The sequence below is a fragment of the Myotis daubentonii genome, chromosome 6 (genome assembly GCF_963259705.1).
Source record: "Myotis daubentonii chromosome 6, mMyoDau2.1, whole genome shotgun sequence".
NCBI classification, from domain to species: domain Eukaryota; kingdom Metazoa; phylum Chordata; class Mammalia; order Chiroptera; family Vespertilionidae; genus Myotis; species Myotis daubentonii.
In genome coordinates, this window is record NC_081845.1 from 87,618,256 (window position 1) to 87,679,203 (window position 60,948).

The 60,948-nt window shown below is 50.5% G+C and overlaps 4 protein-coding genes across 7 annotated transcripts; 3 read left to right on the top strand and 1 right to left on the bottom strand.

The window, feature by feature from the left end:
- Positions 1 to 24,363: 24,363 nt before the first annotated feature.
- TREM1 (triggering receptor expressed on myeloid cells 1) lies at positions 24,364 to 30,787 on the top strand. 2 transcript variants are annotated; one of them, XM_059701744.1, is made up of 4 exons: positions 24,364 to 24,478; positions 26,012 to 26,368; positions 27,591 to 27,759; positions 30,384 to 30,787. In XM_059701744.1, exons 1-4 carry the CDS (start codon positions 24,430 to 24,432, stop codon positions 30,565 to 30,567), a joined length of 759 nt encoding a protein of 252 aa, XP_059557727.1. In that variant the 5' UTR covers positions 24,364 to 24,429; the 3' UTR covers positions 30,568 to 30,787. The 2 variants fall into 2 exon arrangements, with proteins under 2 accessions (XP_059557727.1, XP_059557728.1); XM_059701745.1 differs by having other exon boundaries at positions 29,937 to 30,437.
- A 1,847-nt stretch (positions 30,788 to 32,634) lies between these two features.
- Positions 32,635 to 42,151, top strand: LOC132237345 (triggering receptor expressed on myeloid cells 3-like). The gene is made up of 4 exons (XM_059701749.1): positions 32,635 to 32,799; positions 33,961 to 34,305; positions 41,503 to 41,631; positions 41,956 to 42,151. Exons 1-4 carry the CDS (start codon positions 32,724 to 32,726, stop codon positions 42,000 to 42,002), a joined length of 597 nt encoding a protein of 198 aa, XP_059557732.1. The 5' UTR covers positions 32,635 to 32,723; the 3' UTR covers positions 42,003 to 42,151.
- Positions 42,152 to 48,309: 6,158 nt separating this feature from the next.
- On the top strand, positions 48,310 to 60,467 carry LOC132237344 (natural cytotoxicity triggering receptor 2-like). 3 transcript variants are annotated; one of them, XM_059701746.1, is made up of 4 exons: positions 48,310 to 48,548; positions 48,766 to 49,095; positions 50,128 to 50,322; positions 50,664 to 50,942. In XM_059701746.1, the coding sequence occupies exons 1-4, from the start codon at positions 48,491 to 48,493 to the stop codon at positions 50,708 to 50,710; spliced, it is 630 nt and encodes a 209-aa protein (XP_059557729.1). In that variant the 5' UTR covers positions 48,310 to 48,490; the 3' UTR covers positions 50,711 to 50,942. The 3 variants fall into 3 exon arrangements, with proteins under 3 accessions (XP_059557729.1, XP_059557731.1, XP_059557730.1); XM_059701748.1 differs by having other exon boundaries at positions 48,312 to 48,548; positions 48,907 to 49,095; positions 50,664 to 50,941; XM_059701747.1 differs by lacking the exons at positions 48,310 to 48,548; positions 48,766 to 49,095; positions 50,128 to 50,322; positions 50,664 to 50,942 and adding exons at positions 56,919 to 57,186; positions 57,405 to 57,734; positions 59,893 to 60,021; positions 60,347 to 60,467.
- LOC132236549 (elongin-C-like) lies at positions 54,210 to 54,644 on the bottom strand. Its single transcript, XM_059699669.1, has one exon. It carries the CDS (start codon positions 54,587 to 54,589, stop codon positions 54,251 to 54,253), a length of 339 nt encoding a protein of 112 aa, XP_059555652.1. The 5' UTR covers positions 54,590 to 54,644; the 3' UTR covers positions 54,210 to 54,250.
- Positions 60,468 to 60,948: the final 481 nt, after the last annotated feature.

Here is a 60,948-nt window from a genome sequence, read left to right on the forward strand (position 1 = left end):
TTGTATAAAACCACGAAGAGCTGTTATCCACAGGTGGTCCGGGTGCAAGTTTTACATGGGAGCATGTTCTGAAGGCTGCGGCTGCTCTAGTGGACATTCTGGTCTAGTCCTTCAGATCAGGGAGCGCTGGGTACTGCCTCCTTCACCGAGAACGTTTTGCTATAAAAAAAACATCAGCTGAACCACACAGTGTGCCTATCGGTGTAGAAAATGATGAATTACACAGAGATGAATGTGCTGGATTTGAAATCATTCTCTTTATTATGTGATCATACAGCAACACCATCAACAGTTGCTGTTACATGCCAATTTGCAATGATTACTCAAGGGAAAGTTCCGTGGAGAATGCTTGATCTACGGAAAGAACTCCTAATGTTTTGGCAAGAGGGGGACCAGTGTAGCAGAGATGTGAGTTGCACAGTGAGACTTGTTTATATTATAGCCTTGATGTTAGTATTTCTATGCAAGGAAAGAATGCAGCATGTTTTCCAATGGTCAATAAAATGGAAGGGCAAAAGCAATGTTAGAAGCTTAGAAGAATAGTTTATAAAAGTTGTTATGACATGTTCTTAATTTATCAACAATTATTACCGAAATAGGCGGGTCTTGGTATTGTATATCTCCAAAAGGACTCATAAAAATTAATAATTTGAAAAAAAGTTTTGAATTTTCTTTTCTATCAAAAGAGGATCATGCACAAGAAATCTGTAGATCCAGAATCCACTTTTTCACCCAAAGACAATTTAAATATAACTATGATCTCATAGGATAACTAGCTATTGGTGGAGATGCATTTAGAAAATACAGCATCGTTTGCTTCCTTTTGTAAAAGTTAAAAATAAAAATATGGAGCATGTTGAAATTGCGTTAAAATTCCTTCTTGTATTTCTGTCAGCATCACTCTGTGAGATCGGTTTTCTACTATGAGTGTTATTAAAACAACACATCAGAACAGTTTCTGTATACATTCCCCCTGAGAGTTATGGTGTCATTAATGTCACTCAGAGTAGGTAAGTTAATGAGCAAGAAGAATGTTCATTGGCTACATTAAAATCTTCAACTGTGGAGATACAGGGTATTTGTTCCAAGTGTAAATACTGGCATTTAATAAGCACACTTTCACTCTTGCTTCTAAATTTTGTTTAGTTATGACTGAGGAACAACTAAGCCACTATATTAATCACTTACAGCAAGCATGTCAAACTCAAAGGCTACCACGGGCCAAATAAACAAGGTTAAGTTTATGTGGGCCGAAAAAAAACCAAAAGCATCAATTTTCATAGAAATGTAGGTTTATTTCGATAGAGACAGGCTGAATTCAAAGGGCTGAAATAAATGAGTCATCGTTACCATAAAATAATAGAACATTTTAATAAAAATTAATATTTTTCTTTAACATTAACCTACCAGACACTGAATAACTGCACAAATTAATAAGCATAACGCAAATAAACCTATTTTTCTTGTTCTCCAAAAGCAAAATAGTTCCTATTGCGCACACTAAACAAGTCAGACCAAGACTAATGATGTGGCAATCACCTGCTAAAATATTCGCTGCTGGTATTAGTGGAGAGAAATGGTGCGCCTGCGCGTAGGCGCGTAAGGGAAATGAATGCAACACGATTATAGTAATCAGTCATTAGGGAACGTTGTAGTTCGTCATTAATAATTATGTATAACAGGACATTGTAAAAATTAAGGTATGAAATTTTTATTAAAACGTTTCTTATATACCGTTACATTGGCTGGGCCGCAAAAATATTCATTGTGGGCCACATGTGGCCTTCAGGCTGCGAGTTTGACATGCTTGACTTACAGGCGCACTTTCTACAAGCAATTTAATAAATATGCACTGAGTGGCCAGATTATTATGACCACCTCATCAGTACTTCATTGACACTTCCAAAAATACTGAATATTGAAAACTTCCTAAGCAAATACTCTCAAGGTTTTATTATTATTATTTGCATAACTAATTCACTTCATTGTACTGATGGGGTGATCATAATAATCTGGCCACTCAGTGTATATTTTCATGTATTTAGAGAGAAAATTGGGGGCTGTGTGTAATTCCAGCAGCGGCCACCAGGGGCCAGCCAGTCTACCGCCGCAGCGGGAGCTCAGTGTGGGTTTGGCTGAGAAGGAAATTTGGAGCCATCAAGGGGACTTGGTTCCAAGTCCACCGCTCTGCACCTAACTCCCCGCAACCTTAGAGTCCTCCTCCTCCAGATCTCCTCCTGCTTCCAGTTCATAAGCCCAGGTGTCCGCGCCATCAGCTCTGGTTTCCTCTGGCTTCCATCCATTTCGTCCTCTCCATTCAGGCTGCTCCACCTCACACCACGTCGGTGTGTCTGTCCCCACCTGGTCCCCTCCCCACTCTCAGCCTCTTCCCCTCGGGGGCTCTGCAGAGGGCTCCCAGTTTATTCCTCCTGGGCAATCCTGACATTCCACACCCCCTCTCAGAAGCCTGCCGGGACTGCCACCCACAGGGAATTCATTCCCGCCTCCTCGAGGCCAGGCCTGGTGTGCTGTCCCATCTCTGCCACCTCCGGCTCATATTCACCTCTGCAAACCCAGTGAAAACCTCACTGTTTTGAAAAGGCAGGTGTGGTGTGTCTTCGCCTGTGCGTGGATTTTATTTATTTATTTTTTTAAAATATATTTTATTGAGTTTTTACAGAGAGGAAGGGAGAGGGATAGAGAGTTAGAAACATCGATGAGCGAGAAACATCGATCAGCTGACTCCTGCACGAGCCCTACTGGGGATGTGCCCGCAGCCAAGGTACATGCCCTTGACCAGAATCGAACCTGAGACCCTTGAGTCCGCAGGCCCACGCTCTATCCACTGAGCCAAACCGGTTAGGGCTGTGCGTGGATTTTAGTGGCTGCGCATCCTCGCGTCCGGGGTGCGAAAGGGTCAAGGCTGCTGGCATTTCTCCCTTCCTGCCCCCAATCTTTGTAAAAGGCAGAAAACAAATTTCAAAAGAAGCTAAATCCAAGTTAAATGAGAGAAGTGACCATCAACAGAGGTAGGGTTTGAGTTCTTAAAAATTAATATGAGGGTGGGGGAATAGGACAGATGTTTAAGGGTAGAAATGTGCAACAAGCAGTGGTAAGCCGTAGAGATCTAATGCCAGCACAGTGAAGGTGGACAGTATTGTACCACACTTGCTAAGAGATCAGAACTCCATTAGTCGAACCGCTAAACAGAAATGATAATTACGTAACATGCCAGAGATGCTAATTACCACAATCGTATTACAATATAGAAATGTATCCAAGTCACATGTCACACACCTTAAATACACAACGTTACATGTCAGATATATTTCAATAAAAAAGGAAGGTCAGAGAAATTAGTATGTCAGAAGCAGAAAGCTCAGCAGCCCAAACGACAAGCAGGAGAATATGCCGGTGGTCCCGTCGTTCATTAAAGCTCTTTGACAATCAAATAGCCCACGCGTTTGAGGAAAATTAATAGTGTGATGGTAACGATTTAACACGAGCACATAGAAAGCCCGAATTTAGAATTGATGGCAATAATTCATCGAATGGGAGAGAAACTTTAAATAATGGCAATAAATGCCCTCAGAGGTATTTACAGACATTGCCCCGTCTTACCAGCCAGGCCTCTACAAACTAAAGCACGTTGCGCTAATATTTTAATTCATTAATTTGACAGATATTTCAGAGGACTGCTCACACCCAGCTGGTGAGGATGTGGGGAAGCAGGTGCTATCGCAGGTTCACGGTGGGAATAGAACTGTTCGGCAAAATGAAGGCGAATCGGAAGAAACCTGTAAGGTTTCGTGCGTGCATCGTCTGAAGTGCTGATTCCACTTCTAGGAACAGTGCTGGTACCTGGGAAATACCCACACAGGCACAAGCGGGCAGAGACGCTCAGCGCCAGTGTTTGTCATTGCAGCCCCTGCGGAGAGCTTAGCCAAGCTGCTCCGCGGTATCGCTGCCTTGGCACGCATGGCGTTTGGCGGGGTGGCATCGCTGCCTTGGCACGCATGGCGTTTGGCGGGGTGGCTTTGCGGGACCTTCATCAGACATCGCCCCCTCATGCAGGCGCACGGCACAGGTAACCGGCAAACGCAAGTTCCCCATCTGACTTCCCCACCGCCCTTGTGATCAACAAGTCCCCCGCCTTCCAGGGCCCTCCTCCTACCACAGCCCGGCTCTTTGGGGTTTGAATGGACCCTCTGGCCTTAGCCTGGGAACCCCGAAGCGCTGCACCCACATGTGCCCCGAGTCTGACCCGCTCTGTGCCTTGCCTGACCTCCTGGGTGACTACATTTTAAACATGATATTATGTTAGAAAGCATTTTCAATGGCAAGGGAGGTAGGATGGGGACATGGGCAACACGCAGACGACCCCGCAGCCTGTGGCCCCTGAGCCAGCACTGGAGGGGCGTGGTGACAGCCCTGGGGCGGATGGCAGTGTGGTTTCCCCGTGCCCTGCAGAGCGGAGGGGCTTGTCTGAAAGTCTGTGAAGAAGGTACATTTGAACAAAAGCACCGGGGGATCAGGGAGGACTCGCTGCTCAGGGTAAGCCCGTGGGGAGGGGCTTTGGACAAACTGGCGGCCAGGAAAGTGGTCAGGACTAGAGCCCCGATGGCTGGTGCGGGGGCTGGGGAAGGGCGTGGCCAGTGTCTGCCGGGGCTGCACCTGCAGAGAGGACCCCACAGTGGGCAGAGGACATCGCCAGCCCTGCCCAGGCCCCGAGAAATCTCCCACGATCCTCACACACCCTCCGACCTGAGCCGGGCTGGTCCAGACCCCTGCAGGACCACCCTGTGCTGTCCAGTCCCTGAGTGGGAGGAGGAGGATGGTCTGCCACAGACGCCCGTCATTGCTGTTTCCGGGGTCCGAGGTGGGGCTGCCTCCAGGCGCTCATCCTGGGAACTCCAGGGCAGGCCAGGGCCAGGGCGGCTAAAGTGCATTCATTTACGTCAGCTCACCAAGGCCCAGGCACCAGGCACCGAGCCATTGAATACACATATGGAGTCAGCAGACTTGCGGCTTAACTCCATCACCTGCAAAACAAGGAAGACAGGCCCTAGCCGGCTTGGCTCAGTGGATAGAGCGTCAGCCTGCAGACTGAAGGGTCCCAGGTTTGATTCCGGTCAAGAGCCCATGCCTGGGTGGCGGGCTTGACCCCTAGTAGGGGACGTGCAGGAGGCAGCCGATCAATGATTCTCTCTCATCAGTGATGATTCTATCTCTCTCTCCGTCTTCCTTCCTCTCTGAAATCAATAAAAATATACTTAAAAAATATGGGGAAGACAGTATATCTCTCACCAAATCCTTGTGAGGATTGAATGCAATAATGTATGGAACAGCTTGGTGCTTAATAAATATTAGCTATTATTAAAAGTCAAGGAATTTTGGCTTTTCATTTCTGAAAAACACTTATTTCTGATCTATTATGGGAGGTACCGCACCTCGAAGGTTTATGGCCCTAAAAGGGTCCCATCATGTTAAAAATAGCAGTTAGGCAGCCAGACAGGCATGTCAGAGGCTTCTCTCCTCGGGTCCTGGGCTTGTCCCCACAGTGGGATGGAGGGGTATTCCCTGGGGGTACCTCACACTCACATCTACGCGCCCCGATTTTGGACTTCACGGCATCTAAGTCGTAAAACCTTGCTGTGAGGGCCCTGGGCCCTGGAGGCACACACCCTATTTTGGGTCCGACCCTGCCTCTTTGGGACTCTGAAACGTCCGACAGATTACTACACTTCTAAGAGTCTCAGCTGCCTCCTTTCTTGAATATATAGAAGTGGATCCCTGCTAGCATTATCCTGGGAGTAAGTGAGCAAGGCCTAAACATTTACAGAAGTGTCTGCTTCATGGCATCTCCCCATTAATGTCTGTCATCATTAACAACCAACATCCACAACCTCAAATCTGCTTGGCTTTGAATTATATATACATGTGTGGACGTGAAGTAGCTGTACAGAAAAGTTCCAAAAGAAAATAAAAGACATGTAATTTTTGGGTGAAGGAGAGCTTTCAAATCATGATCCCAAAGCCAGAAATTGTACAGGGAAAACTGGTAGGTTATACTACATGCAAATGAAACCGGGACATTGTAAAAAGACACGATAATATTTAAAAGCAAATCACCATTATGAACGAACGTTTCCTCCCTACTTAGCAGATAAAGGGTTATTAGACCTCATATAAAAATAAATATTAATAAGGTAAAATGAATATTTCATTAGAAAAAGGGGCGAAGGCTAGGCGCAGGTAATTTTCTAAAGGAGAAATACAAATGAACAGTGTTAATAAAATATATTCAAAGGGATAGAATTGAAATAAATGCAACACCACTCTTCTCACCAGATTGACAAGAGTTAAAACAAATGACGGTAACCAGGGTTGGGGGAATTTTAAGGAAAAGGCAGTTACATGTTCTGCGAGGCAAAAATAATTGATACCGCCTTTCTGAAAGTCAGAGGGTTGGGATTCATCAAAACCCACTGTATAAAGAATCATCTTTGACTCAACAATGCTCAACCTAGGAATTGACAGAAGGTACATGGCTGTTGCAGTATTATTTTGTTTTAAAATTTCATCAAAACAATGCACATGTCTATCTTCAAAACGTCTAGGTTACAAAACTCATATTAATAAAAATGTAGCATGTCTGTGCTCCAACACTCTACACTCTCCCCCCCCCCCAACCCCAACCCAGGTGAGGCATTTCCGGGTTTATTCTTATAGCGACACTTTCCTGTTTTACAGCGTTTGTATTATCCGTTACATGTGTGCTGTGGGGGCCAGAGTGCTTTTCTTGCCCATCACTCTCATGCCTGCCCCTTCCCCCTGCCTTTATTCTCCCCAAGCTATTGACTCGATGGGAGAGAAGGTGTAATATGCCTACTTTACAGACGCCCACGCGCGCTGGCTCCCAGGGAGAGTGAGGAGGCCTGCCCCAGGCACTGGGCTCCTGCGGGGCCCGGGGAGGATGGGACCCAGGCCCCGTCCTCCAGGATCAGAGATTGTCCGGGCTCCTCTGTCTGTCTCTGCATCGTTTGGTCGCTACAAACCACCGTGTCCTTTGACCTTCAAATGCAGGCCGTGGGCCAAGTCTACCAGCGCAGCTGGTTGCCCAGACTTGAGGCTGGTCCCAGGCGGCTCCCATAGCTAGCCCTCAGGTGTGCACACGGACATACGGACACACACACGCACTTACAGATCTTCATCGCCTCCAGTGGAGACCCAACCTGCACACCCAGGATCCCTGCTGAGGGGGCCCCGACCCGGGAGGGCAGCGCCTCACCCTCCAGAGCTCCATCCCAGGACCTGGTTTCCCTGTAGCCCCGAGGGAAGGGGGTGGGGCGAGGAGGAGGATGGCGGCACCTGGTGAGGAGGAGAGAGTGTAAGCAGCCAGGAAGGACTGGGGTGGGGAAGAGAAGGCGCGGCACAGTCAGTGAATGCACATCACCTCTGCCCGGCCGTGTGGCTCAGTGGTTGAGTGTCGACCCATGAACTGAAGCATAGTAACCTCCATCTTGTATAAAAACTGCTGTTTGAAATTCTCTGCTGTTGTTAGATAGTCCCTTGTTCTGTAAACTCTGTCATTTTTAGACAGTCTCTTATTCTATAAAATAAGTGTTTTAGTTTGAATAATAGAAAAAGGTGAAAACTTAACTGTCTGACCTTGCAAGCTAGCCATCTAACGTAATGGAGTAATACTGATAATAATTCCCATATTCTTATGCCAAATGTTTATTCTTTATGTACCCAAGATTATAAACTGTCTGTAACAATAACTCACACAGAGCTCTTTGAAAAATCTGCAGACAAAGAAGCTCAAAAGGTATAAATATGGGAAACATCCTGTGTGACTTTGCTCAGAGATTTGGAAGAGACACCTCCCTCTGGGCCACGCAATAAATGACTACTAATTAATTGGCTCATTAAGGCGTCTTGTATCACACTCGCTGATTTACGATACAACAGAATGAGGAGGTCACGGTTTGACTCCTAGTCAGGGCAAGACCCCAGGGCCCAGGGGCACCCGCTTCCTGCTCCACTGAGATGCAGGGCCTCTGAGGGAAAGGCCATCCCTCTGCCACTGGAAGACACCTCCCAGCACCTGAAGCCACTGCTGTGGCGTCACCTCCACCCCAAAGCTGAGGACCCCCAGACTGCCTTCTCCAAGTCCATGTCCTCAGAGCTCAGGCCACCACCTGCGGGACTCTCCCTGGGCATCTGGGCCTCCCTTCTCCCACCCAGCTCCCCGCCAGGACCAAAGCCATCTGGCAGGCCCCCTCCCCTCCCCTCCGCTCCCCTCCCCTCCCCTCCCCTGCCCTCCCCTCCCCTCCCCTCCAGGGTTTCCTGTTTCCTGTCAGCCCACAAATCCACAGGTGGTCAGCTTGGGTTCCTCTTTCTCTCATTAAAGGAACTACCATTAGTTCATACCATGTAAACATGTAACATTTTGTATTTCTAAAAACAGCATAAATTTAGGATATGGCAATGCGGGAAAAATATTTCCACCCTAAATGGCAGATGAAAGCTCTAGTACATAAACATCTCCCTCTCTCTTTTTTTTTTTTTGATGAATAAGAATCAGGCAAACATTTCAAAAAGGGCAGAGGATATGAACAAGTAATTCATTACAGAATAAAGAACAAATAATATGTATGAACACGTGTTCAAAATGGCTGATAATCAAAGAGATGTGAAATGAAGTGAGACCCCGAGCTTGGCCCATCAGTTCAAAGAAGATTAAAATAAATGATCATCATATTCCGAGGTGCGGAGGTGTGGGGAAAGGGGGTTCTGGGGACTCGTGGGAAGGACATAATTGATGGCCTCTTCCCGGGGGCAATGTGGTGATGAATTAAAAGGCAGAAGTAATTTATTCATCATCTCACCACCGTGGACATTGGGGTTGCTTCTAATTTTTTGGCTGTTGTGAATAAGGCTGCTGTGCACATTTTTTTTAAAAGAGAGAAAATTAGAGAAGAAAGACTGCAGCATAAAAGTAATAGAAAATCTGTGTGTGTGTGTGTGTGTGTGTGTGTGTGTGTGTGTGTGTGTGGTTTACTGAGTGTTGGATTTTGCTATGGAGTTTCTCAGCTTTGGTACTAGTGATGCCTTGAGCCAGATGATTCTCTGCGGCGGGTTGTCCTGGGCATTGTAGAACCTGCAGCAGCACCCTGGCTTCCACCTGCTATGCCATCAGCCCCTCCCCCTCAGTAATGACAACCCCAAATTTCTCTAGACCTTGTCAAAGTTCTTCTAGAGGGAAAACCACCCCCAGCTGAGAACCACTGATCTAGAGCAATCAGGCGAAAGCCTCTGTACTTTTTGAAGGACCCCCAGCTCTCAGCATCTGTAGCACTTTTCTCATGACCTGGTCATCTCCCCCCCCCCAACCGCGCCCCAGAAATGAGTCCTCTAACATTCTATCTGGGTGGGGAGACGGCCTGAGCCTCGCTGCGAATATGCTCGAATCCCAGTTGCTGCTGTGGTAAGTCAGCCCTGGCATGAATAACAACTTTAGAAAATCTCCCAGAATACAGAGAGAAAGAGTAACTTACTTTAAAAATGGTCTACAAAACAGTGAAGAGTGGGGAGGAGGCAAACGCATCCGCCTCATTCCTGAAGGGCAGGCCAGAGGGATGAGAGTAGAATGACTGCGGGTGGCTGAGGAGGAAACTCCCTTGGAAGGAAAGAACTGACTGCACCCCAGACAGAGTCAGGGGAGGAGATCTGTATCCATCGGGACAGGCTCCTTTCTGCGGGAGGAACTCAGTGACCTCGGCGACAAGAGCTTACTTCTCTCCCGCGCTGTCTGCCCACGCCCGCCCGGCAGGCTTGCAGGGCGCTGTCCTTCCAGGGCGGCCCTCCGTCTCATGGCCTCTCCAAGTCACCAAGGGCTGCCACAGCAGCGGAAGGGGCACTTCCAGAGGCCTTAATACAAACTAAATCTTAATGTCAGTGGTTTCAGCGTTTCCTGCTGCTGCACTAAATGTTAGAAGATAACAAATTAGCCTCTCTTGAGAAGGGGGGGGGGGGGGAGGAAGAGACGAAGACATTTTGATTCAGTAATTAGATGCCTAATTAAATTGTCTTAATTTTGCAAAGACAATCCAAAGAGTTTTCACATGAAAGAACCTATGGTAGCTTTCTTTAAAAAATATAGATAGAAAATTTACTTCAATTCACTGAGGTAAAGTAAAAAAGTGAGCCCTAACCGGTTTAGCTCAGTGGATAGAGAGTCAGCCTGCGGACTGGAAGGTCCGGGGTTCCTTTCCAGTCACGGGCTTGATCCCAGTCAAGGACACAGATCTTGGTTGAAGGCTCCATCCTCAGCCCTGGTCGGGGGGCCGTGTGGGAGGCAACCGATCGATGTGCCTCTAGCACAGCAATGCTTTTCTCTCTCTGTCTCTCCCTCTCCCTTTCAGTCTCTCCAAAAGTCAATGGAAAAATATCTTCGAGTGAGGATTAATAAAAACACAGAAGCAACATGCAACTTTCAACAATAAAGAATTAAAAAATAAATTTTGTTCCCTCAAGAGAAACACACACACACACACACACACACACACACACACACACACACGTAATCAGAAACCAGCTGTCTCTTCATTTACTCATTTGCTTATTTATTTTTGTCTTTCATTTCTCTGCTGCTCCCATTCCTCCTCCCTCGCCCCCTCCTTCTCTCTCACTCTTATTTCTGGGAGAGGTCCTCGACTGCATCCTCCATCCTTTCAAGGAAATTTTAGCTTCTGCTCTCACAGGCACAGATGTTTAAATCTGCCCGGGCTGCTTTGCTTCTCTGAATGTCTCCTGGAAAAGCTTTTCCTGTTTTTATTCGTGGCTCCCGAGGTGGCTCCTGTTTCTTCCAAGTTGCTTCCTCACTTCTGTTCGGTTTCTTTCTTGCCTCTTTTACTTGCGAGCTTTCCCTCGGATACACAGGAGGTTAGCTGGTCAGATTCTGAAGATCGCTGGATGCTGGGAGCCACGGTGGTCTGTGCGCTGGGAGCCCTGGGAGGCCCGCGTCCCCTGCTGTTCGCTGAGGAAACACCCTGTGATGCCATCCAGTCTCCCCGCTCTGGCTGCTCGGCTTCCAGGAAGGCTGTCCAGTCTCTGGTCTGGAGGAAGGTCTGGCTGCCAGCCTCAGTGCTCACTTCTCAGGCCACCCCACCCCACCCTCAGCTACTCCTCTTGCCCACCCCTCCCATCTCGCCCAGAACCCCCTTTGTAACCGCTCTAGGGGTCACTCCCAGTCCCTTACCCAAGGCGAGGAGAGGCCAGCCATCGCCTGCAGCCAGTGGGCCTGGGATCCCTGCTTCTTAGCGGCTTCCTACCACCTCTGTGTACCGGACGCCCCCATGGCCCCTCCGCGGCCTCCACCATGTTGGACATCCTGTGGAGTAAATACGCTTCCATTCCTATGTTCCTCAGTTTCCAACAAGGATTCAGTTTTCTCAGTTCTGCTAAGTAATTCCCCACGTGTTCGTATCCTTTTCAGCTCCCTCCATTTTCTCTCTCTTTTATCTTCTAGTTCCCTTCATCCCTGAGTTGTTCTCATTCTGAGGGTTGCAGGGGAGAGCAACAATAAGGGCATGTCCCATCGGCTGTCCTTACCGGCGAGTCTGCATGTTGGTCGTGGGCCACTGGGTCTGTGGTCATAAATCAATGGGCTCCTAGCCTCTTGTCATCGGTTCCTCGTGGGGGTGGATGCCGGGGTCCTGCCCCAGCAGGTCCAGGGGTCCCCAATAGGTGTGGACGGAGTCGGTGAAGAAGGAAGGACACGGAGACAGCGTTCAGTTGATCAGCAGCCTAGCCAGGATCTTTAGCCCGGATCTCCAGCCAAGTTCTGGTCTGGATCTCCAGAGAGGTTCTGCTTCGGATCTCCAGCCAGGTTCTGTGGCCATGTTCCCTCGCTAGGTTCTCCAGCCAGGTTCTGTCTGAGATCTCCAGCCAGGTTCAGTCACCAGGTTCTAGTCAGGTTCTCTTGCCAATTTCTGTAGTCAGGTTCAGTCCAGGATCTTTTGCCATGTTCTCTCCAGCGAAGTTCTTCTGTCTCCAGGCTCCATGTAGGTTCTGTCTCCTGAATTCTGTTCTAAGTTCTGTCTGTTTCTGTCTTGTTTTTTTGTTTTTGTTTTTGTTTTTAATTTTTTTTTATTATTATTATTAGTTAAGGTATTACAAATGTGTCCTCATCCCCCCCATGTTTCTGTCTTGTTACAACTGTATTTATACCAGTTGATTCAATCCTATCAATCTCTATTACAAAAGTTAGGGCGTTTCTTATCTCCATTCCAGGGAGAAAAGATTATGTATTTTAAGCATGATTGTTCGTGGTTAAAGTGATTAATTACCCGCCTGGCACTTAGTTGAGGGGTTTTATTCCCTCCCTAACTTCAGGGGAAAATCCCTACCTGGGGAAACAACCTTTTTTGGAGAGGTGACCTTGGTTAAAACACAGCGCCAAGAAGGTGAGCAAACATATTAAGAACCGTATGCCATATATGCCAGGTCCCTTGAAACAGCAAGGATGGAACAGCTCCCGGCAAATTCCCCCTTTTTTATTTTTTAAAAGCAAGCATTAAAAAGAAAAACCTCAAATGCTCTCTTATATCTATTTTAAGAGTAGGATTGGCGCTTTCCCCTATTACCTGAGTCCTGATCTATCACCCCAGGGAGAACTTGCCAATCCTGCGCTTTCCCGGGGTGGAAAGGCTGCAGTGGGGTTAAGGATAAGGCTCCTTGGGCCTACCTTCTCCCATGCCTCTACATTTACCTTTCCAGCACCTTTCCTTCCTCAGAAAAGCATGGACGTATTTCTTGTATAAAATGTTCTGTCTGACTGGGAGTAACCTTAATTCCTCTGCTAGCAAGCATATGTGTTAAAAGATCAATACAGAGTCTTATTTCTTTAGACTCAGTATGGCACATCTTCTTAATCTAAAGATCAATACAGAGTCTTCTTTCTTTGGACTCAGTATGGCACATCTTCTCAATCTAAGAATCAATACAGAGTCTTCTTTCTTTGGACTCAGTATGGCACATCTTCTCAATCTAAGTTCTGTACTATCCACCTTCTTACCCTACTTATCCTCTATAGGGGGGTCTGTAGCACCCTGGTGGAGTCCTATCTGTCCCGAGTGTGGGGGTTCTCAATGGGGGGGAGCTTACCTAGGGGAATCCTTTTCCAGGGGTTCCCAAAGGTGTGGATGGAGTCGGCGAAGACTGTCCACCCTTTTCCTATGGTGGAGTCCTATCCGTCCCGAGTGCGGGGTGCTTACCTAGGGGTCCCTGTTCGGGCGCCAGATGCCGGGGTCCTGCCCCAGCAGGTCCAGGGGTCCCCAATAGGTGTGGACGGAGTCGGCGAAGAAGGAAGGACACGGAGACAGCGTTCAGTTGATCAGCAGCCTAGCCAGGATCTCTAGCCCGGATCTTCAGCCAAGTTCTGGTCTGGATCTCCAGAGAGGTTCTGCTTCGGATCTCCAGCCAGGTTCTGTGGCCATGTTCCCTCGCTAGGTTCTCCAGCCAGGTTCTGTCTGAGATCTCCAGCCAGGTTCAGTCACCAGGTTCTAGTCAGGTTCTCTTGCCAATTTCTGTAGTCAGGTTCAGTCCAGGATCTTTTGCCATGTTCTCTCCAGCGAAGTTCTTCTGTCTCCAGGCTCCATGTAGGTTCTGTATTCTGAATTCTGTTCTAAGTTCTGTCTGTTTCTGTCTTGTTACAACTGTATTTATACCAGTTGATTCAATCCTATCAATCTCTATTACAAAAGTTAGGGCGTTTCTTATCTCCATTCCAGGGAGAAAAGATTATGTAGTTTAAGCATGATTGTTCGTGGTTAAAGTGATTAATTACCTGCCTGGCACTTAGTTGAGGGGTTTTATTCCCTCCCTAACTTCAGGGGAAAATCCCTACCTGGGGAAACAACCTTTTTTGGAGAGGTGACCTTGGTTAAAACACAGCGCCAAGAAGGTGAGCAAACATATTAAGAAAAGTATGCCATATATGCCAGGTCCCTTGAAACAGCAAGGATGGAATGGCTCCCGGCAGGTGGAGTCAGTGCTGGTTGGGTCACAGAGATGGCAAGGGCAGGCTGTCTCTATTTTTCATTTCCTGGTCTAAGTTGTATAAATCAGGGACTATCTGTACTTTGAAAATTCTTTTGGGCCTGGGGTTGCCTCTCCCTCCCCAGATCCCATGATAACGATATGTTTGGATTTTGATTTTTTTAAAAAAAATATATTTATTGCCGAAACCGGTTTGGCTCAATGGGTAGAGCGTCGGCCTGCGGACTGAGGGGTCCCAGGTTCGATTCCGGTCAAGGGCATGTACCTGGGTTGCGGGCACATCCCCAGTGGGAGATGTGCAGGAGGCGGCTGATCGATGTTTCTCTCCCATCGATGTTTCTAACTCTCTATCTCTCTCCCTTCCTCTCTGTAAAAAGTCAATAAAATATATTTTAAAAAAATATATATTTATTGATTTCAGAGAAGAAGGAAGAGGGAGAGAGAGGTAGAAACATCCATGATGAGAGAGAATCATTGATCGGTTGCCTCCTGCATGCCCCCAACTGGGGATCGAGCCCACAACCCAGGCATGTGCCCTTGGCTGGAATCGAACCTGGGACCCTTCAGTCTGCAGGCCGACGCTCTATCCACTGAGCCAAACTGGCTAGGGCCAGATTTTGATTTTTAAGTGGTGGTCTATCATGTGTCAAAGCGCAGGTCCTCAGATGCCTGGTATCAGACGGAGAAGATGTGAGAAGTCGCAGGCAAATACAGTCAGAGAGACTTCACTGTAGAACAAGTAGGCATTGCTGACAAGGAGCCATCGATGGAACAGTTCTTCAAAGCAGCCTCACACAGCGGCCACGGGGCTGCCCGAAATCTTGCTAATGCTGCCCATCGGCCTTTCCCGTTTTTGCCCATCCCATGGGCTCAGATTATATTTCGTCGTTGTTTTGTTTTGCATCGTTTCTGTTTTGAGGAAGAATGGTCCTCATTTTTGAACATCGACAGACTATTTGCATTGCTTTTCCCCGTGACCTGTTTCTTCACGTCTTTTGTGCTTTTTTTTTTTTTTTTTTTTTTTTTTTTTTTTTTTTTAATCAGGCTATTGGGCCCCAGCTGGTTGGGCTCCAGTGGATAGAGCGTCAGCCTGCAGACTGAAGGGTCCTGGGTTCGATTCCAGCCAAGGGCACAAGCTCAGGTTGCGAGCTCGATTCCCAGTGTGGGGCGTGCAGGAGGCAGCCAATCAATGATTCTCTCTCATCATTGATGTTTCTACCTCTCTCTCCCTCTCCCTTCCTCTCTGAAATCAATAAAAAGGAAATGAAAAAAGTATTCTCTAAAAAGAAAAAAAAATCAGGTTATTGGCCTTTTTCTTACTGATCTCTTTGAAGTTCAAGTGGTTTCAAATGACGAAGTAATGCCAAGAGACACGCTTCAGGGAGATGGGGTGGGAACTGTGGCATCAGCTTCCGGAGGCTCCAACGCGGGTCTGCTGAGAGCTGACAAGGGGGTACACGGGAGACGGACCAGGAAGGGGCAGGAGGGCGCAGGGCATTAGGCCGACACAGAACTGCTGGTCTTGGCGGAAACGGGGTGTGGGGGAGGAGGGAGAGGACCAGGAACCTCAGCTGACTCCAGCAGGGACTGGGCCCGTGCAGAGAGAGGAGGGGGCCCCTGGAGGAGGGAGGTCCGGGCTGAGGGGGGGAGGGTGTCTGGGAATCACGGGCCTGGGTGAGGAAAGCACACGGGTGCGGGCGCTGTTCCCCGTGCGCACAGGGTCACGGGCATTTCCCTCACTGGAGCCGCGCGGCTCATTGCAGTGCCTCTCAGCGGACAGGCGTGGAGGGGAGTGCGTATGCATCCCGGGTGTCCAGGCTTGGTGGCAATGCTCATGAACCCCGTGGTCCAGACCGAACTGGAGGCTGCAGCACAGATGGCTCCTTCCATTGATTTCTGCATGGCCTGAGGAGAAAGGGGGAGGAGAAAGTTCAGGAAATGGAATAGAGCCATTTCCCAACGGTGTCCCCTGAGCCCTCAAGTGGACCCCTTCCCACCAAGGGACCTTTCCTTTGTCCCTGGTTCCAGTTCCTCCTACTTCTCCCTCCTGTTCTGCCCCCGACCCCTTCTTTCAGCCCAGCGTCAGGGAGCAGACACAATAAGAGGATATCTCTTCCCGTGACCAGTCTCCATCCCTCCCCCAGTTTTCTGGTCACTGTCGCCGACGTCTCTGGGGTGCCGCCCACAGTCCAGAGGTCCCCTGAGGATGTAACATCAACGTCTGATTCCTGACTCCCATCTCAGAATGGGCCTGCGGGTGGAGGCTCTGGGAAGCCCTGGGCCATGAGCCCTCAGTGCTGGGAGCACGGAAGCCCCTCTGGCCGCAGATGGTGACTTCCCGGGGCACCTGTGAAAGATGGAGCGGACCAATCAGGGCCACGTAGGGCCGAGTGCGGGGTGTGAGTCTCTCTCTCTCTTTTTTTTACTGATTTTTTTTTAATTAAATCTTTATTGTTCAGATTATTACATTTGTTCCTCTTCCCCCCCGCCATAACTCCCCTCCATCCAGTTCCCACCCCACCCTCCGCCCTCACTCCCCACCCACTGTCCTCTTCCATAGGTGCACGATTTTTGTCCAGTCTCTTCCCGCATCCCCCACACCCCTTTCCCCCCCAAGAATAGTCAGTCCACTCCCTTTCTATGTCCCTGATTCTATTATAATCACCAGTTCATTCTGTTCATCAGATTATTTATTCACTTGATTCTTAGATTCACTTGTTGATAGGTGCATATTTGTGGTTCATAATTTGTATCTTTACCTTTTTCTTCTTCTTCCTCTTCTTAAAGGATACCTTTCAGCATTTCATATAATACTGGTTTGGTGGTGATGAACTCCTTTAGCTTTTCCTTATCTGTGAAGCTCTTTATCTGACCTTCAATTCTGAATGATAGCTTTGCTGGATAAAGTAATCTTGGTTGTAGGTTCTTGGCATTCATCACTTTGAATATTTCTTGCCACTCCCTTCTGGCCTGCAAAGTTTCTGTTGAGAAATCAGCTGACAGTCGTATGGGTATTCCCTTGTAGTTACCTGAGTTTCTTTCTCTTGCTGCTTTTAAGATTCTCTCTTTATCTTTTGCTCTTGGCATTTTAATTATGATGTGTCTTGGTGTGGTCCTCTTTGGATTCCTTTTGTTTGTGGTTCTCTGCGCTTCCTGGACTTGTAAGTCTATTTCTTTCACCAGGTGGGGGAAGTTTTCTGTCATTATTTCTTCAAATAGGTTTTCAATATCTTGCTCTCTCTCTTCTTCTGGCACCCCTATAATTCTGATGTTGGTACGCTTGAAGCTGTCCCAGAGGCTCCTTACACTATCTTCATATTTTCGGATTCTTTTTTCATTTTGCTTTTCCGGTTGGGTGTCTTTTGCTTCTTCGCATTTCAAATCTTTGACTTGATTCTTGCGCTCCTCTGGTCTGCTGTTGGGTGTCTGTATAATATTCTTTATTTCAGTCAGTGTATGCTTAATTTCTAGTTGGTTCTTTATCACAACATCGAGGGTCTCATTAGATTTCTTGTAGATCTCATTAAGTTTATCGGCAGTTTCTAGAAAATTATTGGAAGACCTTAAAAGTGTGGTTCTGAACTCTATATCCTCCATTGACAATTTTGTCCTGTTTCTTTGTCTCCGCATTTTTTATGCTTTCTTGGTGCACCCCCTAGTGGTCTTTGTGTGCAGTCTTGTTGTAGTTAAGCCTTGATTGTTGTCGATATTACTGGGGGTGATTTGACCTCCAGGCCAACTGGCTATGAGAATCAGCTGTGTCTGCAGTGGGAGAACTTCTGTGCTGGATCTCTAGGGCGGTGCTAATCTAGCATTTGCCTAAGGCTATCCGGCAAATGGCTCTGTGCAGGGCTTGGGCGGGGTGGGTCCCAGGGGATCTACAGGGCGGGCAGAGGGAGCAGTTATGGCTGCTCTCAGTCCCGTCCCCAGAGGCTCTGCCTCTCAGAATCCCAGCAACTGCAAACCTTGGAGAGAAAGCTGCCCTTGAGTTACGACCGATGCCAGATAGTCCTGCTTCTCCCGTTTGAGTCTGGGTCCCTAGAGACTCGCCCGGATCTGGAGCTCAGAGCTTGAGACTCCCTCCCGATTAAAAACGACAACCGCGCCCTCAGCCGCCAGCCTACTCCGTGCACACCTCTGCACCTTTGTATTTTCCGTACTGCGCCTCCTCTGAGTCTCGGTATGCTGTTTTCTTTCCTTCTAGTTGAAGAATTTCCCCTCAGCCAGCCTTTCTGTGATTCTGGGTGATGTCTGTTCTGTCTTTTAGTTGTATTTTTGAAGTGGTTGTTCGAGGCAGCATTCTCCGGTGTTTACCTATGCCGCCATCTTGGTTCCAGTTGTGAGTCTCTTAAGAATGGAATGACTGGTGACTGGTAAAGCGCCTCCAAGCCTGGGAAGACGAGCAGATGACAAGTTTTGATACCCTTTCAGATGCTCTAGAACAGAGGTTCTCATCCTGTGGGTCGTGACCCCTTTGGTGGTCGAACGACCCTTTCACAGGGGTCACCTAAGACCATCCTGCATATCAGATATTTACATTACAATTCATAACAGTAGCAACATTACAGTTATGAAGTAGCAACGAAAATAATTTTATGGTTGGGTCACAACATGAGGAACTGTATTTAAATGGCCAGAAGGTTGAGAACCACTGCTCTAGGATCTGAAAGGAAAGAGAGAGAGAGGCCTGGTCCTATTCCCACCACCACCAGGATGTAAGTTCAAGGCTAGGACATTCCTTTAGACAGAACCACAGCTCCCAGGAGTGTGGATTCCTCAGACCAACAGCATTTCATGAAACATGTTATATAAAATATGTTACATAAGGCCAAGTTCTTATTTTACGAAAATATTACTTCCATTTTCTATGACCATCATTTTCATGAAAGAAAAGGGATTATTTTTGCACCTGTTATTATTATTTTTTTAAAAAAATATATCTTTTTTTTTATTTCAGAGAGGAGCGGAGAGGGAAAGAGAGATAGAAACATCAATGGTGAGAGAAAATCATTGATTGGCTACTTCCTGCATGCCCCCTACTGGGGATCAAGCCCACAACCTGGGCATGTGCCCTTGACTGGAATTGAACCTGGGACCCTTTAGTCTGCAGGATGATGCTCTAGCCACTGAACCAAACCAGCTAGGGCTGTGCCTGTTATTCTTTAAATGAAATTTATTGGGGTGACATTGGTTAATAAGATTATATAGGTTTCAAGTGTACATTTCTATGACACATGGTCTGTATACTGTGTTGTATGTCCACCACTCAAGTCAAACCTCCTGTCAGCATATATTGGACCCCCTTTATCCTTTACTGCCTCCCTCTCCCATTCCCTCTGGAAACCACCATACTGTTGTCTGTGTCTACAAGCTTTTGTTTGTTTTGTTTGTTCTCTTGTTGCTTTCAGTTTTATATCCCACATATGAGTGGAATCATGATTCTTAGCTTTTTCTGACTTATTTCACTTCACATGATATTCATGTTGCTGCAAATGCAGTATTTTATCCTTTGTTATGGCTGAGTGGTGTTCCGTTGTATCTATACCACATCTCCTTTTATCTGATCATCTATTGAAGACACTTTGGTTGTTTCCATGTCTTGGCCACTGTGAATAAGGCTGCAGTGAAAATAAGGGTGCATGTATCTCTATGAACCAATGTTTTCAAGTTTTTCAGTTAGATACCCAGAAGAGGGGTTGCTGGGTCACGTGGTAACTCTATTCTTAAGTTTTTGAGGAGCCTGCATACTGTTTTCCCTAGTGGCTGTGCCAGTTTCCATTCCCACCAGTAGCGAACGAGGGTTCTTTTCTCTCCACAACCTCTCCAGCACTTGTTATTGCCGGTCTTGTTGATAAGAGCCATTCTAACAGGTGCGAGGTGGTATCTCATTGAAGTTTTGATTTGCTTTTCCCTAATAGCTAGAGAAGTTGAGTATCAAAGAAAAGGGATTTTGAAGTTGTGAATGTGGCCTTGGATTATGAGCATAAGGACAATTGGGTGATGGCAGCCTATTAAGCTGGAAGAAGCCCGAGACTGAGAACTTTGTGGAGCACAGACCCGCCCACCTCTTCGTCAGTCTAGCTCTGGGTTTGACACAAGATGGAAATAAACAATTAGCTATGATAAGCGCTGTTATTCATAGTTTTTCTATTCTTTATAGCTGAGCCTAATCCTAAGGAACACAGCAGAGTTTTGTTGGGTTTACCATTTTAGTCCAACAGTTAATTTTCCTAAGCATTTCGGTGACACTATTCTACTACCTTCCAGGTTGCACTGTTGCAGTTGAAAAGTCTGCTGTCCAAAGTTCTTCCTAAGTGATGGCTGCTTCCTCTCTGTTCTGCAATTTCTTTTCAAGATGCGGAGACGAGGGTTTCTTTCTGTTTCTGTTGGCGGGTTTATGATAACCTGCTCTTGTGGCTTGATGACTTTCCATTGCTCTGAAAAATTCTCAGCCATTCTTCACACACGGCCTCTCACATTCAGTGCATGCCTAGGATTTTGAAAGCTCAAGTGAGTTCTGCTCTCATCTGACCGAGAAGGAAAAGCCGGGCAAACTTTTCCTGAACCTACAAGAGAGCTGAACTTGTAAGGCAACCAAGTGCACTTGAGATCTGAGCACTGGCTCACCTCTTCACAGAAAGGGAGGAAGAGACGCAGCATGCCAAACAAGTCGGCATGAACCACTCAGCTAAGAGTTTTACAGATTGTCAAAGGTCAATGCAGGCTAGCATGACAGCACAAAACTCCTGAGACGCCAAGACGCAAGAGGAGTGTTCACACCCACTTACAATCTCCTCTCCAGGGGCTCATGAGAAAGATTGGGGCTTGGGGGTCTCCCTTGGTAAGAGCCTGGAGGAAGGAAGTGGGAAGGAGGCCTTCATCCTCTGTAGAACAAGCATCAAGCCACGGGAGGGGGGGGGCGGGGGGGGCACCAGGCCCTGATGCCCAGAGCTGAGGGGAGGACCCATCGGAGCTAAGGTAGTGAACATGAAAGCGCTCTCTAGCTGCCTGGAACACAGTGTGATGGCTGGCGCTCCAGCAGTCATCTGGGCCACACGAAGACAGAAGTGGGAAGCTGTGAACTGGGATGGTGGGATGGGGGGTAGGAACCAAGTCCCGATGATGAACCGATAGCCCTGAAATGCCTATCTCTAAACTTTTTTAGTGAGAAATAATAAACTACTATTTTGAGTAAGCCACTCTGATTTTTTAAAATATATTTTATTGATTTTTTACAGAGAGGAAGGGAGAGGGATAGAGAGTTAGAAACATCGATGAGAGAGAAACATCGATCAGCTGCCTCCTGCACACCCCCCACTGGGGATGTGCCCGCAACCAAGGTACATGCCCTTGACCGGAATCGAACCTGGGACCCTTCAGTCCGCAGGCCGACGCTCTATCCACTGAGCCAAACCGGTTAGGGCTGATTTTTGTTATATTTAGCCAACTAATTCTAACTGATCAGAGCCAGGCATACACTCATGTATAGAGGATCCTCTTGTCCCTGGGACCTTCCTAGAACATAAAGCCTGTATGTAAACCAAGATTCAGCTAGACCAAAGGGCAATCTTGTGCTTCCATGGATAGACCCTCTTTAAAAATAATAGCTGCTATAAAATTAAAAAATTATTCCAGGCTAAAATTACTTTAGTGTGAAAGATATTAGCAGGATAAGAGATATTACCTTTCGAGAATTGAGGGGTGAGGATAAGGAGTCTAAAAACTAACAGCCTCTTAGAATGCCACACCCCACACCCCCACTTGATTAGGAGTATGAAGTGACAGAAGCTCGTCCAAAGATAAACCAGGTATATTGCTCCCTCTAGTGGTCAGTTTAGCGATCTGAGGGTTCTGCTTTTTCTTGGGGACAAAAAACAAATAAAAATTAAAAAAACAACAAAAAAAGAAAAAACAACAACAGCAAAAGACTGCGTTTGGACATTTATAACTTATTTTTAAAACTATTTTTCTTTAAAAAGTGACTTTGTGTTCCTTCTATTTGATAATAGTGCAGTTACTGTGGAATGAATGGCAGTTCTTTCATACAAGGCTAATGGTTTCTGTTATAATTATTTTATAAAAAATTTAAAAGTTGCCCTGTATAAACGGTGTCTACATAAATTGGCTTTTGTAATTCATATAAAAATGAAAATTGCGTGTTTATTGTATAAATAATTGGTGTCTATATTAATTGGTTTTTGTAATCCATCTAAAATTGAAAATCAGTGCTATCATTCCACTTGGGTCTTTTGGTAAATTTTTTCAAGTATAATATTTCTATAATAATTCTTCATATAATTGAGTGGATTATTGATCATAACCTAGTCATATTTTATAAGATTATTAATAAACTTTAGATTAATGCAATACTGGGGCAATAAATATCTCTAAATATTTTTTCAAATATATGAATTTTTATTGATTTCAGAGAGGAAGAGAGAGGAGAGATAGAAACATCAATGATGAGAGAGAATCATTGATTGGCTGCCTTCTGCATGCTCCTACTGGGGATTAAGTCGAACTGGGGCATGTACCCTGACTGGGAATCAAACCTTGACCTCTTGGTTCATAGGTCGATGCTCAACCACTGAGCCACACCAGCCAGGCAGATCTTAGCAACTTTCAAACATTGTTACCTATAGTTGCCATGGTGTACTGAAAGTTTTTAAAAATATATACATTTTATCCTCATTTATGTCCCATTATTCCATGTTATACTTCAAGAACATCTCTTATTTCACCCAGCTGGTGTGGCTCAGTAGTTGAGCGTTGACCTATGTATGAACCAGGAGGTCACGGTTAGATTCCCTGTCAGGGCACATGCTCAGGTTGTGGACTCGATCCCCAGTAGGGAGTGTGCAGGAGGCAGTAGATCAATGATTCTCTCTAATCATTGATGTTTCTAGCTCTCTCCCTCTCCCTTCCTCTCTGAAATCAATTTTTAAAAATTTAAGAAAGAGAAAAGAACATCTTTTATTTCCAGATTATTTGCAGGTTGCATTTCTATGACTTGTCCTCCACTCTACTTCTGAGCTCTTCAAAATGTCTTTATTCACTTTTCATTTGGGAGCATTTCTGATGTGAATCTTCTCTCTACTCATTAGAGTTTTCACACCATCAAAGCTGTCAGCTATTGCTTCTAGAATGGAACCTACTGAGTTTCCCCCCTTTTTTCATCTCTGTGCTGTAATGACATAGCACCCTGTTTTCTTTCTTACTTTTTGAAATCTAAGTCTATTCTTTTTTTAAAAAAATATATATTTTATTGATTTTTTACAGAGAGGAAGGGAGAGGGATAGAGAGTTAGAAACATTGATGAGAGAGAAACATCGATCAGCTGCCTCCTGCACACCCCCCACTGGGTATGTGCCTGCAACCAAGGTACATGCCCTTGACCGGAATCGAACCACTGAGTCAAACCGGTCAGGGCCTAAGTCTATTCTTATTTGATGGTGGCTATATCCTCTCAACGTGTTTCTGGGTTTCCTATACCATGGCCATGTCTAGTACAGAATGCTGAGGGCAAGTGCTGGGTGTTGGGCCAGTCTAGTGATGAAGAGGGGGTGGGCCTCATATCAGAAAAAGCCAAGGGCCCTAGCCAGCGTGGCTCAGTGGATAGAGTGTCGGCCTGTGGACTGAAGGATCACAGGCTCAATTCAGGTCAAGGGCATATGCCTGGGTTGTGGGCTCTATCCCCAATAGGGGGCGTGCAGGAGGCAGCCGATCAATGATTCTCTCTCATCATTGATGTTTCTATCTCTCTCACTCCCTCTCCCTTCCTCTCTGAAATCAATTAAAAAAAAAAAAGCCACGGGAAACAGGGTGGGGTGAATAGGGACAGGACATAGACACACTGTGTGTGAGGTACCTCACTGAGCACTTTCCCCATGGACCTCATTTAGTCCTCAGACAGCTCCTAGCAATGCGGTATCAAGACTCAACTCGTCCGCGGTGTGCCTGGCCCTCTCACTTCTGAGGACTGGATGGGATGGAGAGTGGGCCTCAGAGAGCAAGGTGGCTCTCTCGTCCACTGATAATGTTCACACCTCATTTTTGTTCACACAAAAATATTATTCTCATGACAATTTCATGGGATAGTTGAAAAGGTCATTGTCATTATCCCCAGAGAACAGGAAGCTGGGGTTTGGATAAGCTCAGTTAAGACTGGAGCCCTGGTTCTGGACTCTTGCGTTGTCTCTGACGTCGGGAGCCGAGGCAACCAGTGATGGAAACAACAGATGCAGAACCTCCCAGCAGCAGCATCATATCCTGTTGTGCAACTTTCGGGAGCCATTGGGTCAGACTGCCACCTTATAGCTGTCCCAGAGCCACGCTGGCAGTTGGAGTTGGTGCCCATGAAGGATGAGGAGGGCCAGGCTCTGGGGGCTGCTGTGGACGTCCTTCATCTTAGGTAAGGCGAGGAAGAGGAGGGGGCGGGTGAGGCCCCTGCCAGGAGCCCGGAGATCCCAGCATGAGAAAGGTTTCCCTTTTCTTTTAAATCTCCAGGAGCTATGACCGCCCACGTTAGAGCTGACCAGTAGTTATGTCAGGCTGGCTTTGGCTATGCAAATTTAGCAGAATCAGGGGTGATAATCCAGGTGGGCAGATGGAGTTTGGCTTTCATGAACCAGTGCATTTCATGTTTTTCAAAAGGAGAACTGGGAGAAGAGGGTTGTGTACTTGCCGTGTCCGATGGGGAAGGCTTGGGGTTAACTAAAAGCTCCTTCTAGCTTCTGTGTCCGGGGAACAGAGTCGCTAGGCACCCGTTCACACTTGGGCTGGGACTGCTGATTGAAACTAGTGTCAGTGGAACCCAAGGGATCTCAACCTCGGTATTATTGACACGTTGGGTAGGATGGTTCTTTGTTCATGGGACTGTTTTGTGCATTGTAGGATGTTTAGCAGTATCTCTGGCCCCTACCAAAATGTCTCCAGGCATTGCCCAATGTCCCCAGGGGGGGCAAGACTGCCCCTGGTAGAAATACAGCAATTGAAGTTCCATATCCCACTGACCTATCAACTTTAGTAAGAAAGAGCATTCTTCTCAACAGTTACAGTAGTCTCAGGGAGAATTCTAATTGGCTCAGCTCCAGTCATGTGCCCATTCCTAAACCAATCAGAGTGGCCAGGGTGATGAGATTCTTTGATTGGCTAAGCCTGTGTCGTGTTCCATCCTTGAGCATGTGGGCAGCCCCAGGAGTAAAGCCACATAGGATCGGTCCCCTGAGAGAGAGGTGCTTTGGTACCCGAGGAAGGCGCAGAGGAATACCAGCCAGTCAGATACCTATGTCTGCCATGTCCTCAAGATGGTTTCCTCGCTGTTTATTCATTAGTTTCTCGAACTGATCTCTTTTCCTGACTTAGATGAAGTTCCTCTAGCTGTTGGGAGGAGTCCATCTCTGCTAATAGAGTGTCCACACATCCACTCTTCACTCTGTTTGTCTTTCTCTATAATCTTTCCCTCCCAACATGCCCTCGTCATGCATGGTCTTAGCACGTGCCCCATGTTCTGTCTTTAATCAGGTATTTCTTCCTCTCAAAAACAATCTATAATAATAAAAGCATAATATGCTAATTAGACCGGACGTCCTTCCAGACCTCCTTCCTTCCGGACAAAGCTGCAGGTGGTGGGGGCGGGGGCCGAGGCAGAGGCAGCAGAGGCCCCCGGCTGCCCTGGCAGTGGCCTTTGCACGAATTCCGTGCATCAGGCCTCTAGTCATTCATAAAAGACCATTTGCAAGAACCATCTGCAGTCTAGCTGGTGTAGTTAAAAAACAAACAATCAAACAAAAACCACTCCCAGTGAAAGTTGCCTCTTTGCTGGAGGCCATACAGATCTTGTCTGAAAAAAATGGGTGGCTGAACAAGAAAAAAAGGTGGTTCCTCTCGTTCTTTCCGAAGAGAGGAAAACTTACAGAGCCTGCCTCTGATTCCCTGCTCACAGAACTCCAAGGTGCGCCCAAATCAGAGGAGATACAGTACACTCGGACGGAGGGCCAGAGCCTGAGTGAGAGCTGTCCCTTCAATGTGATGAAGTACTTCAGAGTCCGGAAGGCGTGGCAGAGGCTGGGAGACAGAGGGGAGCTCCAGACACTGGCAATAACAGACAGCGTCTCCGGGCAGAGCTCCAAAGTCCATGTGGACAGGTGCTCCCTAGAAGACATCCCCACTGAAGGCATACTGCATGTCCATATGACCGACCTGCGAGTGGAGGACTCGGGACTGTATCAGTGTGTGATCTACCAGCCTCCCAAAGACCCCATCCTGTTGCACCATCCCATACGCCTGGTGGTGACAAAGGGTGAGTGGCCTGGGGCTGGGAGGTGGAGCGGGAGAGCCAGGCTGGGTGGGGGCAGGGGCTGTGGTGATGGCACCTGCAGGGCTGTGGCCCAGGGTTTCCAGCAGCCTGTCTTTCTCCCAGAAGTTCCAGGTCTGTCATTTGAGGTCCCTGTGAGGCATTTGGTCCAACAGTGAGAAAGGGTTTCTATGTATAGGATTCCTCTTGGGTTGCAGAGTCTAATTTGGGGTGCTCTTATAGGAAGAGGGGTACAGTGGAAGGTGAGTGGTAGACTTGGGATAATTTCATCTCATTCTTTAGAATTCATGTAGTCGGGACCCGCTCTCCCGCTCCCAAAGGTGCATTTGATGGCCCTCCTGTGTGCGTACAAAGCAGTGCTTCTTAGACCTCCTTGTGGGCACAGATCACCGGGATCTTATTTCAAATACAGAGGATTCGACAGGTCTAGGGTGGGACCTAGATTCTGTATCTCTGATCTGCTTAGAGATGATGCTGATGCGAGGTCCATGGCTCCCATTGTGGGTAGCAAGGCTCCTGGGCTCACTTTGCACCCCCTTTCACGGACAACACTATCTCACTGAGTAGCAGTGGCCGTTCACTTACCTGTCTCCCCTATTTATCTCTGAGCAGTGTGAGGGAGGAGCCTGTGCCCGGCTCAGGTCTGTATCCCCAGCAACTAATGTAGTCTGGTTAATGCAGTGTGGGGCACACAGTAGGTCTGCAATAGATGTTGATCTGATGAATTAAGGAAGGCAGAGGAAAGAGAGACAGGTTCAAGTTCCCAGCACCTGGGGAAGCCTAAGCCTTAGGAAGACAGGTAACGTATGTGATACATTAATAAACAATGACTTGTGAAGCAATAGGCCACCGGTATAGGTGAGTGCAAGGCAGAGGGAATGGTGAGAGCTGGAGGAGTCAAGGATTATTCTTGAAGAAGGTGGGGGCATATGGATTGGTGAAGAATAGGAGGCAAGTGCATTTCCAATGACAGGAACAGAAAAGTCCTTCCTCCGTCTCTTTCATCCTCCCTTCCTTCTTTTTTTTCCGGCCTCTGACCCAGGCTGACCCTACACATTAAAAAAAAATCTTAGCAAAAGAAAACCTTGTGTCATGAATGTGAAAGTTCATTTCCCTCCTCATATCCATTTACCTTATGATCCATCCGTCCGTCCGTCCGTCCATCCATCCATCCATCCATCCATCCATCCAATGTGTCTTCTTGCAGATCCTGCCCAGGATTTGGCTCAGAGGTCCACTCTTCCTCCTGTTACCACCAAGGCCCGGGTCAAGACTCGTACCAACCCCAGTCCTGTGACCCAGCTCCTGCCCATATCGACTGCCAGCCTCGGAGTCAACCCCACACACGGGACGGATGTCCCCAATATGGAGCCCAGGTCTCTCCGCGGGGGAAGGGTGGCTGGCTTGGACCCCTAGCCCTTTGGTTCCCAGTCCTTGTCCTGAGGGCATGTGGGGAGTGAGGGACGGGGAGGTGAAGCCCAGGAGATTTGAGACTTCCATCTGGTCGGACTTCCCAGGGAGGAGGGAGGTGGGGCTGGAGGGAGGCGGAGGCCCTGGTGAGGCTGCATCTCCCCGATCACCCTCGCGTTCCTGGGCAGCCAGAGGAGGCAGGGAAATGGCATCTTCGCTGAACTCCAATGCTTATTTCTGTCTGTACATATTTTAACACAGTGATATTTCTAAACGTTTTCATTAATTTTCCCTGCGAAAACTCTTCTCTGATGTTGGTACCTATTCTTCCTCATTATAATTTCAACGAAAGTACGCTTTTGTATTAACAGGGAAACCATAACTTATGTAATCACTGGCCTGTTTTTAATGTTGAGATTTGTTTCCATTTTCTTTATAGTATTAACTCTGAGATGGACATACTTTTGTAGATGTCTTTTCTTGAAATCATTTATTGAAACAAAACTCCAGTTGAGAGAAGTGGAACATTTGTGCCGTTCTGTATGCCCAATGCTCCTCCAAAGGTGGGGAGCGGTGTGACCATAAGGCACAGCGGGCGCAGTGGCTGCAGGCGGGCCCCGGGGACTTGGTGTTTCTGAACCGGTCCTGACCACAGAGGTGCGAACTGGAATGTCCCTGTCACTGTGGGTGGTGAGCTCGGTGCTGGTAGTGCCTTTCCCTCTTGGATTGTTTCAGTGGCACCAGCCTAAGTGCCTGGCACGTAGTAGGTGCTCATTAAATCTTTAGGAGCTAAATAAACTAAGTGATCTAGTGAGAGTCAACCATTTTTAAAAAATATTTTCATTGATCTTTGAGAGAGAGAGAGAGAGAGAGAGAGAGAGAGAGAGAGAGAGGAAGGAAGAGGGAGAGAGAAAGAGAAATATGATTGTGAGAGTGGAACATTGATAGGCTGCCTCCCACAGGCCCTCAATGAGGGATTGAGCCCGCAACCTGGGCATGTGCCCTGACCTGGCATTGAACCCACAGCCTTTTGGTGCATGGGATGATGCCCAACCAACTGAGCCACCCTGGCCAGGGCCAACATTTTTATCCACAACTTTTAATTTCTAGTATATAATGAGCATGCATAACCTTTGCCCACATTCCTACTGGAGCCAGCACCTGCACCGCTTTTATCTATTCACTGGCTGGGCTGGCTGGCCCCTGCCCCATGCCCCACAAGCCACCAGCTCCCCTGGTGTCTGAACTCGACCAGGCCACTTCCACATGTCGTTTCCGGTGATTCAGGACAGTTTCACGGGCAGGGGGTGGATGAGGAGGCCGCGGGTTTGCTTCCCACTTTCTAGAGCCATTATGTCATTGGTCACCTTGCTAGTTTGTACATTCGGTTTTTAGTTTTGTGTAGGCAAATGCCAATTCTAAAATGACGGCTTTGTTTTATTCCTTACTTGTGCCTGAGTCTATTTCCTGGTGACTTTTCAGTTACTTAAAAATGTCAAATTTAAATTTTAAATTCTTAGGTAACCTTAGATCTGCCTCTGGATGTCAGTGTTTCCTGCTACCTTTCCTCCTGTGGCTCCGTGGCTTGTCACGCAGGCTCTGGTGCTGTGATCTATTCCCACGTCTACTGAGTGTAGACGGGCCACGTTCCTCACTCAGTTCTATCCCTTTCTTGTGCCGTCTAATGACATTTACCCAGGACATTTAGAATCAGTTTTGCTAAAAATCTCTACAAATTCATGATGGGATTTTGATAAGAATTGGATTCTTCTCGGCTGATAGAGGAGGAAACTGAGGCCAAAGAGGTGAGGGACGTTTTGCGGAAGTAGGTCCTGATTCTGGGAACAGAAACTGGGCTTCCGGGCTCTGGGGCCGCTCTCTCTGGTCATCCCAGCGGAGGAAGAGGAGCTTGCTCAACCTGCCTTTCCCCTCGTTGCTTCTCCTGACCCCGTGTTCTCTACTAAACCTACGTCAGCAGGTTTAGGCCATGGGACAAACTAAAAGCACAGAGGCAGCCAGTGTGGGCAAAGGCGCTGGGAGACCCCACGCTGATAAAACAGCGTGTGAAGAACCTTTGTGGAGTAAAGCTCAAGTGGGAGGGGTGTCATGGCCAGCAGCCGCGTTAAATCTCCTTCTTCCCCAGGATCTCCGTGATCAGCACCGTCACGATCGTGGTGTGCGGAATCCTCAGTAAGAGCCTGGTCTTCACTTTCCTGTTGATCGCCACACAGAGGTCATTTGGCCGCTAAGTGCATGACCCCCGGAGAATGCCCTGCGACCTCCATCCACGTCCATCTGGTAGTTGTGCCAGAAGAAGCATGTGAAAGCGGAGGCCAGGGGTGGGTGGGGAGGGCAAGGACTGAGTTGAATCTGTGACACAGGTTATTTCTAAGGCTCAGGACCCACCTTGCTGGGCCTGCTGACTCCCCTCATGTCACTAACAACCGTGGGTGTGTGCTCTGCCCCATCAGAGGAGAAGATACAGCCCCTGACATGCCCTGGGCCTCCATTCCCCCAGCGGCCCGGGGTTTGCATTAAATAAAGATGGAGTCCAATGCTTTTTTTTTTTTATTTTAATGTATTTTAATAGCAAACTTACCGGAATAGCACAGAAGACAGACAACATTAAAAACATGTACTTGCACCTTGGCTGTTTTGGCTCAGTGGATAGAGAGTTGGCCTGTGGACTGAAGGTCCCAGGTTCGATTCCTGTCAAGGGCATGTACCTTGGTTGGAGGCACATCCCCAGTGGGGTGTGTGCAGGGGGGAGCTAATCGATGTCTCTATCTCATCGATGTTTCTAACTCTCTATCCCTCTCCCTTCCTCTCTGTAAAAAATCAATAAAAATATATTTTAAAAAAACAAACAAAACATGTACTTTCATGTAGGACAACTAAGTTCGAAAAGTATAGTGAATGGATGGAATCTACTATTTGATAAAAATGCTACAAACACCATTTCGTTGTCATCAATAAGGAATTGACTTGTTTAAAAAAAAATCCGCCGAAACCGGTTTGGCTCAGTGGATAGAGCGTCGGCCTGTGGACTGAAAGGTCCCAGGTTCGATTCCGGTCAAGGGCATGTACCTGGGTTGCGGGCACATCCCCAGTAGGAGATGTGCAGGAGGCAGCTGATCGATGTTTCTCTCTCATCGATGTTTCTAACTCTCTATCTCTCTCCCTTCCTCTCTGTAAAAAATCAATAAAATATATTTAAAAAAAAATCCAATTGCTGACATTGCCTAGAAAAATTTAACAGGTTTATTTATATTGTTATAAAGGTGAACTGCTGAAACTTGTTCACGGAAACATTTGACTCACCACTGTCAGCAGCCTCAGGGTACTGCAGCATCCCTTACTGATTTCCCCAAGTCCCACCACACTTTTGTCAAACACGGCTCATTGACTCGTTGTCAGTGAGCCACCTGTCTCCTGCTGGACATTGGCTGGCACAACAGTGCTATGTGGTTCATTACACAGGCCTTGGAAGTAAGCAACACCCAGGGTGAACCCCAGCTCCACAAAGTCCTTGAAGTATGTCTGACCTTGAAAGACTTCGTGCATCTCTCTGGGCCTCACCCTTGAGACACTCCTCATTGCCTCGTGGACCAAATAACCAACGCCAGTCGTGCTTCTTGCTGCCAACAGCTCGATGCAAGCCCGGCTGTCTTGAACAGCAAAGGAATTGAGACAGAGGCCAGTGGCTCACAGACTCAATGAGAAGGCTGGAGGACCAGGCTTAGAAAACAGCAGAAGCCAAGAGAGAGTGGGCAAGAGGCCACAGCTGAGGTTAGAGCATGAGGTCGTCCAGTGGTGAGCTCGCCATTGATGCTACAGCCCCGCCCCTGTACACTTGAAGCCGCTCGAACCTGCCACCATGCTGCTCATGGGCTTTGTATGTGCACTCATGTCCAACTGGCCCCACATCTTTCATCACAGGATCATGCGTTTGGCCAAGCTCAGGTCAAGTCCCAAGCCTGTGCCATAGGCGCCAAGGAGTGGAAGGGGCAGGGGGAGCTTCGCGTCCTAGTGAGACCCACACATTGGGGAATATCCCCCCAAAAGAAAAGGCACTGGGGGCTGGAGACTCAAAAGATGACAGATATTCCCCACACAGTCTCCCGAAGCTGGTAGGATTAAATGAGACCACCTGAATAAAGCACCTGGCACACGAGGGCCTTCAGTCCATGGCCATTAGTCACTCGCAGCACTGTTACAACTGTGGTCTCCATGCCCCGTGTCTAGACTGGGGCTCCCGGAAGCGCTCACCTCAGACGCAGGTTGAGGACCCTGGGAAGTCTTGGGGCCCCTCTGACCTCATGCAGAGCTTTTCCAGGCACCAACCATGGGGACCACTTGCCTCACAATCACCTGTGCTGCTTGTTAAAAGGCAGGTCCTGGGCCCTCTCTAGACTTCCTAAACTGGAGTCTCCGGGGGTGGAGCCCGCGCCTGCGTGTGTTTGCCAGCCTTCCCACACGATTCAGCCACATGCTCATACTTGAGAAGCGTGGTGGGGAGTGAGGTTAAACGAGGCATGCCATCAGGAAGGTCTGAACCAGACCCTGCAGGGCAAGCCGAATGTGAATGTAGCAGCGGGGTTCGGGGCTGCTCGGGGAGGATGTCTCGGTGCCCTGAGGAAGTGAGTGGAGCAGAGGTGGGACGTCCGGTGGGTGGGTCAGAGCTTGCTGTGGTGGAGAATGGGGAGTGCTGCCCCACAGGCTATGGCATAATGGGAGCGGGAAGGAAGATGTCACAAGCCCAGTGATCGCTCTTCTCCTTCTGCAGTTCCTGAGCGGGTCCCTCTCATTGCATTTCCCTCAGGGTTTCTCAACTGCAAAGGAACAGGTAATCCTCTCAGAGAAGGTGGAAGACACCACATGGGGCAACATCCTCCAGCAAGTGCTAGAGCCCTGGGATGGCCAGTGCCTGATGGATAGAATGGACAGGACGGGGCTCTGGGGGCGGCCACAGCTGCTGCTGCTGCTGCTGCTGCTCTGGGTCTCAGGTGAGGAGAGGAAGGGAGAGGGACGTAGATGGCCAAGGGAGGTACCTCCTAAGAGGGGTTTTCTCTCCCTTCTTTAGGGGGACTGGTCTGGGATCCAGGTATGTGTTGGAGACAGGAATGGGGAGAGAAGGAAATGAAGGCAGACTGTGCTGCCCGGCCCCGACCCAGCGGGGCTGGGTGACCAGTGGATGCTGGAGGTTCCTCCAGTGCACCTCCAGGTGAGAAAATGATGTGAAGTCACCAAACAGCCGCTCCTCGCCGTGCGGACACCCTGGGAGATGGAAAGCAGTGCAAGGCACAGTCCCTCCTTAGAGGAACATCCGGGGGCCGAGGCAGACGAGCAAAGAGGCTCCGGAAGCAGACAGAGCTGGTTCCAATCCTGTTTCTGCCACCTTGTACAGATGTGACCGTTAGAAGTCCTCTGCCTCCTCTGAGCCTCAGTTCCTCATTTGTAAACAGCGCCCACTTCGGAGGGTTGTCCGAGGAGCCACACAGCCGACGGATGTGAAACACTTGGCTCAGTGTTTAGGGCTTAGTAAGTGCTTAACGAAGCTCAGGCGGCTGCCCAGGACCATGACGCTGGAGACGGAGCAGGGGTAGGGTGGTCAGTGGGCTGAGGGTTGCGGGGAGACTGAGGGTAGTGGCAGCTGGAACTGCTCAGTAGGCGCCTCTCTGGGACCTAATGGGATGGATATGGGCAGAGAGGAGTGGGGACCCCGTCTGGCTTGGGGACCCCAGGGGGTAATGCAAGGCACTGTGTCCCTGAAAGCAAGGTGCATGCCTGGGAACCACAAGTAGGAAAGAACATGGGTGGCAAAACTGGTTCAGTTCTCTTTCTAATTGAAAAATAAAAAGCTTTTTACTATGGAAATATTTCAATTTATAAAGTACAGTATAGAAAAAATAGTCACCATAAACTCATCTACTAGATTCAAACACTGAACCAGGATCGGTATTTTGCCCTCTTGGCTCCATATGTGTGTATATTGCTAAAGACGCCACGCCATCTCACAGAGTGCACGGAAATCCCCAATGACTCCCAAGGACTTGGGGGAGCTACCAGGACTCCCGCCTGGGCCCTGGACACTGCTGTGTGCTCTGTGGCTGTGGGGACGGTGGGAGGAAGGCTGCTCAATGAAGCTCTTCGCCCTCTCATTCTAGGACTCCGAGGCGAAGACGAGGAGCAAATGTGCCTGCTGGAAGGCAGCAACCTGACCATTTCCTGTTTGTACACCAGGCAGTACGCCTCCAGCCTGAAGGCCTGGCAGCGGGTGAGGAGCCGCGGGTCCCCAGAGACACTGGTGCGCACAGATACCAGGAACGCGGACCTGAACATGGCCCAGGCCGGTAGATACCTGCTGGAGGACGACCCCACCGAGGTCATGTTCAGAGTCACCGTGCGGGAGCTCCAGAGGCAGGACGTGGGGCTCTATCAGTGTGTGATTGACCTCTCACCCCAGACCCCCGTTGTCCTGCCTCCTCGGATTCGGCTGGTACCATGCGAAGGTGAGCAGCCCAGACAGGGAAGGTTGTGGAGGCTGCGCTCCTGAGCTGCAGGCTGGCATGTCTGCCTCTGGGGGGCTTTGGAGAGAGAGCGCAGAGTCATGGAAAGGCCTCCATCCGAAATCAGAGCACATGGGTCTTCTTGTCTCGCGCTTTGTGACTTTGAGAGCCATAGCTCCTCTCTGGACCCCAGTTTTCTCACCGGTTAAGGCAAGAAAGTTAGACTAGGTGATGTCAGAATTTGTCTCACTCTGTGCAGAGTGCCGCTAGGAGGACCGGGTACTGAACACTGGCTGCATGGCCAAGGGTATGGCTGTCTCCACTGTACACGGGAGGAAGGCTCAGGGAGGGTACGGGACTCACTGTGTCTCTCAGCCGTTACATGGAGCAGCTGGGATCCGACAGAGACCCATCGGATCCGATGGTCCTTGGTGGATCCTGGAAGGGGCCCAGTGTGGCCAGCGAAACTGTTCCCTTTCTCAAGGGATTTACTTAGTAGCAAACAAGGAATAGGTTTTAGACAGCAAGACGAAGGGCGTCTCAGGTCCTTGAATTGCTTCTCATGGGTGGAGGCCTGCTAGTTCTCCCCCTCTCTTCTCAGAAAGCCGGTCTACCCACCTGACCCAATACTTCTGCCCCGAGCTCCCCAATAAACCTTCTCCCTTTGAACCAGAGAGTTGGAGAGGCCTCCACCACACAGGACCCTGCTCTCTACTTTCTGCAAATCCCAATATGTAAATACTAGAGGCCCAGTGCACGGATTCATGCACATTGAAAGGAAATTAATTAGAAGGTGTCTGGTGGAAAAGGACTGGGGGAGATGGGCACAACATGCCCTGGAACCAACCTCCCGCCATCCCTCCCCTGGCCGACCACAATGGGGTGAAGCTGGGACTCAAAGGAGCTGGAAGGGTGTCTGCAGAGTGAGCAAGGTCCCTCAGCCTGGCCTGCAGGGATCAGGCTGAAACCAGCAGTCGGACATCCCCGAGGGGTCCCGGAGTGTGAGAGGGCACTCTGCAAATTGCTGTTACTTGGCAGCTCCTGCATTGAACGTCGGCCCCCTGGTGGTTGGTGTGTGTCATACGTACTGGCCAGTCCACTGGTGTCTTAGCCTTTTATATATATAGATTAGGCCAGGGTGGAGCTAGAGTCAAACTTCACAGTAATGTCTGGAAATAAAGAGTTGACCAAGCAAAAGGAAGGTGCTATAGGCAGGAGTGGAAGGAAGCTACTGAGCCCACATAATAGGAAAACATGCCCCAGGCCTTTAGGAACACCCAGGGATGCCCAGGAATGAAGAGACTGGTTACAAGTGATCTATGCAGTCGGTGAAGCAGTTCCACTGCCCTCTCTACACTGGAGCAATTTAGTAATTTGGTCTCAGTACCCGTACACGTGGAAGTGCTGAAACGCTTGCTGGTTGCAAAGGTAAGTGGTGCCGTCACAGGATAATAAAAGGTGCACGGGCCTGGTTTCCACTCCTCCTCAACCCAGAACCTACTCAGTGACCTTGAGAATGTCCCTCGTCCTCCTCCAGGCTTCCTCCATGATGATGTTCAAAGGCTCCAATTCTCCGGGGTTCTCTATGTTTAAGTTCAGAGAAATAGGCTTTATTTACACCTTTGGCAAAGTTTGCCCACTCCAGGAGGCAGCTTGGGCCCACCAGGTCTGACTCCATCAGTTACGAGCTGCCTGGTTCTTTAACGCAAACCTTAATAAAGACAATAAGGGAAATTATTGGGAATGACTGAACCCGTCTTATTGAATGAGAATGATATCAAGTTTAATACAGGATAAATGTGAATGTAATTATTTTCATCAAACCACAAATAGCGGGCAGTGGAATTTTCACAGCAGCTTCCTCTTTCTCTCTGCAGCAACTGGAGAAAACTTTGGCTGCTGTAGCTAAGGAAACAGAGTCTAGCACAGCTTGTTTCTGCCTGAAGGACTTACAGGTCTCCCAGGGGAAACAAGAGCGCAATCCTCTGTAAGGACACCTGTGGTAACATGAGGTGGCCTGGGAGGGGTGGCAGCCAGGCATCATTTACAGTCAGGTTAAAACAAATGAATGGAGACTTCTTCCTGGAATGGTGTTAGGCCTGCCCCGATAAATGGACTTACCCTCAGTGAACTGTGGGGAATCGTCGGCGTGTTCCTCCACTTTTCCAGGCAGGAGAGGGCATGGCAGCAGATGCCCACAGAGAGAAACTTACATAATGTCATGCTGTTCAGAGGTGATGGATGTTGTCCACCCAACCCTGCCTTAGGAAGAGAGGCCTGAAGTGGGAACTTAGGGAGAGAAGGGGGCATGGGAGAAGGGTCAGAAGTGAGAGCAGGGCTTGTGGCCTGGTGAGCAGGCCACTTGACTGTGAAGGGCTGGGTGGACCACATGGAGGCCTGTCTCCTGCTCCAGGCAGGCTATGGAGTCCTGAGCCCCTGCAGGCAGAAGGACCTTCACTTCTATTTCTCTTCTGAAGCCCTCACACAAGCCTTGAATGTGACTGCCTCAAGGCAGCACAAGGCCCATCAACCAGCCACAGAGGAAAGGAGCTGGGGGTGGGGAGCTATGATAACAAAGGTGTTTCTACCCCTGATGACAGAGCATCACCTAGAAAACGTGGCCCAGGGGCCAATGGGTTTGAGCAAACTTCCTTGGACTTAGAGGAAGGGGATGGACAGAAATCCTCTGCACAGAGCTGCTGGGCCATGGGCCCGGAGGGGTGTAGAGAGCACTACCTGGAGGAGGAGAAGCTGTGGAGGTAGCAGAGGAGTAACACCTGCAGAAGGGGGGTGGTCGCCACCAGGAGCAGGTGGGGACATGCACTCACCGAGTGTCAGCGACACATGGAGACAGTGGGGCTGAGTGGAGAGGAGATGGTGAGGCTAAAGCAGGGCCGGTGGTGGATTCAGACTGCAAGAGCCTTGGGCGCCTGCAGCCTGTGCACTTTGTTCTGTAGGCAAGGGGAGCACGAAGGGCTTTCCCTGGCGCCTTGAGAGGGAGAGTGAGGGCTCAGTGCAGAGTGATTGATGCAGGAGCTGTGGGCAGGAGCTATGCAGAAGGGAGATATTAGGGGCAGGAGACCAGGTAGATCCCTTTAGGGTAGTGGTTCTCAACCTTCTGGCCCTTTATTCATTTATTTTTGGTTATTTATTTATTTATTTAAATTAATTCTTTATTGTTCAGATTATTACAGTTCTTCTTTTTAGCCCCATAGCTCCCCTTCACCCGGTTCCCACCCCCCTCCGCCCTCACCCCACCCACTGTCCTCATCCATAGGTGCACGATTTTTGTCCATTCCCTTCCCGCACCCCCCACATCCCTTCCCCCCACCCCCCGAGAATAGTCAGTCCACTCCCTTTCTATGCCCCTGATTCCATTATATTCACCAGTTTATTCTGATTATCAGATTATTTATTCACTTGATTTTTAAGAGTCTCATGCTCTACCGACTGAGCTAGCTGGGCGCCCAATTCACTTGATTTTTAGATTCACTTGTTGATAGATGTGTATTTGTTGTTCACAATTTGTATCTTTACCTTTTTCTTCTTCTTCCTCTTCTTAAAGGAAACCTTTCAGCATTTCATATAATACTGGTTTGGTGGTGATGAACTCCTTTAGCTTTTTCTTATCTGTGATGCTCTTTATCTGACCTTCAATTCTGAATGATAGCTTTGTTGGGTAAAGTAATCTTGGTTGTAGGTTCTTGTCATTCATCACTTTGAATATTTCTTGCCACTCCCTTTTGGCCTGCATAGTTTCTGTTGAGAAATCAGCTGACAGTCGTATGGGTACTCCCTTGTAGGTAACTGACTGTTTTTCTCTTGCTGCTTTTAAGATTCTCCCTTTGTCTTTTGCTCTTGGCATTTTAATTATGATGTGTCTTGGTGTGGTCCTCTTTGGATTCCTTTTGTTTGGGGTTCTCTGCGCTTTCTGGACTTGTAAGTCTATTTCTTTCACCAGGTAGGGGAAGTTTTCTGTCATTATTTCTTCAAATAGGTTTTCAATATCTTGCCCTCTCTCTTCTTCTGGCACCCCTATAATTCTGATGTTGGTACGCTTGAAGTTGTCCCAGAGGCTCCTTACACTATCTTCATATTTTTGGATTCTTTTTTCTTTTTGCTTCTTCGGTTGGGTATTTTTTGTTTCTTTGTATTTCAAGTCTTTGACTTGATTCTTGGGATCCTCTTGTCTGCTGTTGGATCTCTGCATATTATTCTTGTCTGTGAAGCTTCTTATTTCCCCTTCAATTTTGAATGATAGCCTGGCTGGATAGAGTATTCTTGGATTCAGTCCTTTGCTTTGCATCACTTTGTAAATTTCCGTCCATTCTTTTCTGGCCTGATGTGTTTCTATTGAGAAATCATTTGATAATCTAATGGAAGATCCCTTGTATGTAATTTCCGTCTCTCTCTTGCAGCCTGTAAGATTCTCTCTTTGTCCTGAACATTTGCCATGGTAATTATGATGTGTCTTGGTATGGGTCTTTTCGGGTTCACCTTGTTTGGGACTCTCTGTGCTTGTGTGACTTTTTTCTTCCCCACCACAGGGAAGTTTTCTGATATTATTTCTTCGAATAGGTTTTCTAGTCCTTGTTCCTCTTTCTGTTGTTCTGGCACCCTTATTATTCGTATGTTGTTTTGTTTCATGTTGTCCCAAAGCTCCCTTAGGCTCTCCTCCTGTCTTGTAATTTTTTTCTCCAAGTGCAGTACAGTTTGGGTGTGTTTTGCTTCCTTGTCTTCTAATTCACTAATTCGGTCCTCCGCTTCTCCTAGTCTACTGTTGATACTTTCAATGGTGTTTTTTATTGCAGCCATAACACTCTTCATTTCTTCTTGGGTCTTAAGTTGTTGATTTTTTCATCTGTTTCTTCTTGCTTCTTGCATAAGTAGTTGATTTTTTCATCTGTTTCTTCTTGCTTCTTGTATATGTTATTGATTTTTTCCTCCATCCGGTTTATGCACTCTAGGACCCTTATTCTGAATTCTTTTTCTGTCATGCTGCATGCCTCGGTTTCACTTAGCTGCTTTTCTGGCGAGTCCTCCTTTTCTTTCCTTTGGGGGTTTCTGTGTCTACCCATGTTTGATCTCACTGACATATCTAGACATTGAGTCATTCAGTGGCTGCTCCCTGGGTGGCAGTGACTCCTTGGGCTGTGGTTGCTCCTTGGGTGGTTGCGGTAGCAGCTGCTCCTCAGTTGGCAGCAGCTCCTCTAGTGGGTGCTGTTCACAGCTTTGGTGGCTCTTCTGGCTGGTGGGTGGAGGCTTCACGTACAGCTGCTGATCCTCAGAGGGTGTGGTGATCAGGAGGCTGCTGTTGCTTGGATCTGCTTTCCAAGGGAGCTCTGCCCTTCCCGACTGTAAACTGTCTCACCAGCTGAGTAATTTCACCAATTTGGGGTGGGTGTTATTAGTTTCAGCTGCTTACTCCATCTGCTCCGGGACAAGACCTGGGATGCGTCTGCCTATATCGCCGCCATCTTGTCAAATCCCTCTGCATAGTATTCTTTATTTCAGTCAGTGTATGCTTAATTTCTAGTTGGTCTTTTTTCATATCCTCCAGGGTCTCACTAAATTTATTGGCGGTTTCCATAAAATTCTTGAAAAACCGTATAAACGTGGCCTTGAACTCTATATCCAGTCGTTTGCTTTCCTCCATTTCTGTCATTTGTGACCTGTTTCTTTGTCTCCGCATTTTTTATGCTTCCCTGTGTTGGTAGAGTGGCTTTGTGTGCTAGGTGTCCTGTAGGGCCCAGTGGCTCAGCCTCCCCAGTTACCTGAGGTGGACACTCTTGGTGCACCCCCTTGTGGGCTTTGTGCACAGTCTTGTTGTAGTTATGCCTTGATTGTTGTAGGTATCACTGGGAGGAATTGACCTCCAGGCCAATTGGCTGTGAGAATCAGCTGTGTCTGCAGTGGGAGAACTTCTGTGCTGAAGACACCCTTCTGGGGCAAGACTTGCTTCAGTGGGGCTTTGGTGCTCACTGAGTCTGCCCCCTGAGTGTGTCCTTTATGGATCTGAGGAGTTGTAATCTGGATGGTCCCACTCTGACCACTGGGTACACTGGCTCTTGGATCTAAGGAGGTGCTAATTTAGTCTCTGCCTGAGGTTACCCAGCAGGAGCTACGAAAAGATCTGCAGATTCCCCTTCCTTTTTTGGAGTTTGGAGGTGCCCAGATGAGGCCCAGCTGTGAAGCAATGCAAGCTGCTGTGGGGCCTTGGGCCTTCTCTTGGAAGTTCTGGGTCTGTCTCACCCAGCTGTAATTTGTTAGGTAATTTTCAGGTTGCAAAGGGCCAGGGCATTCATATGCAAAAGCCTCTGCCGCAGCCTGGGTGGGGTGGGGACTCAAGGAATCAACAGGGCGGAGCAAGCAGCTATGGAAGATCCTCAGCCCTGCCCTAAGGGGCCGTGCGTCTCACTGTCCCGGTAATTTAATTGGTGCAAGCACCTCTGAGAGAAAGCTGCCCTCGAGTTCCGAGTTCTGCCTGCTGCCAGACAGTCCAGTTTCTCCCCATATGAGTCCTGGGTCCCCAGAGACTCTCCCGGAACTGGAGTTCAGAGCAGTCGGGAGCTTGTGACTCCCTCCCGATTCAAAAAGACAGCCGCGTCCTCAGGTACCAGCCCCTTTCCGCGGGCGCTCGAGCCTCCGTACCTTTGCACTTTACTTCCGCAGCTCCTGACTCTCAGTGTGCTTTTCCCTTTCCTTCTAGTTGTAGAATTTCCACTCAGCCAGCAATTTCCACTACTTCCTATAGTTCTGGATGATGTCCGTTTTGTCTTTTTGTTGTATTTGTGAAGTTGTTGTAGGAGGCAGCAAGTTAGGTGTTTATCTATGCCGCCATCTTGGTTTCTCCATAAAATTATTTTCGTTGCTACTTCATAACTGTAATGTTGCAACTGTTATGAATCATAATGTAAATATCTGATATGCAAGATGGTCTTAGGCGACCCCTGTGAAAGGGTCGTTCAACCACCAAAGGAGTTGCGACCCACAGGTTGAGAACCACTGCTTAAGGGTGAGAGCCAGCGCAGAGGATTATGGGAAAGGTAAGACCCAGCCTCAAAGTCCATGCTTGGCTGCTGTGGTGGCCAGGAGGCAGGGAGCAGGCTGAGCTTCGGAGCAGATCATCCGGCAGACACCCACCCTCTCAGACTTAAGAGGGTCAAACTTAGGACTCCAACGCTGTGCTTGACCTTCCAGGACTGCCGCCTGCCCTGGCCCTTTCCGAGCTGCAGGTGATGGCTATTGTTCTGACTTGCGGATTCGTCCTGAACAAGGGCCTGGTGTTCTCAGTCTTGTTTGTCCTTCTCTGGAAAGCCAGGGCCTCAGGTGAGTGGGGGCCGAGGCCTGGCTTGGGGTGGAAATGAATGAGGGGACCCAGATGGTAGCTGCAGACAAGAGCTCAGAGGTTCCCCAGAGCTTGCCCCCTGAGTTTGCCCACTTCTTTGCCCAGGAGGCAGGCCCAGCCCTGGAAACCCTGTGAATGGCGCTGGGCTGGGCTCACCAGGACAGGAAGACCTGGGGGTGGGAGCGGCCAGCATGGTTTTGGCTGTTTGGCAATCAGTCTTTTCTTCAGAGGAGGGAGGGAGGCTGAAGCCAGGACTGGCATGGATGGATCACGTGCAAATGCTGTCTATTTCTCTCACTCCTCAGGCGAGCCAAACCCAGGGGAGCAGCAAAGTCACCCTTCCAGGAGCTGAGGGGCATGCCTTCCTCCCCTAGCAAACATCACATCTGCTCTCTGTCCCCAAAGGAACAAACAAATAAACTGATCTCTCAGGGAAGTAAAAGGCTTCAGAAACTTCTTTTGTGAGGTCTCTGCCCAGCCCCTTTCTTATTGAGAGAAACGTACTGAGCGGAAAGTGTGGGTAGCTGGGAGGAAAGAGACCCACTGAACTAATCAGAGGCCAAGAAAATGGCAGACTATCTTTTATAAAAAAATAAAAGCATAATATGCTAATTAGACCGGACAGCCTTACAACCTTCTGGACGTCATTCCAGACATCCTTCTGGACGAAGCCATGGCGGCAGGGGCAGAGGCAGAGGCAGTTAGGGGTGATCAGGCAGGCAGGCAAGTGGTTAGGTTCAATCAGACAGGCAGGCAGAGTGGTTAGGGGTGATCAGGCAGGCAGACAGGCAGGCAAGCGGTTAGGAGTCAGCAGTCCCGGATTGTGAGAGAGATGTCCCGGATGGCGAGAGGGTGCAGGCCAGGCTGAACGACCTCCTCCCCCCACCCCCCATGTATGAATTTCGTGCATCGAGTCTCTAGTCTTTTATAAAAAGTAAGTACAACAACTGGGACTCAAAGTATCATCCAAATGAACCTGTGCCTGTTCCCTTGCTGCTGTTCAGACCCGCTCTGCTGGGGCATCTCTGGCCCTCCGGTGAAGCCATGGCAAGACCCATCACTCTCATGGTCATTTTAAAAACATATTATTGTTAAATTAAATTTATTGTGGTGACATTGGTTAATAAAATTATATAGGTTTCATTTTCTGGGTCATTTTAAAAAAATAGACTATTTTTAGAGCAGTTTTAGGTTCCCAGCAAAATTAAAGACACAGTATAGTTCCCATATAGCCCTGTCCCCACACGTGCACAGCCTACCTGCTATCAGCATCCTAGTCCACGCACACAGTCACCCATGGACGCAAGTCACCATTCATCTGGTTTTATGGAATTTATTTTTTTCCACCTCCATCCCCTAGCTGAACTTCCTACCCGTTGCCCATAGGTATCCTCTTAATATAGTTAATGCATATGTCCTTTCACTCTACTTTCCATACATGTATTTACATTTGTGCGGGTCCTTGAAAACACATAGAAGTGATTCATGTGCTTTATTTTATACACATTTCCCTCTGAGCTTCTGGGAATGACTCTCAAAGCCACACTTTTCCATAAAAATGTGCACTCCCATAGAAAACTGTATGGTCTCTAGCACATTCTTCCTGGTTCTTTGATTCTGATTCAATGAGAACTATTTTATAATCAGAGGCTCAGTGCGTGAAATTCATGCACAGGAGGTGAGAGGTCCCTCAGCCTGAACTGCTCCTCTCTCAATCCGGGACCCCATGGGGGATGTCGGGCCTAAACTGGCAGTTAGACATCCCTCTTGCAATCTGGGACGCTGCATCCACCAGTGACCATACTTTTCATACAGGTGAAAGGCATCTTTCTGTTGTATGGGCAGCTACATTTTTTAGCCCTGATTATAAAAAATAGTACATAACATGATCCTTCTGAGGCAGTAGTGCCATTTTCCCCATCTTATGGGTGGCAAACTGGGGCAGAGAGAAGTTAAGTAATTGGCTTTGTCACACAGTTATAAGTGTCGGAATCAGGGCTGACCACAGAATGTGCAAGCCAGAGTCCATGCATGTCATCACTGCATCAACCTGTTTGTTCAGTGTTAGAGTAGCCTTGCCAGGTTTGAATTTTTAAATCTAAGAGACAGTTCCCAATATAGAGGGTAGGGTCTCTAGGCCTGGTCTGCAATCAGGGTAATCTGTGGGGCGACCGATGAGTGGGGTGATAGGGGGGCCCCCACCTGCCCCCACCTAGGCTGGTGGCCTGGGCTGCCCACTGGCCAGCCCTGCTCCCTGATTGCTGCCGCAGGTCACCTCCCTCTCAGGGCAATGCGCTTCATCGCAACCAGTCATTCTGCCGGTGGTTCCACTGTTCGGTTGATTTGCATATTAGGGTTTTATTATATAGGATTCCGCAAATCATAGGTAATTGATAGACATACAAATTCTGTGTTTCTTCCTCTATTGTGGGAGGGATGAAAACCCCACACTGGTGAGTCTCCCCACACAATTCATGTCAACATTTCTTTACTCCATATAAGAAGTTTTCATGTGTATTCTTAAGAAGGCTAAATGGTCAGCCGTCCAGCTGAGGGTAGTTGGGTGGGGTGGACAGCTGCCCTCTCCCCACCAGGACTCTGTGTCCTCTGCTGCCCTCTGCTCCCCTCCAGCTTCCCATGAGTTTGGGGAAGAAAGTCTCAGAGGCAGCGGGGTCCCAGCGGCCGCCCTAGAGGAGGGGAGAAAGTGACTAAGAGCTGGGGGTCCTAGAGGCATCGGCAGCATGGGTCCCAATGCTGTCCAGCCCGCCCTGTGGCTATGTACCCTCCGAGTGACCTCCCATGTGCCCTGGCCAGGCTGCTAGTCCCTCATGTCCTGGGAGCAGCAGAGCCCACCCTCTCACTGCTGCCACCTGCTGGCCAGCCCCTCCTGGGACAGGTGTGAGGGGCAGCTGAGAGCCCCCCTCAGTGGCAGGACCAGTCTGACCCCTGACTGGGGTGCAGAGGCTGAACTCAGGTCTGTCTCCCCCATCCTACCTGGGCTCCTGGTTTGAGCCCTTAGAGCTGTGGTTCTCAATATTCTGGCCCTTTAAATACAGTTCCTCATGTTGTGACCCAACCATTACATTATTTTCGTTGCTACTTCATAACTTTAATGTTGCTACTGTTACGAATCAGGACCGGGACCAGGGACCAGGGCTGCCACCTGTCCCGTGTGACCCTGCGCAGGTCACTAACCCTCCCGGGCCTCAGGTTTCCTCTCCTGTTGTCGAGTAAGACTCCCTCCACGTTCTGCGTGGAGTAGGGTTCGGTATCTGAAAGAGGAGCCGCACAACAAATGAGAGAAAAGGACACGAGATAATTTTGCAATATTGGGGGACCAGGCGGCAAGTCCGGAAGGATTTCCACCCATGCGCAGGCCGCTCCAATCTTTTATTGATCTGGAGTAGCCCTTAGGGTAAGGAGGTTTCAATGACACACAGATCAGCAGACAATTTCCAGGAATAGACAAAGTATCTGATTAGCTCATCAATAGATTTCCGGGAGTATCTGATTAACAATAATCAACAAGGATCTACATAAGTACCTAAGGAATTCAGTGAACTAAGGTGGGGATGCTTCAACTATTATTACCTAAATTAACTGGGTGTTTCCTAGATTAACTGGGTGGTGCACAGCCCTGACCTTTGCTAGGACTTTCAATGGCTACTAGCTTCTGGGGGGTCTCTGTCTAAACTCAGCTAGTGAAGACAATGAATGGACTCCGGCATCCTGTGAAGGGGACTCTCATTCCCACCTCAAGACTTTTCAGAATAAAACGAAACAACACAAACTTATGCGACTGAGCACGTGCATTGTGGTTGCTGGCCGTCAAGTTCTTCTCAAGTTATACTATTGTGTGTCATATTCTATGTTTTCAAAGACTGCTGGACCCCACTTCTCTGTTTCGTCCTCGATTGTAAGGGGAAAGGGAGGGCAGAGGTGGACATGGTCCTCAGGTGGCGGGCGCAGGATCCAGGCAGAGGCCAGGGTGTGCCCTAGTGTCAGGCAGGGTGGCCACTGACCTTGCTTGCCCAGGTGTTGGGGTCCAGCCCCAGCAGGTCCAGGGGTTCCCAAAGGTGTGGACGTCGTCAGAAGGAATGACACGGAGGCAGCGTTCAGTTGATCAGCATAGCCAGGTTCTCTCTCCAGGTTCTCCAGCCAAGTTCTGTCTTTTTTCTCCTGTTACATTGGTACTTATACCAGTTGGTTTTAATCCTATCTATTCTATTCCAAAGGTTAGGGCATTTGTTATCTTCATTCCAAGGTCACTACTCTACTGTTCTGCTAAGCTACAAGGAAGTAACTGAAAGAGATTATCCTAAGTAAAGATTATGTAATGGAAGCCTGATTGTTCATAGTTAAGGTGATTAACTACTGGCCTGGCACTTAGTTAAGGGGTTTTACTGATTTATTCCATTCCTTAGTCCTGTTAATCCCTAACTCCAGGGAAAAATCCCCACCTGGGGAAACAAGCTTTCTCAGAGAGGTGACCCTGGTTAGAACACATAGTGCTAAGAAGGGGAGCAAACTTATTAAGAACAGTATGCCATATACGCCAGGTCCCTTGAAACATATGCCGTGCAGATGTTCCTTCCCTGCAGCGACTGTGTCAAGCAGCAAGGATGGACCCGCTTCCGGCACCCAGGATCAGAGGCTCCTGGACCAGGCCGCCCGTGCACGCTGCCCATCTGTAGAGCCTGCTCCCACAGGACCCCGTGGCAAGGAAGGACACAGCTCCTAGACACGGAGGTTCACACCCGGCCCTGGGTCCTTGGCTGCCAGGGGCCTGGTGGCCTCTTTGGAGCTCCAGGCCCCTGGGACATCCTCCCCCAGGTCCCAGCATCTCATCCCCATCTGCCGCTCCCACCCTGTCCCCGAGCTCCAGGGAACCAGGTCCCAGCATCTCATCCCCATCTGCCGCTCCCACCCTGTCCCCGAGCTCCAGGGAACCAGGTCCCAGCATCTCCTTCCCATCTGCCGCTCCCACCCTGTCCCCGAGCTCCAGGGAACCAGGTCCCAGCATCTCATTCCCATCTGCCGCTCCCACCCTGTCCCCGAGCTCCAGGGAACCAGGTCCCGGCATCTCATTCCCATCTGCTGCTCCCAACCTGTCCCCGAGCTCCAGGGAACCAGGTCCCAGCATCTCATCCCCATCTGCTGCTCCCACCCTGTCCCCGAGCTCCAGGGAACCAGGTCCCAGCATCTCATTCCCATCTGCCGCTCCCACCCTTGTCCCCAAACTCCAGGGGACCAGGTCCCAGCATCTCATTCCCATCTTCTGCTCCCACCCGGGTCCCCGAACTCCAGAGAACCAGGGCCCAGCAGATCCAGGGCAGGGGTGCAGGCAGAGCCGGGTGTCAGGCAGCCCAAGCCCGCGGCTGCCTCAGGCGGTGAGAACTGAGCTTCCTGAGCAGGGGCTGAGACCGGGTGCCCTGCGGGGGTGACCTGTGGTGGCCAGGGGAAGGATGGACACGGAGTCCCGGGCACCCCTGGCACGTTCGGATGTTTGAACTGAGGAGCCGGCGGGCGGGTCTGCCACCTTCCACTCTGAGGCAGGCTGGCAAGCCCGAGGCTCCCAGCTCTTGTAAATGCGGCACACCCTGGGTCAGGCAGTGGGTGGGGGTTCAGCCACCCCGCCCTCCTGCAGGGCTGATGGACTCGCCCCCGTGCTGGGAGCAGGGAAGGTGGGAGGCCCTCCCCAGGTGACCCCTCCCAGGGCAGCCCAACCCCCCCGAGTGGGAAGCAGGGAACCAAGGTCCTGAGGGGCAGCCTGTCCTCAGAGGGTGGTCCGAGCTTCCTGGTGGCCGAGGGCTGCTCCCGCCCTTGCCTGGTCCCTGCACTGTGCCCCCCCCCCCCGCCCCCGTGCCAGTCTCCGCCTCAGGAGTCTGCCCATGCCAGCCCCACAGGTGGCATAGCACACGTGCAGGGCTCTCTGAACTGGTTGTCTGTCTAATGACTATAAGCATCCGTGACAATGTTTTCCTGTAGCTCCTCTAATGACAGACTCTTTTCTTTAAGACTTTAATTTTTATTTTTCAGTTCCAGTTTGCAGTCCGTGTGATTTTGTGTTGCTTTCAGGTGTACAGCATAGAGGGGGACAGTCACATACTTTACAAAGTGGTCCCCGAGCACGACAGTGCCCCCTGGGACCACACCCAGTGACTGCAATATTGTTGGCGAGGTGCCCTGTTAGTCACCAGGATGTAAAGTGCAAATTATTTTCTAAAAGCGCTTGGTTAGTATGGTTTTCCACCAAAGGCTTAAGGAGTGGTGATAGTGGAGGCTGGGAGCTGGGGACACAGAGGGCAGAGACCCCCTTTCTGCCCCATTCTCCCCTGGAAATGACTCCCCACCTCCTCCTGCCCCTCCAGTCCCCACAGGACACCCCAATTCCCAGCAGCCTGGGCAGGAGGCCTCTGAGCACTGGGGTCTCCAGAGGGTCCCCTGCCTCCATCACTCTCCCTCAGCCCTGCTTCTCTGGGTGGCCAGGAGAAAGGTGAGGCAGAGAAGGAAGTGGTGGGACAGAGAGGAAGAGGGAGGAGGAATGGCTTCTTATTTCACCACCATTTCCTCTGGGGCTTTCACCCATTTCTCCACGCCCCAGGGGAGGGAGCAGCAGGCAGGCTTGGCCCAGAGAGCCCCCAGCCAGGCCCAGAGGCAGAGGGGCAGGGGCAGGTCCTGCATAGGCCCAGGCCTCACCTCCGCCCTGACCCCTCCCCACCTGCAGTCTTTGCCTTCCTCAGCTCTTCTTCCCAGACAGGCTGGGCGGCTGCTGACCCCGCCAGCTCTGGCACCCTCTCCTCAGGGTGGCCGCTGCCACCCCAGCTCAGACAGAGGGCCATGGCCTGGGAGGCCCCATACCTGCTGCCCCTTGTCCTGCTGCTGCTCCTGGCCTCAGGTGAGGGCAGAGGCGAGGGGAAGAGGAGGAGGATGGATGCTAGTGAGGTGGCCTGAGGGGCGTGTAAAAGAGGGGCGAGGTGGTGGGAGGCGGGTGAGCCGGGGATGGGGGTGTGGTGGGGGGGCACTGAGTGGAGCAGAGAGGACTTCCTGAGGAGGGGGCTCCTCTCAGCTCTGAGGCAGGCAGGGGGCTCCCTGACCTGAGGGTTTGTTCTCAGGCTCCTGGGAACAGCAGCCACTGCTGCTGCAGAAACTGGAAGGGGAGGAAGTCTCCATAAGGTGCGATTATCCAGTCCAGCAAGATTGGACGAGGAAAACCTGGTGCAGAGTAACATCACCAGGAACTTGTACCTTATTAGTCACAAATCCCAGGCTCGGCCGTGACCCTGGAAACCCACGATACATCATCAGGGATTACCCCGGAGAGAGGTACTTCACCGTCACCATGACTGCGCTGGCAGAGCAGGACTCGGGCTTGTATTCGTGTGGATTCTATGACTCTTCCCGGATCAACATTCTCAGAACCATCCGTCTGGTGGTCTCTCAGGGTGAGTCCTTCCCTCTGTGGGTGCTTCTCAGGGTCCCTGAGCCACAGGAAGCTGATGCTGGAAAGGCCCTAATCAGGCCCCCCAGCCCCCGTGGCTGAACCCCGGGCCCCTTCCTGAGGTCGCCTCTGGTTACAGGCAGAACCAGCGCCAGAACTCAGACTGCAGGCTCCGGTGAGTTCTCCCTTCCCCAGCACACACACTTCTCCGAACACTTGTTGCTCACAGGGCTCCCCGCTGACTCCTACCCATCACCGAGCTGCCTCAGGCTTGCCCAAGCCTGGCTATGGGTCCATTCCGGGCACCCCTCCCCTGACCCTATTCCCACCTTCTCTCCAAGGGCTGTGCTTGAGGCGGGTCACAGGTCACTGTGAGGGCTCAGGGAATGCAGGCAGGCAGGGGAAACACACAGTGAGCAGACATGGGACTTCGGGGTGAGGCTGGGAGCTTCAGGGGCCAGAGCTCAGACGGCCTGGGTCCCACTCTCTACCCACCCCTGATACATGAGTGACCTTCAGCCTCAGCATGGGAAGCTTGAGGCTCCTCCTTACCCTGGGCCCCTCCCCCATATGCCTCCTGAAAGCGTCAAAGGTGCACAGCCCCCCTACATTTCCCCGTGATGGTCAGGCGTTAAACAGTACCTTCGAAGACCCCCGCCCAGCTGCTGAGCCTGCCCAGCTGTTCCGTCATCTGGGTACCAGGCGCACACAAATGAGCTGCTCGGTCATTCTCTGCCCAAGCCTGGGCTCATTGCCCACTGCATGTCGGGCACGGGGCTAGGCCCTGGAAGGGGAATGGAACCCTGAGACATAAATAAAAGGCTATGATGCAGGGTGTGGGTGGCATAATGGAGGCCTGTTGGATGGAGGCCCAGAGGAGGGAGAGGGCCAGGTTGCTGGTGAGGCCAGGAGTATGGACTTGCCTGCAGGACTCCCCACAGGAGGTGACATCACAGGCCGGCGGGGGTGGGGGTGGCGTAGTTGGGGTCGAGCAAGCGGGCAATGAGGGTAGTTGGGGTCTATTTCTCTTCTGAAGCCCTCACACAAGCCTCGAGTGTTACTGCACAAGTCCCACCAACCAGCCGCGGAGGACAGGAGCTGAGCCTGCCGCCTGGCCGGGCCCTTTCCGAGCTGCAGGTGATGGCTATTGTTCTGACTTGCGGATTCGTCCTGAACAAGGGCCTGGTGTTCTCAGTCCTGTTTGTCCTTCTCCGGAAAGCCAGGGCCTCAGGTGAGTGGGGGCCGAGGCTGGGCTTGGGGTGGAAATGAGTGAGGGGACCCAGATGGTAGCTGCAGACAAGAGCTCAGAGGGGCCATGTCCCAGGGGTTCCCCAGAGTTTACCCCCTGACTTTGCCCACTTCTTTGCCCAGGAGGCAGGCCCAGCCCCCGGAACCCTGTGAATGGCGCTGGGCTGGGCTCACCAGGGCAGGGAGACCTGGGGGTGGGAGCGGCCAGCATGGTTTTGGCTGCTCTGCAATCCAGTCTTTTCTTCAGAGGAGGGAGGGAGGCTGAAGCCGGGACTGGCATGGATGGATCACCTGCAAATGCTGTCTATTTCTCTCATTCCTCAGGCGAGCCAAACCCAGGGGAGCAGCAAAGTCACCCTTTCAGGAGCTGACGGGCATGCCTTCCTCCCCTAGCAAACATCACATCCTCTCTCTGTTCCCCAAACGAACAAACAAATAAACTGATCTCTCAGGGAAGAAAAAGGCTTCAGAAACTTCTTTTGTGAGGTCTCTGCCCAGCCCTTTTCTTACTGAGAGAAACGTACTGAGCAGAAAGTGTGGGGAGCTGGGAGGAAGGAGACCCACTGAACTAATCAGAGGCCCAAGAAAATGGCAAACTATCTTTTATAAAAATGAAATACAACACGTGGGACTCAGAGGATCATCCAAATGAACCTGTGCTTGTTCCCGTGCTGCTGTTCAGACCCTCTCTGCTGGGGCGTGTCTGGCCCTCTGGTGAAGCCTCTGGCAAGACCCATCACTCTTCTGGTCATTTTTTAAAAACATTTTATTTTTAAATTAAATTTACTGGAGTGACATTGGTTAATAAAATTATAAAGGTTTCATCTTCTAGTCATTTAAAAAATAGGCTATTTTTTAGATCAGTTTTAGGTTTCCAGCAAAATTAAGGACCGTTCGTCTGGTTTTATGGAATTTATTTTTTTCCACCTCCATCCCCCAGCTGCACTTCCTACCCGTTGCCCACAGGTATCCTGTTAATATAGTTAATGCATATGTCCTTTCACTCTACTTCCCATACATGTATTTACATTTGTGCGGGTCCTAGAAAACACATAGAAGTGAGTCATGTGCTTTATTTTATTCGCATTTCCCTCTGACCTTCAGGGAATGACTCTCAAAGCCACACTTTTCTATAAAAATGTGCACTCCCATGGAAAACTGCCTTGTCTCTAGCACATTCTTCCTGGTTCTCTGATTCTGAGTCAATGAGAAGTATTTATAACTAGAGGCCCAGTGTATGAAATTCGTGCACAGGAGGCAAGGGGTCCCTCAGCCCAGCATGTGTCCTCTCTCAATCTGGGACCCCTCGGGAGAGGTCGGGCCTAAACTGGCAGTCGGACATCAGTCTCATGATCTGGACGCTGCATGCACCAGTGGCCATACTTTTCATACAGGTGAAAGTGTCTTGCTGTTGTATGGGCAGCTACAGTTTTTTGCCCTGATTATAAAAAGCAGTATATAACATGATGCTTCTGAGGCAGTAGTGCCATTTCCCCCATCTTATGGGTGGAAAACTGGAGCAGAGAGAAGTTAAGTAATTGGCTTTGTCACACAGTTATACGTGTCAGAATCAGGGCTGACCACAAAATGTGCAAGCCAGAGTCCAGGCGTGTCATCACTGCATCATCCCGTTTCTTCCGTGTTCGTGTTAGAGTAATCTTGCCAGGTTTGAATTTTTAAATCTAAGAGACAGTTCCCAATATAGAGGGTAGAGTCCCTAGGCCTGGCCAGCAATCAGGGCCAGCTGTGTGGTGACTGGTGAGCAGGGTGATCAGGGGGGTGGCCCCGGTGGCACCCACTTTGGCTGGTGGCCTGGCGCCACCCACTGGCCAGCCCAGCCCTCTGATTGCTGCTGCAGGTCACCTCCCTCTCAGGGGGCAGTGAGCATCATAGCAACCAGTCATTCTGCTGGTGGTTCCACTGTTCGTTTGATTTGCATATTAGGGTTTTATTATATAGGATTCTGCAAATCATAGGTAATTGATAGTCATACAAATTCTGTGTTTCTTCCTCTATTGTGGGAGGGATGTAAACCCCACACTGGTGAGTCTCCCCACGCAATTCATGTCAACATTTCTTTACTCCATATGAGAAGTTTTCATGTGTGTTCTTAATAAGGCTAAATGCTCAGCCGTCCAGCTGAGGGGGCGGGGCGTCCAGCTGCCCTCTCCCCACCAGGACCCTGTGTCCTCAGCTGCCCTCTGCTCCCCTCCAGCTCCCCCATGAACATGGGGAAGAAAGTCCCAGAGGCATCGGCAGCAGGGGCCCCAGAGCTGTCCAGCCCGGCCCTGCAGCCATGTACCCTCTGACTGACCTCCCATGTGCCCTGGCCAGGCTGCTGGTCCCTCAAGTCCTGGGAGCCAGCAGAGCTGACCCTCTCACCACAGCCACCTGCTGGCCAGCCTCTCCTGGGACAGGTGTGAGGGGCAGCTGAGAGCCCCCCTCAGTGGCAGGACCAGCCTGACCCCAGACTGGGGTGCAGAGGCTGAACTCAGAACTGTCTCCCCCAGTTCCCACCTGGCTTCCAGGTCTGTGCTTTTGGAGGGAACTGAAAGCCCTTCAGAGTCCCCTAAAGGGGGGCACAGCTCAGCGAGTAGGATTGCCACACCCCTCACCCCCCTCCCTGCGTGTCCTCCCCTGTGGTGAGAGGAGCCACCGTGACACAGGGAGACAGATCAGGGCTCCCACAGTCCAGGACTGCCTGGTGAGGGTGGGTGGGGCCAATGGGGTGAATGTAGTTCAGGAGCCAGACCCAGTAGCCTGCCATGTCTGCCTGCCTCACAGGCTCCTGGCTCTGACCGGGCCCCTCCTGCAGGGAAGGCTGGACAATCAGGGCTGCATTTGTCCCCTGAAGAGGGGTCTACAGCCTGGACGGGCTGGAGAACACGTGGGTCTAGATGCGGCACCTCTACTCGGCCCTGGGACAGGGACCTCCCAGGCGGGAGAGCAAAGGTCATGGTCAGGAGACCGACACAGCGAGGGACTCAGTGGGGCCACTCCAAGATGGATATGGGGAGAGAAGGGGGACTGGGGGAATCCTATGGGACCATAGGGAGGAGGCACCTCTTCACTGTGTCCAGGAGAGGGCGCCAGAGGGGAGACTCAACTTGAACTGGCTGGCCTGGTGCTCACACACACACACACACACACACACACACACACACACACACACACACACAATCTGTCCTCCCCATCAGGAAGGTGTGGCTGCCACCTGCTATGCAACTTGGAGGGAGTTGAACTCCCCTGGGGAAAACGGGTCCCCCGCAGCTCCCCTCCATGGACCCTGACAGCAGCCAGACTGCCCTGTCTCCTTGGAGGGCAGGCTGTCCCGTGGAGAGCGCTGCACAGGGCTCAGGACCCGGACCAGGGACCAGGGCTGCCACCTGTCCCGTGTGACCCTGTGCAGGTCACTAACCCTCCCGGGCCTCAGGTTTCCTCTCCTGGGAAAGGGGACACTCATTCCTACCTCAAGACTTTTCAGAATAAACGAAACAACACAGACTTTATGCAACTGAGCACGTGCGTTGTGGTTGCAGGCCCTCAAGTTCTTTTCAAGTTATACTATTGTGTGTCATATTCTATGTTTTCAAAGACTTCTGGACCCCACTTCTCTGTTTTGCCCTCCATTGTAAGAGGAAAAAGAGGGCGGAGGGGGACATGGTCCCCAGGTGGTGGGTTCAGGATCCAGGCAGAGGCCAGGGTGTGCCCTAGTGTCAGGCAGGGTGGCCACCGACCCTGCTTGCCCAGGTGTTGGGGTCCAGCCCCAGCTGGTCCAGGGGTTCCCAAATGTGTGGACGGAATCGGCACAGAAGGAATGACACGGAGGCAGCGTTCAGTTGATCAGCATAGCCAGGTTCTCCTACCAGGTTCTTTTTTTTTTTTTAACAGTTTATTATAATTTATTTTATTTAACAATCTAGGAAGTTCGCAGCCATCAGCAGTTCCAGTGCAATTTCAGGTGCAATTGGGAATTCAGGAATTTCCCTGGAGCTGTTAGTGTAGCGAACCTTGTAAGTAAAATACATGCACACTTTTGATAGCACATGTGAAGGGATCTCTCTAAAGCTGACTTCATTAGTTTCCTTCTCAGCAAATTGACCAGGGCCACTCAACATGGCTTTTATTGTTTCTGATGTTAATGCATGTTCTCTTTTTACAATAAATTCATGACCATCTGAAGATATCAATTTGACATACATGGCATCAGGGCCTTCACAGCCATCATAGGTTTTCTCTTCTCCATCCATTATGTTCTTATGAAATTCTACTTCGCTTGCACAGGAAGTTTAGTAGTTTCCTTATTGTTGAGTATGTTTTCCCCTGACGTTCTGTGTGGTTCAGCGTTCAGGTCTGAAAGAGGAGCCAAACACAAATCCCACCAGGTTCTGTCTTTATTCTCCTGTTACATCTGTATTTATACCATTTGATTTTAATCCTATCCATTCTATTCCAAAGGTTAGGGTGTTTGTTATCTCCATTCCAAGGTCACTACTCTACTGTTCTTTTAAACTACAAGGAAGTAACTGAAGGAGATTATCCTAAGTAAAGATTATGTAACTGAAGCATGATTGTTCATAGTTAAGGTACTTAGTTAAGGGGTTTTACTGATTTATTCCATTCCTTAGTCCTGTTAATCCCTAACTCCAGGGAAAAATCCCCACCTGGGGAAACAAGCTTTCTCAGAGAGGTGACCCTGGTTAGAACACATAGTGCTAAGAAGGGGAGCAAACATATTAAGAACAGTACACTATATAAGCCAGGTCCCTTGAAACATATGCTGTGCAGATGTTTCTTCCCTGCAGCGACTGTGTCAAGCAGCGAGGATGGACCCGCTTCCGGCACCCAGGATCTGGGCTCCTGGACCAGGCTGCCCGTGCATGCTGCCCATCTGTAGAGTCTGCTCCCACAGGATCCCGTGGCAAGGAAGGACACAGCTCCTAGACTCAGAGGCTCACACCCGGCCCTGGGTCCTTGGCTGCCAGGGGCCTCGTGGCCTCTTTGGAGCTCCAGGCCCCTGGGACATCCTCCCCCAGGTCCCAGCATCTCCTTCCCATCTGCCGCTCCCACCCTGTCCCCGAGCTCCAGGGGACCAGGTCCCAGCATCTCCTTCCCATCTGCTGCTCCTACCCTGTCCCCGAGCTCCAGGGGACCAGGTCCCAGCATCTCCTTCCCATCTGCTGCTCACTCCCTTGTCCCCAAACTCCAGGGGACCAGGTCCCAGCAGATCCAGGGCAGGGGTGCAGGCAGAGCCGGGTGTCAGGCAGCCCAAGGCCATGGCTGCCTCAGGCGGTGAGAACTGAGCTTCCTGAGCAGGGGCTGAGACGGGGTGCCCTGCGGGGGTGACCTGTGGTGGCCAGGGGAAGGATGGACACGGAGTCCCCGGTACCCCTGGCACGTTCGGATGTTTGAACCGAGGAGCCGGCGGGCGGGCCTGCCACCTTCCACTCTGAGGCAGGCTGGCAAGCCCCAGGCTCCCAGCTCTTGCAAATGCGGCACACCCTGGGTCAGGCAGTGGGTGGGGGTTCAGCCACCCCACCCCTCCTGCAGGGCTGATGGACTCGCCCCATTGCTGGGAGCAGGGAGGGTGGAAGGACCTCCCCAGGTGACCCCTCCCAGGGCAGCCCACCCCCTGGAGTGGGAAGCAGGGAACCAAGCTCCTGAGGGGCAGCCTGACCTCAGAGGGTGGTCCGAGGTTCCTGGTGGCCAAGGGCTGCTCCCGCCCTTGCCTGGTCCCTGCACTGTGCACCCCACCCACCCCCGCCCCCGTGCCAGTCTCCGCCTCAGGAGTCTGCCCCTGCCAGCCCCACAGGCCGCACTGCACACGTGCAGGGCTCTCTGAACTGGTTGTCTGACTAAGCAGCTGTGACAATGTTTCCCTGTAGCTCCTCTAATGACAGATTCTTTTCTTTAATATTTTAATTTTTATTTTTCAGTTCCAGTTTGCATTCCGCGTGATTTTGTGCTGCTTTCAGGTGTACAGCATAGAGGGGGACAGTCACATACGTTAGAAAGTGGTCCCCGAGCACATCAGTGCCCCCTGGGACCACACCCAGTGACTGCAATCTTGTTGGAGATATTGGTGCCCTGTTCGTCACCGGGATGTAAAGTACAAATTATTTTCTAAAAGCGCTTGGTCAGTATGGTCTTTCAGCAAAGGCTCAAGGAGTGGTGACAGTGGCGGCTGGGAGCTGGGGACACGGAGGGCGGAGACCCCCTCCTCCCCTCCTCCCGCATGCATCCGACCCCCAGGTCTGCTTTGCTCTCCCACCCTTGCCAGGACCTTCCCTGCACCTCCTCCCTGGAATGACTCCCCACCTCCTCCTGCCCTCCAGTCCCCACAGGACACCCCAATTCCCAGCAGCCTGGGCAGGAGGCCTCTGAGCACTGGGGCCTCCAGAAGGTCCCTGCCTCCATCACTCACCCTCAGCCCTGCTTCTCTGGGTGGCCAGGAGAAAGGTGAGGCGAGGACAGAGAGAAAGAGGGAGGAGGAATGGCTTCTTATTTCACCACCATTTCCTCTGGGGCTTTCACCCATTTCCCCACGCCCCAGGGGAGGGAGCAGCAGGCAGGCTTGGCCCAGAGAGCCCCCAGCCAGGCCCAGAGGCAGCAGGACAGGGGCGGGTCCTGCATAGGCCCAGGCCACCCCTCCTCCCTGCCCCCTCCCCACCTGCAGTCTTTGCCTTCCTCAGCTCTTCTTCCCAGACAGGCTGGGCGGCCTCTGACCCCGGCAGCTCTGGCACCCTCTCCTCAGGGCGGCAGCTGCCACCCCAGCTCAGACAGAGGGCCATGGCCTGGGAGGCCCCATACCTGCCGCCCCTTGTCCTGCTGCTGCTCCTGGCCTCAGGTGAGGGCGGAGGCAAGCGGAAGAGGAGGAGGGATGGATGCTAGTGAGGTGGCCTGAGGGGTGTGCAAAGGAGGGGCGAGGTGGGGGGAGGTGGGTGAGCTGGGGACGGGGTGTGGTGGGGGGGCACTGAGTGTAGCAGAGAGGACTTCCTAAGGTGGGGGCCCCTCTCAGCTCTGAGACAGGCAGTGGGGCTCCCTGACCTGAGGGTTTGTTCTCAGGCTCCTGGGAACAGCAGCCACTGCTGCTGCAGAAACTGGAAGGGGAAGAAGTCTTCGTAAGGTGCGATTATCCACCCCAGAATAGTTCAAAGACAAAAACCTGGTGCAGAGTAACATCAGCAGCAACTTGTACCTTATTAGTCAACCAACCCAGGCTTGGCAAGGAGCCTGAAAACCCACGATACGTCATCAGTGATTACCCCGGACAGGGGTACTTCACCGTCAACATGACTGCGCTGGCAGAGAAGGACTCGGGCTTGTATTCGTGTGGACTCCATGAATCTTCCCGGATCAACATTCTCAGAACCGTCAGTCTGGCGGTCTCTCGGGGTGAGTCCTTCCCTCTGTGGGTGCTTCTCAGGGTCCCTGAGCCACAGGAAGCTGATGCTGGAAAGGACCTAATGAGGTCCCCCAGCCCCCATGGCTGAACCCCAGGCCCCTTCCAGAGGTTGCCGCTGGTTACAGGCAGAAACAGCGCCAGAACTCAGACTGCAGGCTCCGGTGGCTTCTCCCTTCCCCAGAGCATACACTTCTCCAAACACTTGTTGTTGCTCACAGGGCTCCCTGCTGACACGTACCCATCACCGAGCTGCCTCCGGCTTGGGCAAGCCTGGCTATGGGTCCATTCCGGGCACCCCTCCCCTGACCCTATTCCCACCTTCTCTCCAAGGGCTGTGCTTGAGGCGGGTCACAGTTCACTGTGAGGGCTCAGGGACTGCGGACAGGCAGGGGGCACACACAGTGAGCAGATGTGGGATTTGGCGTGAGGCTGGGAGCAGCAGGGGCCAAGGCTCAGAAGGCATGGGTCCCACCCTGCACCGCCCCTGATACATGAGCGATCTTCAGCCTCAGAGTGGGAAGCTTGAGGATCCTCCTAACCCTGAGCCCCTCCCCCATATGCCTGTGAAAGCTTCAGAGGTGCACAGCCCCCCTACATTTCCCCGTGATGGTCAAGGGTTAAACAGTACCTTCGAAGACCCCCGCCTGGCTGCCGAGCCTGCCCAGCTGTTCGGTCAGCTGGGGGCCTGGCACACACAGATCAGCTACTGGGTCATTCTCTGCCCAAGCCTGGGCTCATTGCCCACTGCATGTCGGGCACGGGGCGAAGCCCTGGAAGGGGAATGGAACCCTGAGACATAAATAAAAGGCTATGATGCAGGGTGTGGGTGGCATAATGGAGGCATGTTGGATGGCGGCCCAGAGGAGGGAGGGGGCCAGGTTGCTGGTGAGGCCGGGAGTATGGACTTGCCTGCAGGACTCCCCACAGGAGGTGACACCACGGCCCGGCGGTTGGGGAGGGGGTGGCAGTAGGGGGCGGGCAGGTTGGCAGTGAGGGGCAGGTGGGCGGTGAGCAGGTTGGCAGGGAGGGGCAGTTGGGCGGCGAGCAGGTCGGCAGGGAGGGGCAGTTGCTGGGGCGAGCAGGCCCCCCGGGGGGAAGTTCGGGTCTATTTCTCTTCTGAAGCCCTCACACAAGCCTTGAATGTGACTGCCTCAAGGCAGCACAAGGCCCATCAACCAGCCACAGAGGAAAGGAGCTGGGGGTGGGGAGCTATGATAACAAAGGTGTTTCTACCCCTGATGACAGAGCATCACCTAGAAAACGTGGCCCAGGGGCCAATGGGTTTGAGCAAACTTCCTCGGACTTAGAGGAAGGGGATGGACAGAAATCCTCTGCACAGAGCTGCTGGGCCATGGGCCCGGGGGGGTGTAGAGAGCACCACGTGGAGGAGGAGAAGCTGTGGAGGGAGCAGAGGAGTAACACCTGCAGAAGGGGGGTGGCCGCCACCAGGAGCAGGTGGGGACATGCACTCACCGAGTGTCAGCGACACATGGAGACAGTGGGGCTGAGTGGAGAGGAGATGGTGAGGCTAAAGCAGGGCCGGCGGTGGATTCAGACTGCGAGAGCCTTGGGCGCCTGCAGCCTGTGCACTTTGTTCTGTAGGCAATGGAAGCACGAAGGGCTTTCCCTGGCGCTTTGAGAGGGAGAGGGAGGGCTCAGTGCAGAGTGATTGATGCAGGAGCTGTGGGCAGGAGCTATGCAGAAGGGAGATATCAGGGGCTGGAGACCAGGTAGATCCCTTTGCAGTGGTTCTCAAACCTCTGGCCCTTTAAATACAGCTCCTCATGTTATGGTGACCCCCAACCATAAAATTATTTTTATTGCTACTTCATAACTGCCATTATTATTTGTTATGAATTATAACATAAATATCTGATATGCAGGATGGTCTTAGGTGACCCCTCTGAAAGGGTCGTTGGACCTCCAAAGGGGCGGCGACCCACAGGGTGAGAACCGCTGCTTTAGGGTGAGAGCCAGCACAGAGGATTATGGGAAAGTAAGGCCCAGCCTCAAAGTCCCTGCTTGGCTGCTGTGGTGGCCAGGAGGCAGGGAGCAGGCTGAGCTTCGGGGCAGATCATCCGGGGGCACCACCCTCTCGGGCTCAGGAGGGTCAAACCTAGGACTCCAACGCTGTGCTTGACCTTCCAGGCCTGCCGCCTGCCCTGGCCCTTTCCGAGCTGCAGGTGATGGTTATTGTTCTGACTTGCGGATTCATCCTGAACAAAAGCCTGTTGATATCAGTCCTGTTTGTCCTTCTCCGGAAAGCCAGGGCCTCAGGTGAGTGGGGGCCGAGGCCTGGCTTGGGGTGGAAATGAATGAGGGGACCCAGATGGTAGCTGCAGACAAGAGCTCAGAGGTTCCCCACAGCTTGCCCCCTGACTTTGCCCACTTCTTTGCCCAGGAGGCAGGCCCAGCCCCCGGAACCCTGTGAATGGCGCTGGGCTGGGCTCACCAGGACAGGGAGACCTGGGGGTGGGAGCGGCCAGCATGGTTTTGGCTGCTCTGCAATCCAGTCTTTTCTTCAGAGGAGGGAGGGAGGCTGAAGCCGGGACTGGCATGGATGGATCACCTGCAAATGCTGTCTATTCCTCTCACTCCTCAGGCGAGCCAAACCCAGGGGAGCAGCAAAGTCACCCTTCCAGGAGCTGACGGGCATGGCTTCCTCCCCTAGCAAACATCACATCCTCTGTCTGTTCCCCAAACAAACAAACAATAAACTGATCTCTCAGGGAAGTAAATGGCTTCAGAAACTTCTTTTGTGAGGTCTCTGCCCAGCCCCTTTCTTACTGAGAGAAACGTACTGAGCGGAAAGTGTGGGGAGCTGGGAGGAAGGAGACCCACTGAACTAATCAGAGGCCAAGAAAATGGCAAACTATCTTTTATAAAAATGAAATACAACACCTGGGGCTCAGAGGATCATCCAAATGAACCTGTGCTTGTTCCCCTGCTGCTGTTCAGACCCTCTCTGCTGGGGCGTGTCTGGCCCTCCGGTGAAGCCTCTGGCAAGACCCATCACTCTCCTGGTCATTTTTTAAAAACATTTTATTTTTAAATTAAATTTACTGGGGTGACATTGGTTAATAAAATTATAAAGGTTTCATCTTCTTGTCATTTAAAAAATAGACTTTTTTTTAGAGCAGTTTTAGGTTCCCAGCAAAATTAAGGACACTGTACAGTTCCCATATGGCCCTGTCCCCACAGGTG

Coding starts and splice junctions, on each gene's coding strand:
- LOC132236549 (XM_059699669.1), bottom strand. CDS start 54,589: ATGGATGGAGAAGAGAAAACCTATGATGGCTGTGAAGGCCCTGATGCC.
- LOC132237345 (XM_059701749.1), top strand. CDS start 32,724: ATGGATAGAATGGACAGGACGGGGCTCTGGGGGCGGCCACAGCTGCTG. Junction 32,800..33,960: donor GCTGCTGCTCTGGGTCTCAG/GTGAGGAGAGGA, acceptor CTCTCATTCTAG/GACTCCGAGGCGAAGACGAG. Junction 34,306..41,502: donor TCGGCTGGTACCATGCGAAG/GTGAGCAGCCCA, acceptor TTGACCTTCCAG/GACTGCCGCCTGCCCTGGCC.
- TREM1 (XM_059701744.1), top strand. CDS start 24,430: ATGAGGAGGGCCAGGCTCTGGGGGCTGCTGTGGACGTCCTTCATCTTA. Junction 24,479..26,011: donor GTGGACGTCCTTCATCTTAG/GTAAGGCGAGGA, acceptor CCCTGCTCACAG/AACTCCAAGGTGCGCCCAAA. Junction 26,369..27,590: donor ACGCCTGGTGGTGACAAAGG/GTGAGTGGCCTG, acceptor GTCTTCTTGCAG/ATCCTGCCCAGGATTTGGCT.
- LOC132237344 (XM_059701746.1), top strand. CDS start 48,491: ATGGCCTGGGAGGCCCCATACCTGCTGCCCCTTGTCCTGCTGCTGCTC. Junction 48,549..48,765: donor GCTGCTGCTCCTGGCCTCAG/GTGAGGGCAGAG, acceptor GTTTGTTCTCAG/GCTCCTGGGAACAGCAGCCA. Junction 50,323..50,663: donor CCGGAAAGCCAGGGCCTCAG/GTGAGTGGGGGC, acceptor CTCATTCCTCAG/GCGAGCCAAACCCAGGGGAG.